Raw genomic sequence first — 70877 nt, 5'->3', positions numbered from 1 at the left:
TTCTTGTCCACACTCAAAACATCTCTTTGGCTTTGGCTTTGGCTTTAATTGTTGTTGTTGAACTTGAGCCTTCTTCTTCTCTACACTTGCCACATATCTAATGCCACTTCTATCCATCTTCATGACGGTGTTCATGAGTAGCTCACTTTGGAGGTGCTTGCCTCTAGCAAACTTGCTCAACCCAATCTTGAGATGCTCTTTCTCCAACTTGAGCTTCTTATTTTCTTCCTTTAGAGCATCATCTTTCTTCTCTTCCTTGAGCTTCTTGTTTTTTTCTTTGAGCTTCTCATTCTCAAGGATCAACTCTTTATCATGATCAAGAGTTTCTAGCACAATGGCATTGTGGCTTTTGATCTCTTCAAGATCTTTCTTGAGCTTCTAATTATCACTCTTGAGCTTGACATACTCATCATAGTCATTGCACTCAACCACTTGCTTGCCTTTGCCACTAGATCCTTGCTCAATGCTCTGATCAATTAAATCATCACATGAAGTAGCTATATCAATCTTAACAATATGGTTAGTAGCATCATGTGGCTCATTTGGTAAAAATTCTTGAGCAATAACAAGAGTATCATAATTGATCTTTAGAGTTGTATATTCATCTTTTAGCTTGTTGTGACTAGTGATGAGCTCATTGTGCACCCACTCAAGTTTATCATGTTTATCCTTAAGCTCTTTCTTAGAAGATTTGAGCTCCTTGAGTTTGGATGATATAGTATCATTTGTTTCTTTGAGCTCAACATTAGCCTTTTCCAATGTATCACATTTTGCTAAAAGTGAATCATTTTTAGCATCAAGCTTTTCATGTTTAGCTCTACTCTTTCTAATGATCTTAGTGTATTTTCTTAGTATTTTGACAAGATCATCATATGAAGGTGAATCATCATCATCACTATCGCTATCATCATCACTAGCTTGCTCATCATCACTACTATCATCATTATTAGTTACCTTGCGTTCACCCTTGGCCATAAGGCATAGGTGTGTAGAGGATGATGGCGATGGTGGTGGTGAAGATGAAAGATCAAAAGCAATGGCGGCCACCTTCTCATCTTCACTATCATCATCGGATGATCCACTAGATGAATCAATGTCCATGAGCCAATCACTGATAATGTAGGCCTTTCCACTCTTCTTCTTATGGAAGTCCCTCTTTTTGACATCTCTCTTCTTGTATGGCTTGTTCTTCTTCTTCTCATCTTCATCTTTGTTACTTGAGTCATCTTTCTTGCCCTTGTTCTTGTTCTTGAACTTGTTCTTCTTGGGCTTGGTGCCTTGATGTGCTAGATGACCAAGTTCACTACAATTGAAGCAATCCATTTCGGAGATTGGCTTTCTTCTAGAGCTTGTGAAGAACTTCTTCTTCTTGCCGTCGAACTTGATGCCACTCTTGTTTAGCTTCTTTAGCATTTTGGCGGCTTTCTTCACCATGAGAGCAAGATCTTCACCTTCATCTTCTTCATCACTTGAGCTCTCATACTCAAGTCTTGCTTTGCCCTTATCTTGGCTAGCTTTGAATGCTAAGTCCTTTTTCTTCTTGGTAGAGGATGAGCCATCTTGTGGCGTGATGTGCATGTACATCTCATGAGCATTGATCTTTCTCAAGATTTGTGTTGGTGTAGCGGTGGAAAGATCACCTTGGTGTAGCACGGTCACAATATGCCCATATTTGTCAATGGGGAGGATACTCAAGATCTTTCTCACAACGTTGGATGGTGACATTTGAGTAAGTCCAAGCCCATTGACTTCCTCTACAAGAACATTCAAACATGAATACATCTTATTAGCATATTCTTTGGGAAGCATCTCAAATGAATTTAGCTTTTTAATCACAAGATGATAGCGTTCCTCACGCTCACTCTTGGTTCCCTCATGGAGCGCACAAACATCCGACCATAGTGCATGGGCATCTTTGTGGTTCCTTACGTGGTTGAACACATCTTTGCAAAGGCCTCTAAAGATGGTGTTTTGAGTCTTTGCATTCCACTTTTCATAATTAACCTCATCGCCTTGTAAGTGTGTAGCGTCCCGAGGTTTTGGGAAGCCTTGTGAGGTGGCTCTAAGAATACCAACGTCTAGAGCTTCTAAGTACGCCTCCATGTGGATTTTCCAATATGGAAAGTCATCTCCCTCAAAGATAGGAGGAGGTCCATCCCCATGAGACATCTTGCTCTAAGCGATTAAGCTTAAAATGTGAGCATGAGGCTCTGATACCAATTGAAAGGATCAAGATGCCCAAGAGGGAGGGTGAATTGGGTTAATTCTAAATTTTCTTGCAATAATTAAATCCTATGGTTAGCCCAATTAACCCATTGTGCCCAGAAAAGTGTTTCTATCAATCTAACGCACAAAGGACTTATAATCTATGTTCCAAACTTACTCTAGCATGGCAATTCTATGAATGTAAAAACAAGTATTGAATTGCTTAAAGTAAATGCTCAAAGTAAATGCTCAAAGTAAATAGGGAGAGAGGAAGCAGCGATGTTTTGCCAAGGTATCGGAGAGTCGCCACTCCCTACTAGTCCTCGTTGGAGCACCCACGCAAGGGTGTAGCTCTCCCTTGATCTATCTTGATCGCAAGGATCAAGTGCTCTCTATGGGTTGATTCTTCGATACTCCATCACGGTGAATCACCCACAACCGCTCACAACTTGAGTTGGGTCACCCACAAGCTCCGTCGGGTGATCACCAAGCTCCCAATCACCACCAAGCCATCTAGGTGATGGCGATCACCAAGAGTAACAAGCACAAACTCTCACTTGACCACGCGAAGCCTAATGAGAACGATGGATCCACACTTTGCTACTCTTGATTCACTAATGAGGCTACTCTCTTGGATTCTCAAATCTCAATCTCCTCACTAGGACCTTGCTCTTCTTGGCACTCACAAACGTGTTTCTCAGCTGTTGGAATGAGCAAAAGTGACTCCACACACGAGTGGAGCTTCTATTTATAAGGCAGTCTAAGAAACAAACCGTTATGTGCCTCTACGGGATGACCAGACGCTCCGGTCATGTTGACCGGACGCTCCGGTCAGTTCAATCCACATACCAGTGTTTAAGTGTTGACCGAACGCTAGCAGGGTCCAATCACCACTGACCGGACACATCTGGTCACATTAAACCCTCACTGGATGCTTACTGTACTCGATCGGACGTAGGATCCTCAAGGTCCGGTCAGTATTGACCGGATGTGTCCGGTCGTAGATTCACTCTTCTAGAACCTTACTAGAGTCGACCGAACACTGATCCTCAACGTCCGATCACTCGACCACTTAGTGTCCGATCGCACCAAACATAATCATCTTGGTTAAATGAACTGACGGACCCTGCGGCCAGTGTCTGGTCGCACCAGAGCTAGCGTCCGGTCAGCATTTAACCCTCCAGTCACTTCCAACTCTCGAACATATGTGAATGAAGTTTGCTCCATAGGATAATAGGGCTATTGTGGAGCTACCTAGTGCTAGTTTTAACAAATGTGCACCACACCTAACTCACTAGACTCATCTAGGTCAAGCTACCCATCCATACCCCCTTAATAGTACGGCCAAAGGAAAAACAAAGTTCTAAACTACTCTAAGTGTCTCTCCAACTCCAATCGACACTTAGAACTAGTCATCCTTAATCTTGTCGTCCATCCTTTGAAAACCGAAACAATTTCCATCATAGGGGCATGACCACCTTGATTGCCCAATTGATCTCCGTTACCATGACCTAACTTAATTACCTCTGCAAAACACACGTTAGTCATAGCAATCTTGTATTGTCATTAATCACCAAAACCCAACAAGGGGCCTAGATGCTTTCATGCTGGTCAGAGTCCGGTCACAACTTAATGGCTCTATGGTGGGATAACTAACCGAAGCATCTGGTCACCCCACAGGGTGTTGACTCAACCTCCTAACGGTTCGTTTTGAATGAGGGGGTATAAATACTTCCTCTATTGATCTAAGGGTGGTCTCTTGCCCATTTCAATAGCTAAGAAACACCCATGAGAGTGCTTAGGAGAGCAAGAGCCTAGTGAGGTGATTGAGATTTGTGAATCCAAGATTAAGGCCTCATTAGTGCAGGAGAGTAGCAAGTGTGCATCCACCCTTCTTATTAGGCTTGTTGTGGTCAAGTGAGAGTTTATGCTTGTTACTCTTGGTGATCGCCGTAACCTAGATGGCTTGGTGGTGATCGGGAGTTTAGTGATCATCTGGCGGAGCTTGTGAATGACCCAACTCAAGTTGTGAGCGGTTATGGGTGATTCACCACTATGAAGTGTCGAAGAATCAACCCGTAGAGAGCACTTGATCCTTGCGCGAATTAAGGGGGAGCTACACCCTTGCTTGGGTGCTCCAACAAGGACTAGTGGGGAGTGGCAACTCTTCGATACCTCGGCAAAACATCATCGCGTTCCTTCTCCTCTCTTTACTTTAAGCATTTACATTTGAGCAATTCAATTCTTGTCTTTACATTTCTAGAATTGCCATGCTAGAGTAGGATTGGAACTTAGGTTACAAAACTTTTGTGCGGTAGAACATTAGAAACATATTCTAGGCACAAGGAGTAAAGTGGGCTAAGTGTAGAGTTTAATTATTGCAAAGAATTTTAGAATTAGCCCAATTCACCCACCCCCTTTTGGGCATCTTGATCCTTTCATCACCTTCAGGTCCTAGCGATCCGCTCTCAATATACCTTCACTCAAGCCGATGCAGGCGAGTGATCTGACACTTAGATCGGGTACTCGGCCTAGTGTAGGGTCAAGATGGTGGACTAGAGGGGGGGTAAATAGTCCATTCTAAAACTTAATCACGCTGGTTAACCGAAATAAATGTGAAATTAAAACTATCAGTCTAGCCAAGACTATACCCCTCTATCTAAGTTCATAAGCACCTTATAAAGATCCTAAAGAGGCAACAAAGGTGTCGTGCTAGCTAGTGCTCACCTATCCAATTCTAGCTTGCAAGGTCACACAAACCTATGCAACTCGTACTTCAAGCAAACTGGGGAGTACCTACACAATCTAGTAAGCAAGAGTACAGAGCCACCTAAGCTCACTAGCAATGCTCAATAATAAGGCTACATATGTCAAATTACAGAGCGCGAATTTCTTAGCTACGTAAACTAAGTAATGTGACTAACAAGGTTACTCAAACCAAATTAGTCACACAAGGGATCTACTTCTATGCTACACAAGCAAGAAGTTAACTAGCAAGCTATACAAGCTAACTAATTATAAGAGCAACTACACAAGCACAATGTATATGAATGTAAATACAAGCTTGTATAAAGGGGATGCAAACCAATGGGAAGACAAGGATGACACGATGATTTTTATCCCGAGGTTCACTTGGTTGCCACCAAGCTAGTCCCCATTATGTCGATTGCTCACTTGGTGGTTTGGCAGCTAATTGGCATTACCTGCCAAGCCCACACATTAGGCACCCCAAGAACCTACCCATAAGTGAGGGTAGCTCAATGACACGTCAACTAGAGTTGCTCTTCGTAGCTCCCGTGGGGCGAGCACAACACCCCTCACAAATCACTTCTCTGGAGCACCACACAATCTTCTTTGCGTGCTTTGACGGAGACCACCACCAAGCCATCTAGGAGGTGGCAACCTCCAAGAGTAACAAGCACCATCATCTTGCAACTCGAACACCTAGTATCACTTGATAAAAACTCATAATGCAACGCACTAGAATCACACTCACTCATAATCGATTCGCACTCTTGCAAGCATAAGTGAGTTATAGAGCATCCAAGCACTCCCACATAAGCCACATAGGCATGAGGGTGCTCAGCATCTAGCCCAAGGCCGATCACTTCTATTTATAGCCCAAGGGCTAAAAGAGCCATTGCCCCTTCACTGGTCAAAACACGCACTAACTGGACTCGCAGGTCATAACGACTAAACGCGCAGATCATGGAGTCTAGTCGCTAGGATGACTCCACATGTCCCCTCCTTTTGAAGCCAGTCATTGGGCTCCAACAGCTAGCTCCTGCGCACACATACTCCTAACCAGATGTGCCTAGGTCCAACGACCGAATGCGCCGAGGCTGAGTTCGGTTACCAATGCATCTCTACACAATTGACCGGACTTCGCTTTCTCCCACGACCAGACTCAACTCTCCTAGAGTTCGGTTACTTCTAGAGAGGTTCCAGGGAGCTCTTTTGATAACCGGATGCGTCAGGTCATCACTAACCAGACTCCCCTAGCATATAGTCACTTCTATGCATGAAAGAAACACTGACCAGACTCTCTGATTGGACTTTTAGGTACTGATCGGACGCGTAGGTCATAGAGTTCGATCACAGACCTTTCAACACTAAAACGGTTATAACTCTTAGCTCCAGAGTCTAATTTTGATGATCTTGGATATTATGGAAAGCTTACTTAGAGGGATACACATCCCACTAGCTTATTTGATCCAAAGCACACTGGATCAATGTAGAATTCCAATCCAAGGACCATCACAAAGTTTGGAGCACACTGAAAAACCTTTCTCTCTTCTCCAAGTTGATCCAATTCAACTCCAAGAACTTCTCCTTTGCAAATGTGCCAACACCATGATGTGCATGTGTGTTAGCATTTTAACAATCATTTTTCAAAGGATTAGCCACTCAACTTGCCATGCCACTCGATTCTAGCAACGATGCAAAGTTAGATCACTCGAGTGGCACTAGATGACCGATATGTAAACAAGTTTGCCCCTCTTGATAGTATGACTATCTATCCTAAACCCGGTCATTAACTTCTCTATACACCTATGACTAGTGAAATGAAATACCCTATAGGTTATACCTTTGCCTTGCGCATTCCATTCCATCTCCTCCAATATTGATGCAACACATGCACAAATATGATCAACAATGATATGATTCACTTTATATCATCACGTGACCATATTGGTTCATCGATCTTGACCTCACTTGCTCTTCACCATTGTGTTGGTCCATTAGCGCCAAGTTTTTGCTCAAGCATCCCGCCACGTGGTCTAGCGCTTCAAAGCCTTCGACTTGCCCTTCACTCTTGCAACCGGTCCATCAAGCCAAGCCTTATCTTGATCTTCTCCACATTAGTCACATGACTCCATGTCATGTCTCATATGCAATGAGCTCCTTCATTATATATTCACATGTGGACTAATCTCCTATGTATTCTCACATAACCACATATTAGTCCACAAAGGTTGTCACTCAATTACCAAAATCAAACAAGGACCTTTCAATCTCCCTCTTTTTGGTAATTGATGACAACTCTACAAAGATATGAAAATTAAGCTCAAATGGATTTATGTTGCTTTCCCAAGCAATTTTACCATGTGTAAATGATTCTGGACAAGTACCACAAACCCAAATTGGTAGTATTAGCTCCCCCTTACATATGTGCTAGAGTGTTTGATTTGAAGCTCGCACATATATATAGATTGGAATTGTGGGAGAGTAATTACTACCAATGATGCTAAGGTGTAAAGAATTAACCTTTGCTACGTGATACCAATCGGAGTTACACTTTTAACATCATCCTTAGCACCATGAGTAGCTAGACAATAAAAATACTAGAAACCCCGTGAGATCAACATTATAAGCAAGGTTCTAGTACCACATGTAAAAATACAAGTCTAGCTACCATCCTATGCATGCTAGTTATCAAGTCATTGTCGGTGCGGGACCTATGGGATACCCCGCAAGGAAGGGAGAAGAACTAGCCTGACTAGGATTCTTCTCCTGTAATCTTAGTAGTAGTAGTATCCTGTAATCCTACTAGGAACTTTCATTATAAACCGACTAGGAATCTGGCCTCCTAACTATATAAAGGAGGGTAGGGATCCTTGGATCAGGGGTCAAGGCAACAATTGTACAACGCAACACTTTACAATCAATCCAACGCAAAGGCTAACGCCGACTGGACGTAGGGCTATTACTCGATCTACGATCGAGGGCTCGAACCAGGATAAATTGACTGTCTCTTGCGTTAACCATCGAGTTCTACATACGCTGAAGCCCGAACATACTACCCCGGGAACCCCCATGGCAGGCTATCGGTGGTCAAACATCGATAGCTGGCGCGCCAGGTAGGGGCTTTCGGCGAATTTGCATCCAAGAGATCAACAGACCTCGACAACATGATCTTCTCGACAGGATCAACCTTCATCTTTGGTTCATGGATCTACGAGGCAGGCGACGACGGCAAGCTCCAAGGCCATCTCCTCAAAGATTCGGATCATCATCAGAACTTTTTCATTTCGACGACAACAATAGATCAGCTTGCCGGAAGATTCACGTAGCTCATGATTTCCAATCCAACTCGGATTCCACAACTTCACACATCCGATTCGAACTCAAGTTCCGCTTCTGAGACAAAGTCTTATCTAAGTTCTTTCAAAAAACCGAGTTCTTTTTTTACAAAGCTCCAGAACATGACGTCAACCTATCAAGAATACTACTCAGAATACACTCAAAATACTTTAAAGAAGTCGGGTCCTCTTCCGTTCGGACTCCACAACATGGCGACATCTAATCAGACATGGCCTGAAGGATTCCTCGATCTGGTGCTCAGAATGCCACTGAAGGGAGCCTAGAAAGGTCTTGTTCTAACTATAACTTCTCAAGACTGCATCGTTCACTGGCCAGGTACCATTCCTGAGGATGACGGCACCCAACTAGTCGACGATATGACGACAAAAACTCTACCCTACCAAGAAGGAGATTCGATCTATGACCTTGAAACATCTACTGAAGTTATCAATAGCTCTGGTAGTACGAAAATCAACGACGATGACAGAACAACTCACACTAGAGAAGTATTCATGATTCACCATCCTCTATCACCATTGATTCCCCTAGAAGTACCTGACGTGAGGTCTTCAGATGAATCTGAATCCAACATATCACCATTTATCTAGGGGCACGATGGTGAGACTGAGAGTCAGAAGCAAGCGAAAGAAAGAAAGAACAAATTGAAACAAGGACATCAACGCCGTACTAAGTAGTGAAAGGACACTTGGATCAAATATGAATCAGACCTAGCCGAGTATAATAGAAGAAAATCAGAATGAGAGGTTGAAGAAGGACGAGCAGCAAATGCACCCTACGATAAGATTCGAGAAGCACTAGAAGAACTCAGGGCGACCTCATATCCCAATGAAAAACAAGAATAGCTCTGAGATTTTCTCCGATCAATAGTCCTTAAAACGCATGACGAAAGGGCGACATCTCATGAATAGGAAGATCAAAATCAAAGGAAGTCCGCTTTCGAAAGACTTGGACCAAGTGGAAGTCACAACGGAGAGAGCCAAAGAAATCATAGTCTAAACAACCGAGTCGAGTAACCAAGAAAGACCAGAAGCAAAGCACCTACTCGGACAGCCATGCAGAGCTACTCTCACCAAGACAACAGTTGGCAAGAAGGGGGTGCAAAATCAGAATATATGGAAGCCAGAACACATGATAGATTCCCCTGTTTTGCGAACAGACTTGCTTCAATACGACTACCTCACAAGTTCAAGCCATCCAACCACTCAAAGTATGATGGCAAGACCAAACCAAAGCAATGGCTCAGGATTTACTCACAATCGATTGAATTGTCCAGAGGAGACGATGACACCAAAACCTTGTTTTTTCCCATGGCCCTAGAAACCATGTCACTCCAATGGTTTGACAAATTGAATCCAGGATCAATCAGAAATTGGGAAGACTTGCAAAGAGCTTTCTATAAAAATTTTGTGGGAATTATTACACATCCAATCACCCATGTAGAGTTAAAAGGACTCAAGCAGAAAGGAGGTGAAAGTCTTAGAAATTACTATTGATGATTTGGCGAACTACGAGCTCAAGTACATGACATCACACAACAAGAAGTAATCAAAGCCTTCTCTCATGGAATCATGGCTAGGTGGCAATTTCAAGACTTCTACAAAGAAAACCCAAGAAACAATGAAGAATTCAGAAGAACAATGGAAAAGATGGTTACTACAGAGGAGAAGACACAAGAAAGATTCCCAGATAAAAACAACAGAGACAACCTAGATAGGCAAAATTCTCGAAACAACAGACATCAGGAGAGAAAGCGTGGTCCAGACAACACAGTAGCAATGGCTGACAAATCAAAGAAATTTACTAAGCCCAGAAGATATGACGACATTGAGAACATACGTTGCCCCTTGCACCCCAACAGAAAGCACACCATCGGAAATTGCTACACCTTCAATGAAAGATACACTAGAAAAGATAGCAAGGGAAATAATAAAGAAGACAATTAAAAAAAAGAAGGAGACAACCTTGAAGACAAGGGATTCCAAAAATCTAGAGGAACAGTGGCAATAATCTTTGCTGGGGTTCTAGATTCCAGAAGCAAACATTAAGAAAAACTAGCATTACGAACCATCATGGCAGCAGAACCTGCTACACCAAGATATCTCAATTGGTCAGAGTATCCAATCCAATTTTCAAGAGAAGACCAATGGACCAGTGTAGGAAACACAGGTCATTACCCACTGGTTCTAGATACAACCATTGCCGGTATGACTGTTATAAAAGTACTAATCAATGGAGGAGTCAGACTCAACATCATTTTTTCAGAAACTCTAAGGAAGATGGGACTACAACTCGCCGGGATGATCACACCAACAAGCACACCTTTTTATGGCATAGTACCCAGCAAGGCAGCAATGCCACTTGGACAAATCACTCTACCAGTTACCTTTGGAAGTCCCTCAAACTACCGTACAGAGTTCATCAAGTTTGAAGTCGCAGACTTTGATTCATCATATCACGCAATCCTCGAGCGCCCGGCACTAGCAAAATTCATGGCAATACCGCATTATCTGTACCTGTTGCTTAAGATGCCAGGGTCTAACAGTGTTCTTTCTCTTTGGAGTGATTTAAAGCGCGCATTTGACTGTGATGTTTAGGCTATTCAAATTGCAGTAAGAGCACAAGCAAACGATGGAAGAAAAGAAATAACCACTATTGCCGTAGAAATAAGTCAAGAAGAACTAGAGATACTGGCTAAAAAGCCAAGCATCCTAGCACCACCAAAAGAAGCCGACGTCAGGCAAATCGACCTGGGCACCGGTGATCCCTCAAAAATGGCAACCATTAGTGCACACCTATCAGCAAAATAGGAACTCACGCTCACCAACTTTCTTCGGGACAACAAAGATATCTTCGCTTGGAAGCCGATCGACATGCCAGGGGTTCCAAGAGAGTTGGCTGAGCACAGAATTGATATCAATGAAGGCTCCAAGCCTGTGAAACAATGACTACAACGATTCTCTCCCGACAAGAAGGCAGCAATTAAAAAGGAAATTACAAAACTAATGGTAGTCAGATTCATCAGAGAAATCCTTCATCCAGATTGGCTAGCAAACCTAGTTCTAGTATAGAAAAAGAATACGGACGAGTGATGTATGTATGTCAACTACACAAATCTCAATAAACACTGCCCGAAAGATCTATTCGGGCTACCACGCATTGATCAGATAGTTGATTCAACAGCAGGATCTGCCCTATTATCCTTTCTGGACTGCTATTCCAGAAATCACCAGATCGCATTAAAAGAACAGGACCAAAGCAAGACATCTTTTATCACTCTGTTCGGCGCCTACTGCTACAAGACCATATCGTTTGGACTCAAGAATGCTGGAGCCACTTACCAAAAAGCTATCCAAATATGCCTTGGAGATCAGATCAGTGAAAATGTAGAAGCATACGTGGATGACGTGGTTGAAAAAACAAAGAACCCGGATGCACTGATTGAAGACTTAAAACAAACCTTCAAGAATCTGAAAAGATAGAGGTGAAAATTGAACCCAAACAAGTGTGTATTCGGAGTTCCTTCAGGACAACTACTCGGATTCTTGGTTAGTCATCACGGAGTCGAAGCAAGCGCCAAGCAAATTCGAGCTATAACAGAGATGGGCCCTCCTCGAAGCGTCAAAGATGTACAAAAACTAACAGGCTGCATGGCGGCACTCAATCATTTCATTTCAAGACTCGGCGAAAAAGGGTTACCTTTCTTTAAATTGCTAAAGAAGACAGACAAGTTCGAGTGGACAGAAGAAGCCAATGAAGCTTTCAAGAAACTTAAGGCATACCTCACATCCTCACCAGTCCTAACACCTCTAAAGAAAGATGAAGACATGATGCTATACATTGCGGCAACTTCTACTGTAGTCAGCACGAGAATAGTAGTGGAAAGAGAAGAAGAAGGGCGCGTGTATAAAGTACAATGCCCAGTATACTACATCAGCGAAGTACTGCTAGAATAAAAAATCCGGTACCCACATGTGCAAAAACTACTATATGCCCTACTGATCACTTCACGCAAGCTTCGTCACTATTTTGAAAGCCACAAGATTACTGTGGTGACAGATTTCCCACTAGGAGACATCTTATACAACAAAGATGCAACAGGGCGCATATCCAATTGGGTAGTTGAACTCGGTGCTCTCAACATCTATTTCACCCCACGGAAAGTAATTAAATCCCAAGCCCTTGCTGATTTTGTTGCCGAATGGACAGAAATTCAACAACCCGTGTCAAGCACCATCCTTGATCATTGGAAGATGTACTTTGATGGATCACTCAAGCTAGGCGGAGCCGGTGCAGGCGTCCTCCTAATTTCTTCGGATGGAAAACAACTCAAGTATTCCTTCAGATATTATGGCAAGCTACCAATAATGAAGCAGAATATGAAGCTCTCATCCATGGGCTACGAGTGGCAATTACCCTCGGAATCAAGCGATTACTCGTATACGGCAATTCGGCAGTAGTCATCAACCAAGTCAACAAAGATTGGGATTGCACCAAAGAAAACATGGGTGCTTACTGTGCTGAAATCCAAAAACTCAAAAAACATTTCCAAGGATTAGAAATTCTACATGTCCTGTGGGATTCTAATATTGCGGCAGACATCCTCGCCAAGCTTGGATCAGACAGGGCGAAGGTCCCACCCGATGTATTCATAGAGGAGCTATCAGCTCCCTCTATCAAACAACCCAGTGAGATAACCCTTGAAATCTCAGCCAAAGACAACCAGATCTTGGTAATCACCACTTCATGGACCCAGGTTTTTATTGATTACATGAAAGAGAATAAGTTGCCAGCGAAAAAACAGAAAGCCACACGAGTTATCCGCAGAAGCAAGAATTACATCCTAGTAGGAGACAAGCTCTACAGAAGAGCCACATCATCAGGAGTACTCCTAAAATGCGTCTCATTTGAAGAAGGCAAACAAATCCTAGACAAAATACACTCAGGTTGCTGTGGAAATCATGCTGCTTCAAGAACACTAGTCGGCAAAGCATTTTGCACTGGTTTCTACTGGCTAACCGCTTTAAAAGACGCAGAAGAACTCATCAGAAGATGCAAAAGTTGTTAGATGTTCACAAGACAAGCTCATGTGCCAGCCCACAACCTCATCTGCATACCACCTGCTTGGCCCTTCTCCTGCTGGGGGCTGGATCAAGTAGGACCTCTCAAGAAAGCAAAAGGCGGATTCGAGTATATCTTCGTGGCAATTGATAAGTTCACCAAGTGGATCGAATACAAACCACTCGCAAAATACAGCACAGTCAAAGTAGTCGAGTTCATGCAAGACATTATACACCGCTTTGACATGCCTAATCGAATCATCACAGACTTGGGTTCTCCCTTCACAGCTATAGAATTCAAAAGTTGGGCACAGGATTGTGGCTTTAGCATAGATTATGCATCAGTCACACATCCAGAAGCCAATGGATAGGTAGAAAGGGCTAACGGACTCATACTAGCCAGACTAAAACCAAGACTATATGAATAGCTAGTAGACTATGGATTAAAATGGATTGAAGAATTACCCAAAGTAGTTTAGGGGCTATGAACTCAAATAAGCAGAGCCACTAGATACTCGCCTTTCTTCCTAGTTTACGGATCAGAATCCATACTACCTGCCGACTTGATTTGGACGTCACCAAGGATAGAACAGTATGATGAAAGAGAAGCAGAACACACCAGAAGATTAGAACTTGATAGTACAGAAGAAGTTAGAATAAACGCTACCCTGCAATCAGCAAGATACCTCAAGGACTAAGGCACCACTACAATAAGAATACCCAGTCTCGATCATTACAAGTCGAAGACCTAGTACTAAGAAGAATACAAAAAACCGATGGACGCCACAAACTACTCAGTCCATGGGAAGGTCCTTTTATCATCAAAAAAGTCATCAGACCCGGCACATACAAGCTCATAACAGAAGACGGAAAAGAAGTCAACAATACATGGCACATCAGTTAGCTATGAAGATTCTACGCATGAAAACAACTCAAGGGAAAATATGTATACAAGACACAAGAGATCAACAAAGATAGCGCTCACCAAAAACATATGTATCATTGTGAAATATCAATATTCATGATCAATAAAGATGATTCCTTCTTGACAAACATATGTCGCATCATGACTTTCCCCGAGTTGTTTCTTAAAAAGCAAAATGGCTAAAAAGACGCCTGAGCATCCTGGCCGAGAGCAAAATAGCTGAAAAGACGCTTAAGCCCGCCGATGAGGGTAGCTAACAAGCTAAAACCCGAAATAAAAAGCAAAATGGCTGAAAAGACGCCTGAGCATCCCAACCGAGAGCAAAATAGCTAAAAAGACGCTTGAGTCTGTCGATGAGGGTAGCTAACAAGCTAACCCCCGAAATAAAATGCAAAATGGCTAAAAAGACGCCTGAGCATCCCGGCCGAGAGCAAAATAGCTGAAAAGATGCTTGAGCCCGCCGATGAGGGTAGCTAACAAGCTAACACCCAAAATAAAAAGAAAAATGGCTGAAAAGACGCCTAAGCATCCCGGCCGAGAGCAAAATAGCTGAAAAGATGCTTGAGCCCGCCGAGAGGGTAGCTAACAAGCTAACACCTGAAATAAAAAGCAAAATGGCTGAAAAGACGCCTGAGCATCCCAACCAAGAGCAAAATAGCTGAAAAGACGCTTAATCCCGCCGATGAGGGTAGCTAACAAGCTAACACCCGAAATAAAAAGCAAAATGGCTGAAAATACGCCTGAGCATCTCGGCCAAAGCAAAATAGCTAAAAAGATGCTTGAGCCCACCGATGAGGGTAGCTAACAAGCTAACACCCAAAATAAAAAGCAAAACGACTGAAACTAAGCCTGAGCATAGACCACAACAATTTCAAGACAAGACCCTCTAGCTACTTGTTCCAAATAGCAAGAGGCTCGGGGGCTACACTGGAGATACCCAAGAACACAAAGATCTACATATAACGAGTTGTTTACATGGCACAAAAGAAGGTCAGACATGCACTCGACACATCAAGAAAGGCTGTCAACACAAAGATCTATATATATAACGAGTTGTTTACATGGGACAAAAAAGTACTCAACAAATCAAGAAAGTTTGTCAAAATAGCACGTAGAATTATTTACAAGACAAAGTACTCGGCAAGTCAAGTAACTCTGACCAATTGGACAAATCACCCAAGGAATAAACAAGGCATCCAGGCAAAGAAGGCATCAAAAAAATCTTCATTCAAAAAGAAGTATAATGTCATATTACAAGGCATGGGAATAAAGGTCAAATACATCAAGCGTCATCATCAGGAGAAGAGATAACAATATTAAGATTATCTACTATTCTACTAGCTAAGTCTTCAACCTTAGGCTCCATCCTCTCAACATCATCAATGTATTCTTAACTGTCAGCTTCCTCTGCTATCTTGGACAAAGGAGCCGCTGGAGCAAGAACTCAGACCTGGACTAGGACATTCTTGGTACACAGTTGGGCGCACCTTTTCATGAACTCCTGGAAATGAGTCAGAATTCAAGGAATCAACTGAGCCCAAGATTGCCCATCATCCGCTGGAGTTCGGAGAACGTCGGCTACTAAACAAAAGGATTTCCACAAAGCTTTCCAGTTTTCAGTAGCCATCGCCAACTTACCAGACAAGTCTTCAATAGTTTTTTGGGCCTGCACAAGATCTCTATCAGCTCCACGCCTAATCAACTTAGCAAGCGCAAGTTCCTCCTCAGCATGAGTAATTACCTCCTCAGCCTTGTTGTGACTTGTATGAACAAGAGTCTTCATTTCATCAATGCCCTCTGAGAGCTTCTACTTTTTGACCCAGAGAGCTGGACAAGGCAACAAACAACAAGTCAGTAGAGAGGAGAGTTTGAATGTAGAAGGACACAAAAAGAACCCGCAATATCGTTGCACTCCTTCTTCACAACCTCCAAGTTCTTCATGGCCTCCGAATTCTTTGAGGCCTCCTGAATAGCGGCATCCCTCTGCTTCTTGGCCTCAACAACCCGGGCACAAAGACCTTGTTCCTCCTTCTGATGCGTTTGACGCTCAGCCTCCATCTCGGCATGGCAGAGATCTAGCTCTGCCTTCTGGGCACTCAACTTAGAAGACAACTTCTTCTCAGTTTTCAACAAGAAGAAGAAGCCGGTATGGTCCCGAGAGAAGGACTGAACAAAAAGAAAGAGAGAAAAAAGGCATAAGAACAGGAGAAAGACGAACACCCAAAGAAAGAACTTCAGAAAACTTACTTGGAGTTTTTCTCCAAAAGAAGTCGGAAAGGTCGTGAACTCTCCCCAAGAAGCAGTCAACTCTGACAACCGATGAGTGACATCAAATTGATGAACCACATCTTCAGCAGAAAGAGGAGCGAAGGGAGACGGCCGATGCGGAGAAGACAAGGCCAAGGACACATCATGGCAAATCCCGGCTGCCTCCCTAGATGAGTCCACCGTAATGGCCACGGTCACCTCTAGAGCAACCAAGACAGCAGCAGCATCATCACCAGAAGGCCTTATCGCCCCCACAACCACTTCACTAACAGTGCGCTACGAGTCCTGAGGCTCAGTGCTTGGTGGCACAATAGAGGGCTGAGAAGAAGTCGACAGAGGGACGAGAGAAGATGAAGGCCTGAAAGTTGATAAGAGAACTCGCCAATGAGAACAAGAGAAAAGCAGAACAGAAGCAAAGAGACGAAACCAGAATCCACTCACCCAGCTATCTTCGTCTTTGTAAAACAAAAAGAAGACCTCACAGGAGGAACCATGGTAGCAAAAACATCCCCGCCACTAGGCGGTAAGAGCGGTATAGCCAGTACCAGAGCTACGGAAGAACTCAGCTCTGGAGCTATGGAAGAACCTAGTGCAGGAGGCTCGAAAGAGCTCATACCCAACGACCGTTTACTACAAAAAGATCAAGACCAAAGTCAAAACAAAAAGAAGGTTTCAAGTGTAGGGAAATAAGAAAACAACTCACCGCCGCATAAGGGGCACATCATCATCCTCTTCTTCCTCAGTCTCGACCAAGGCCACGATAGCGCCAGCTGAAAAAAGAACAACAGAACTCGATTCAAGACAATAACAAAAAAAACAAAGGGACAGAGTGTATTAATATGCTCACCTAAGAGCATGCTAGCTACAACTAGAGTACCTGGATGAGTACTTGGCTAGTGAGACTTCTTAGAAGCAGATAAACCAGATGAAGAACCATCCGCTTGCCCCCTCTTCGAGACACTATGAGGACCTCGAGGGACTAGATGGGGAAGATAGTCTTCATATATATCAACAACTCTAGAAGAAACTCTAGGAAAAACTATGGTGATTGGGAACTTACTAGTTACAGAAGCCCCAGCAAGGTTCTCCCTAGTATTCACCATGGCAGGGAGGACATCAAGGGGAATAGGGTCAACAAAGTCATGCCCCAATTCCTACAAAAATAATAAAACAACAAGACAAGGAAAATTAAGAAAAATGGATACAGCAAAAGAAATAAAAAAGAATCCGCATGAAGAGAAACGACTTACAGCTGGAGGCGGGTTGTTGGCAGAGTACTCGGAGACAGTGAGCGGGACAATGCTTGCTCCTTTCAGCATCTTCTAGAGATGCTCGAGTACCTCCTCGTCGGTCAACTCAAGGGCTGGGACCATGCGTGAAGGATCCTCAGCCCCAGAGTACTCGAAGCCAAGGTTCTCTCACTCCTTCAGAGGCTGAATACGGCGACGGAGAAAGCTTGAGACAATACCAAAGCCGGTCAAGCCCTGCTGCTTTAGAGTGCTTATCCGCTCAAGGAACGGCTGGATCGCCTAGAGCTCATTTGGCGTTAGGGAGTTCTTTTCCCATCGGTCATTAACTGAGGGACCAGAACTAGAATGTATGGCAAAAGAAGGAATCAAATTGGCGGCATAGAACCAATCAGCACACCAATTCCTCACAGAATCAACCAGGTCATAGTCAAAGAACTTGCTTTTAAGACCCTGGCAAAACTGAATCCCACAGCCGCCAAGAACATTGGTGTCTTCGTGGTGGGGTTGAGGCTTCAAACGAAAGAAGTGACGAAAAAGAGAAAGAGAAGGAGAAATTCTAAAAAAAGCTTCACAAAGCTGTACGAAAACAGAAAGATGGAGGACGACATTAGGAGTTAGATGGTTCAGACTAACCTCAAAATAACCAAGAAATTGATGAAGGAAGGCGGAAGCAGGAAGGCAAAGACCGGCATGGATAAAGGAGACGAAAAGGATAATCTCACCAGGACCTGGAGCGGGGACCCAATGCTCGCCTGGAACTCTCCATTCAGCAATGGCCTTGCTCTGGATCAGACCATTGCCGGCAAGCTCGTGAAGCTGGTCTTTAGTTGTTGTCGGAGCCGGCCAAGCTTTCTAGGCAGCCCTTATGGCCATGAACTCCTGGTTTTTTATCACGGAAAGAGACAACTCCTCATCCACGAAGGTCGTCGGGGACTTGCTCGTAGTTTTCTTCCTACCCATGTACTAATGGAGGCAAGAAGGAACTAGGGGAAGAGAAGGCTTGGACGGCGGCACTAAGATGGCGGCGGCAATGGCGACGGCGGATTTCTGAAAGCTAGGGTTTTAAGGCAAGAGAAGGGCAGTAAAGAAAAAGAAGATGAAGGGTCTTTAAATAGATTTTATAGAGATAAAAATGGCCCACCAGGCCCGTTAAAGCACCATGTGAGAATGCAACGGTCCATTTACTAACACAGCTAAAATGACGAAGGGCACAAATCCACACAACGATACAATTCAACGGGTAGATTTTAGACTTATCCATCCAGCACTACGATGGAGTTATCAGATTACTACAAAAAACAACCCGTCAACCATGAAGAAAAGAAGGGCTACTTCACAAGGAACATAAGAACTCAGTTCTTATGAAAAGAACTCGGGAATCTCATGAACAACCAGGACTACAGTAGAAAAATAAATGACAACTCAGAAAACAAGATTCTTTCCATTATAAGCGACTTCAAAAATAGAAGATTACAAATCTTACAAGACCCAACGAACTTGGTACCACGAAAAGCAAAGTAGCAAAGAGGAACCCAGACATGGCTAGGCTCTGAAACGACTACGTGTCCCAAATTGCTACTCGAAAGGACAAACCGCCATCGGCTATACTGTTTTCTTCAAAGGATGGACGCAGTGCATCCAAGGCGGAAATTAGCAGCACGGCGAGACAACATGGAGCAGAGAAGGCCGGCAGGCATCTATCTACCCAAGACCGATGTGATGCTAGATATGGTGTTGATCTGCACCGGACAGTCTTAGGACAGGCGACAAGGATCAACCCAGAACTGCCAGATGAAGGAACGAAGCCCATATCACAAGACTTTCTCCAACTACCACCACGCACATCCTGGTACAATGCTGCTGCGGGATTAGCCTGCCTCTAATCCCTATCACAAGACTTCCTCTAGCTACGACAAGACACACAAGAACTACAAAACACGCCCGGGGGCTGCTCTACTTCGCAAACTACCATGTTTATGACTACGAAGGTTTCAACAGAATGTTTAATAAATGAAAATAAGCACTCCGGGAGGGTATTTATAGATCAAAGGAGCGGTGCACATGGACTAGGAGTACCAACGAACCAAGCCTAACAAAGGACACAGTGAAAAGATAGGGCTCAATAATGGAAGAATCGGGCTAGAGGGAACAGTACTCGAAGACGAGCATATTCGGAAGAATATACCAACACAGTACAACCCGTGAACAAAAGACATTTACACTCAACCACCACCATACAACTATATCTGACAACAGCAGACTACCAGAGAATACGCCAAAACTCTACATCTGAGTTCTTCCTAAACAAAACAACCCGGATATATGCTTGGGGGCTACAAAAAGAGAGGTACACAGTTCTTTCAAACAACTCAGATTCAAGACCCTCCAACTTTTTATTCCAAATAGCAAGAGGCTCGGGGGCTACACTCAGTGAGTGTACTTTTTTCTTCAAAAAAAGCACACGTCACTCAGAACACTTCTTCAAGACAGACGACTTCAAGGCCACAAGATAAAAAAGAACCCGGACATAGCTATATCCGAGCTCTTTCCGACAAAAAGAACCCAAACACAACTAAATCAGAGCTCTTTTCAACAAGGAAGCCGGGGAACCTTTCAACGAAGAATCAGGAAGATTTCAAGAAAAGACCCTCAAGCTCCTTGTGCCAAACAGCAAGAGGCTCGGGGGCTACATTCAAATGGGGGTACTTTTTTCTTCAAAAAGGTACACACCACACGAAGATCTCACGAAGCGCTATATGGTTTCGCTCAAGAAAGCACTCGGACGACGCTTGTTCCTGTCCGACAAGACTTGAAGGAACAAGACGAGGCTTCCAGAACTCAACCATAAAGTGCTTGGGGGCTTATCGGTACGGGACCCACGGGATACTCCGCAAGGAAGGGAGAAGAACTAGCCTGACTAGGATTCTTTCTCTGTAATCTTAGTAGTAGTATTATCCTGTAATCCTACTAGGAACTCTCATTGTAAACTGACTAGGACTCTGGCCTCCTGACTATATAAAGGAGGGTAGGGCTCCTTGGATCGGGGGTCAAGGCAACAATTGTACAACGCAACACTTTACAATCAATCCAACGCAAAGGCTAATGCCGACTAGACATAGGGCTATTACTCGATCTACAATCGAGGGCCCGAACCAGGATAAATCGACTGTCTCTTGCGTTAACCGTCGAGTTCTGCATACGCTGAAGCCCAAACATACTGCCCCGGGAATCCCTGTGGCAGGCTATCGGTGGTCAAACATCAACAGTCATCATTCAAGTTCTACAACTAGCATCCACCACACAAGCATGCATATCAAATTTAAAAACTTATGCAATGCAAGCAAGCACATGAATATGCACATATCAAATACAACCAATCAAAGTTCATGAGCTTGCTCCCCCTACTTATGTGCTTTTCTTGTTCAAGAATTTTGATCCTTCTCTATTCTTCATGTTGCTCCCTCTTTGTCCATGTCCATGTCCAAATCCAACTTCCCATGATATCTTTGTACTAATCTCTCCCCCATTGTCATCAATTTCCATAAAAGGTATGCCTCTTTTGATACAAAGGGTTGCACTTAGGGTAGATGGTTGACACTTGAATCTTCATTTTTTATGGACACCACCATACATGTTGGAATGACACCACTTGTAGGATCTTTTGACCTTGATACCAATTGGTGGGGCATCTCCCCCTATGTCCAAACATGGGTCATTCACTAATCTTGAGCTCTTGTAGATGAGGAAAGCATTCTTCACTTGATGATCACTTAAAGTTGAGGATCACTTATGAAACCATCATCTTGTATGATTTATACCACATGTAGAGATGTGATACCACGTGTATGATTGATTTATCAATAAAACCATTTCTTGAATATTTTTCTATCTTCATGAGTACCACTTGTAGGATATCACTTGTAAGTTGATCTAGACACCACTTGTGAATTTTTCTCGTCTGAGTCTAGATATCACTAGAAATAATCAAACTAGATATCCATTTGCATTGTTGTCTTGTTCTTGTACTCTTGTCACTATCATGAGCTTCTAATGTTGACTTAAACTAAATTGATTTGCCTAAGCTTCTAAGTCCAGTTTGAACCAATGACAAGCTTTTTCATACATTTTACAAGGGTTATCTTGCCAATGTTGTACTTATCACTTGTTAGTAATCCAAATTAAATCAAGTACTTGGGTTCACTAGCTCATACAAAAATCATATACTTACCACTAGACCAACTAAACATTCAAGCAATAGTGGTAGGCTATGAATTTTAAACTTTCATTTGTCATGCATGATCCTACAAAATATGTACTATATGCACTAACCGCATACTAGTAATGGATGAAATGATCATGCACATTACAATGATACCTTTGCTATCTTGGAGTAGAGGATATTCACATAGATTCTAAATCATTACTCCAATAGCAATGTGAAATCAAATTTATAGCTTGGTGAAGACCAATCATCATAGATAGAGTCCATTATTCACCCATATAAATTGAGACTCACTAATATGATCAAGTGCACTTTCTTGTTGTGGTTGGCTTGCTTCTTCATTTCATTTTTGCTTGTGTGAGAGCATCAATGTGAGAATACCACTTGAGATATCATGACTAGCTCTCTTTTAGGTGTTGCTTGCTTTTCTTGATTAACTCTTTTGATTGCTTCAACTAAGCATCTCAAATGTCCCTCAGATCATCACTTCTATGTTAGCCTTCCAAGTACCACACTTGGTTTACCTACAAAAGGCGGCACGCCCCTACACTAGGGAGAAATGACCTCTCTCTCTAAAGAACCATTCTAACACTCACTTGAAATATCTTGAATGATTGAACCAAGTGATGGACTTAACTTGATGATTAATCTTGAATCCTTTTTTTAAGTTCTTTTCTTTCCGCTTGTTTAAGTCATTTATTTTCTACCAAATAATCTTTAACAAGCACTAGAAATTCTTTCCGATTCTTTTTATTTTCTCATACGATTTAGAATAACTAGCATTCAATGATAGTGTGGAGTCTGATTCTAAGTCATACCAAGTTATGTACAACACAAGAACATATTTGCTAATAAGAGCTAAAGAAGCCCTCGACACACCAAAAAAAGGTAACAGGACTGATAAAAAAGCTATGGACGGCAAAAGAGCGACGTAGAAGCTTTTTTATACAACTAACGGAAACATTACAATCGACTGAAACCCTAACAAAATTGATGATAGTTATAGTATCGTAGTACAAGAGAATAATCTGTCTTGTTTCTCTTTCATGTTCATGTATAGCTAGTCTACGAGTAGGAGGACAGGAGGAGTTCTCCTTAGAATAAGAACTCAAAGTAAGGCCATGTTTGGTTCTTTAGGAGCTCATAAAATTTCTGTCACAATGAATGTTTAGATATTGATAAGGAGTATTAAATATAGATTAAATACAAAATCAATTACATAGATGGAGACTAATTTGCGAGACGAATCTATTAAGCCTAATTAGTCCATAATTTGACAATATGATGCTACAGTAAACATGTGTTAATGGTGGATTAATTAGGCTTAATAGATTCGTCTCGTTAATTAGCCTCCATCTTGTAATTAGTTTTATAATTAGCTCATGTTTAGTCCTCCTAATTAGCATCCAAATATTCGATGTGACATGAATTTTAGGAGCGACTAAAGAATCAAACACCCCCTAAGCTAGCTGTGGCTTAACGGCCCCGTTTGCTTAGCTGAAAAAACAAACTAAAATACTATTTCGATTGAATTGTTGTGAGAGAAAAATACTATTCCAACTAAAAAAACTGAATAAGCCGAGCGAACGGGGCCAACATGGCCCCTTGAACACTCCAACATCTAATCAGCAGCGCCAACGGCAGGTCGGCAGCCGTAGCGATCAGACATTCAGACTCCATGGAAATTGACACAAAACATCCAACCAACTGCATCTAGAATGCCATCTCATAGAAATCTTAACCATGATCACTTGAATTTCCAAGTCTCAAACGTCCAACCAGCAGCGCGCAGCGCATTACGATCAAACATTGAGACTCCATAGAAGTCGACATCGAACAACATCGAACAAACCGACGAAAATAATCGAAGTATACCTCTAGAATACCACCCCATCAATCAATCAAGAGAGAAAAAAAAACAATGAACGCTACTCCTATATACAAATATCAATATCCAATCGTTTTCGTAAAAAACAAAACCAAACGCTGGTGGTTAGGGGGTGTTTGGTTCCTACAGGAAAATTTTAGTCCCTGTCCCATCGGATGTTTGGACACATGCATGAAGTATTAAATATAGACGAAAAAAATAACTAATTGCACAGATTGTGGCTAATTTGCGAGACGAATTTTTTAAGCCTAATTAGTCCATGATTTGACAATGTTGTGCTACAGTAAATATGTGCTAATGGCGGATTAATTAGGCTTAATAAATTCATCTCGTAAATTAGTCTTCATCTGTGTAATTAGTTTTATAATTAACTCATATTTAGTTCTTCTAAATAGCATCCGAACATTCGAGGTGACATGGACTAAAATTTAGTCAAGAAACCCAACCAAGCGCCAGCCTGTCTCGCACTCCCGACGCCAGAACGCCCTCTCAGCCCTCCGATTCGAAACGAACGGTCAGATGCGTGGGCCCCTCTCCCGCACGCACGCTCCAAACGTCATCCACGATAAATACTGGCACCACCTCAAAGGCCGCGCACCACACCAGTCAGTCCACACAGCCTGCCTATAGAGGCCAGAACTCTGAACAGTGCGCCGGCCAACCAGAGATGGCGCCGCAAACCACCGCAGCCGGCGGCGGCGGAGGAGAGGAGGCGGTGGAGGAGGCCAGCACTCTCCGGCACCGCCACAACGCTGCCAAGAACGGCGGCGGCGAGGAGGAGGTCGGGGTGGCCTCCTCCCAGTCCCAGCTGCTGACCGGCGAGGGGGAGGGGAACGCGGCGCTGTCGGTGGAGCGCGCGTTCGCGGAGCAGGCGGTGCCGTCGTGGCGGGAGCAGCTTACGGTGCGCGCCTTCGTGGTGAGCTTCTTCCTGGCCGTCATGTTCAGCATCATCGTGATGAAGCTGGGACTCACCACGGGGATCATCCCCTCGCTCAACGTCTCCGCGGGGCTCCTCGGCTTCTTCTTCGTCCGCCTCTGGACCGCCGCCATCGAGAGGGTCGGCCTCCTCAGGCAGCCCTTCACGCGCCAGGAGAACACCGTCATCCAGACCTGCGTCGTCGCCGCCTATGACATCTCCTTCAGCGGTATGCATGCTACCTCTTCTTCTTCTTCTTGCGATGCAGAGCAGCTCAAGTTAATAGTATGTGCAGTGGACTACTGTGCTCGAGATAATTAATATTTATTTTGAACTTTCGAGATAATTAATATTTGGTGGTACACTGATTTTGCGATACTGTACTCGAAATAATTACTATTTTTTTGTCAAGGGTTTGCAGTGGGATTTCTTTGTATATCCTAGTATACGAGTAGAGTAGGGAAGCATGAAGTCACGAACACAGCTACTAACAATTTAGTATCGGAGTCAACTTCGATAGGAAAATCTTGCATTCAGTTACCAAAAAAAATGTTTTTTTAGTATGTTGGTGATCATATAAGGCCTGGTTTAGTTCCAAAAAAAATTTTCACCCCAAACTATCACATCGAATCTTGCGGCACATGCATGGAGTATTAAATATAGACAAAAAAAAACTAATTGCACAGTTTGTTGGAAATCACGAGACGAATGTTTTAAGACTAATTAGTCCATGATTAGCCATAAGTGCTACAGTACTAACATGAGCTACTGATGGATTAGTTAGGCTTAATAAATTCGTCTCGCAGTTTCCAGGCGAGCTATGTAATTAGTTTTTTTTATTAGTATCCGAAAACCCCTTCCGACATCCCCCGAAACATCCGATGTGGCATTCAAAAATTTTTATTTCGCAAACTAAATGCAGCCTAACACTATCAAGATGGTACACGCAAGCCAAGATGCAACTCGAAACACGTCTGAATTCAGACAACCTCGAGCTGAAATAGACGACCATCCATAATGGTTAGACTCTAAGTTTATAAGTTTGACCAGCTTTTTTGGAAATAATATCATCTATGACATACGTTATAAAAATATATCATGGTGTATCTAGATATACTAATTTTTTTGTCCTAAATATTTGCATTCTTTTCTATAAATTGGGCCAAACTATGCTCATAAAACTTAGATACACTTAGAACAATTCTAGAAGTCCGATTTGTTTAGGACAGAGGTAGTACCATACCATGATACCTACTTCTAATGATGTCCCAGGGATGTGACGTTGTCAACTTAGTAGAAGTAAGGCTAACTACAATTGACCGTCGTGTTGCTTTCCTCTTAATTAGCATGTTTCAGGACATATTTAATAGAGTATGTTTTGTAGTTCCACAATTAATTTCCTGTCAAAAAGTGCTGTGCTGTAACTCCTTAAATGAATTTCGCTGCACCACTCCTGAGAGAATTGTGGTTGTTGATAGGGTGTTTGTACTTAGTTGTTCCCTTTTTTTTTTGCTTGGTTATATTGGGTTTTTCTTCTTTCTATTAAGACCATGACAAATCTTTTGTTGTTATAAAAAAAAATCCAAGTAACAAATGCAATCTTGCTTGTTCCAAGGGGGACGCTGATGTTCTCCTTTTCTTCTTTTCTCCCTTTTATATATTTATAAATGGAGGCAGGAGCAGTGTCACTTTCTCCTATCCTCGTCTTTATGTGAAAAGAAATGTGCTAAATTGTGTACTAATCCATTCTGACTGATAGGTGGATTTGGCACATACTTGTTTGGCATGAGCGAAACCATCGCCAAGCAAGCAACAGAGGCTGACAATCCTCAAAATGTCAAAAATCCTCACATCGGATGGATGATAGGGTTTCTCTTCCTTGCCAGTTTTATTGGCTTATTTGCTCTTGTGCCTCTAAGAAAGGTAAACATTTCAACCGCTTCTGTGCCTAATACTCTTGTAGCATCACTATATAGCATATACCAACTAATCATCAACTGAAATCATCGGTACAGGTTATGATTGTTGACTACAAGCTTACATATCCTAGCGGCACAGCAACTGCTTATCTCATCAATGGTTTCCACACGCCAGAGGGTGCCAAGCTTGCAAAGTATATTGTCTTGGTGCTGTTTTCCTTGCTGTTTTTAGTTATTATTATCTGTGGCACTAGGCGTAAAGCAATGTTACTGAATGCATATATTGTATTTTTCAGGAAACAAGTAAAAACTCTTGGAAAATTCTTCTTGTATAGCTTCCTTTGGGGCTTTTTCCAGTGGTTCTACACTGGTGGAGATAATTGTGGATTTCAGAACTTCCCTACATTAGGCCTTCAAGCTTATAAGAACAGGTCAGAGCATTGAACTATCCTGGTTCAGAAAAATAGCATTCACTATTGCTTGGCGCAAATAATTATCTGACGGTAGCTTATAGCATTCTGAATGTACCAGTTTAGGACACTGATGAAACGGCTTCCATACTGAACTTCTAATTTCGTGTTCAGGTTTTACTTCGATTTCTCTCCTACCTATGTTGGAGTTGGGATGATATGCCCGCACATTGTGAACGTGTCTGTTCTACTGGGAGGCATACTTTCCTGGGGAATAATGTGGCCTCTCATTCGCAACAAGAAGGGGAGTTGGTACTCTGCCAGTCTCTTAGAAAGCAGTCTTCATGGACTGCAAGGTTACAGGGTAAAGATCCATACAATCATCCATCTTTAGTTTTAACACCTGTTATAATCATCCAAGCTGCTAATCTGGAAATTCCTGACTAGTGCAGGTTTTTATATCCATTGCTATAATTCTTGGAGATGGCCTGTACAACTTTGTGAAGGTGCTCATTCGCACTACCGCTGCTTTTATATCAATGATGAAGAAAAACAGCACACTTCCGGTTTCAAACAATGGCAGCCCCATCACTGAAGCTGTTTCGTTTGATGACGAACGCCGCACGGGGCTGTTCCTGAAAGATCAGATCCCCAGATCAGTTGCCTATGGAGGGTACGTGGCTGTCGCTGCCATCTCAATCGGCACTCTTCCTCAGGTCTTCCCGCAGCTCAAGTGGTACTACATCCTGGTCGCATACGTATTTGCACCTGTGCTGGCCTTCTGCAACGCCTACGGGACTGGCCTCACCGACTGGTCCCTCGCGTCCACCTACGGCAAGCTCGCCATCTTCATCTTCGGCGCGTGGGCTGGCGCGTCCAACGGCGGCGTCCTCGTGGGGCTGGCCGCCTGCGGCGTGATGATGAGCATCGTGTCGACGGCCGCCGACCTGATGCAGGACTTCAAGACCGGGTACCTGACGCTGGCGTCGCCCAGGTCGATGTTCATCAGCCAGGTGATCGGCACGGCGATGGGCTGCGTCATCGCGCCCTGCGTCTTCTGGCTCTTCTACAAGGCCTTCACCGACATCGGCATCAGCGGCAGCGAGTACCCGGCGCCGTACGCCATCGTGTACCGGAATATGGCCATCCTCGGCGTGGACGGCTTCTCGTCGCTCCCCAAGAACTGCCTCACCCTCTGCTACATCTTCTTCGCGGTGGCCATCGTCGTGAACCTGATCAAGGACCTGGTGCCGAAGAAGGTCGCCAAGTTCATCCCGCTGCCGATGGCCATGGCAATCCCGTTCTACATCGGGTCCTACTTCGCCGTCGACATGTTCGTCGGCACCGTCATCCTCTTCGCGTGGCAGATGATCAACAGGGCCAAAGCCGACGCCTTCGGACCTGCGGTTGCGTCAGGGCTGATCTGTGGCGATGGCATCTGGACCCTGCCGCAGTCCATTCTTGCGCTCGCCAAGGTGAAGCCGCCGATCTGCATGAAGTTCCTGTCCAGGTCGGTGAACGCCCAAGTGGACGGCTTCCTCGGAAATTAAGCTGTGAAAATTACGATCTGTCATGAATCACAAGTGTACATTGTGTTGATGCACCATGCTGTAAAATGTACCGGGACGGGTAAATGTTGTTTCGTCACGATCTGCTTTTGCTGTACATGAGTAAGTACACTAGTCGTATACGCGTCAGCATTATGGTACCAACACTCAACAGCTGTATGTTACCTGGGTTCAAATTTCAATTTCACAACTGTATCTCGTCATATATCGTCGATATCTGCAATGGTAAACCAAAACGTTTTGACTCGAATTACCCTCCTCCAAGCGAAAGAACATCTGGGCCGTGCAATTCCGATCAGAGGGCTGCTACCAGCGCCAGCCCAGTGCCCACCAGAATCCCGGAGCCTGATCGTGACGCAACTGGATTCCACCTGCCTTCCAATAAATACGCCGATTACCGAGCATCAACCGAGCCATCACGAACCATTAGACAACCACCATGGCGACTGGCACCGCCGCCGCCAGCGCTTCCGGCGGCCCTGCCGCCCACGCGGGAGCCGACGCCTTGGAGTCAGGCGCCAGCCTGCTGCGGCGACGCTACGCCGGCGGGCTTGCGGGCGCGGACGCCGAAGCCGACGCCGACGGGGGCGGCAATGCCGAGGAGGTGGTGGTGGCCTCGGTGGAGCAGGCGTTCGCGGACAAGCCCGTGCCGTCGTGGCGGGAGCAGCTGACGGTGCGCGCCTTCGTGGTGGGGTTCATCCTCGCCATCTTGTTCAGCGTCATCGTAATGAAGCTGAATCTCACCACCGGCGTCATCCCCTCGCTCAACGTCTCCGCCAGCCTTCTCGGCTTCTTCCTCGTCCGCCTCTGGACGAAAGCAATCGAGAGCATGGGCTTGCTGAAGCAGCCCTTTACGCGGCAGGAGAACACCGTCATCCAGACCTGCGTCGTCTCCGCCTATGGCCTCGCCTTTAGTGGTAAAACCCCCAAACCCCAGAGTGCTTTCGTCATTACTAATTAGGTTGTTTCTCTGCGTTCTCTTCCTCGTCAATTTTGTTAGATCAACAAGTTTCGGTGCATCACCAGTGGAAAAGCGCGGCTCTTTTTGTTTTCTGTTCTGGGATTGAGTCTACAGATTAGATCTATGCACAATAGTATTCACAACTCGCTTTTATATATAGGAAAAAAATATACTGACTTTTTACGAAACATATTTCAAATATCGATAAACATGGGGATCTGAAGTATACATGGTTGATCTTTCAGAGATTAAAAATTCCGACTTTGGGCAAGACTGTGAATTCTTTTAGCTTTTACATTGCATGATGATTGCTACAGATTTTCTTGTTACCTTTCGCATTGTGAAATATCAAATAAAACAATATAAAATTTTAGCCTTTATTCATCACAAAATTCCAATTGAACAGGTGGGTTTGGCAGTTACCTATTTGGTATGAGTCGAAGCATTGCTGAGCAAGCAACAGAGGCCAATGATGCCCAGAATATCAAGGATCCTCACCTCGGATGGATGATAGGGTTTATGTTCCTCGTCAGTTTTGTTGGACTTTTCGTTCTGGTTCCTCTGAGAAAGGTAGATGCTTCTTTTTACACTGATTCTTGAGGGATAACAGCATGTTAAAACAACCTTTCTATGGTTATGTCAACTGAAGTAAATGCTTTCAGGTTATGATTGTCGATTACAAACTGACCTACCCTAGTGGAACTGCAACCGCTTACCTCATCAACGGATTCCACACACCCCAGGGTGCCGAACGTGCAAAGTAGGCAACATGAACTCTGCTAGCCTGTCATTATTGAAAATCAACATGTGTTTATTGATAATAATGTAATCTATTACAGGAAGCAAGTTCGAACCTTGGGCAAGTACTTCTCACTCAGTTTCCTTTGGGCCTTCTTCCAGTGGTTCTACACAGCTGGGGATGATTGTGGATTCGCCTCCTTCCCATCACTCGGCCTTGAAGCTTACAAAAACAAGTCAGTACCACTACATCCCGGTCTCAGATTCCAACAATGCTAAATTTTGAGAGAGTAGCTCCACACTCTTTTATTATATTACCATGCAGTCATGGACTAATGCATGCAGTCTTTATTTAATCTCTCTAACTTAGGAGTTGTCTGCTGGTTATTGTTATTTTTATGATATTATGATCTCATATATGATTTGTTATAATTCCATTGTCTTTAACTACTTATAAAAAAATATTTGCTGTTTTACAGGTTCTATTTTGATTTCTCAGCTACTTATGTTGGTGTTGGAATGATATGCCCATATATCGTAAATGTGTCTCTTCTTCTTGGAAGCATCATTTCGTGGGGAGTGATGTGGCCACTTATCAGCACAAAGAAAGGAAGTTGGTACCCCGAATCTCTTCCTGATAGCAGTCTACACGGACTTAATGGTTACAAGGTGAATTACAGTTGGTGATTTCATTCAAAAAATAAATAAATTACAATGGGTCATACAAGAATTCAGAATTTTGCGGTTTCACAGCTACTAAGAACTGATGACGTATAATTGCAGGTGTTTATAACCATAGCCGTAATTCTTGGGGATGGCCTGTACAACTTCTTGAGAGTATTCAGTCACACAATAGGAGCATTCATATCAATGTATTGGAAGAAACATGCAAACACACTTCCCGTGTCCGACAATGGGGCCCCTCCTGCCACAACTGAAACTGAGTCATTTGACGACAAGCGTCGCATTGAGCTATTCGTTAAGGATCAGATTCCCAAGTCAGTTGCATTGGGTGGTTATGTCTGTCTGGCAGCTATAACGATCGGCTGTCTCCCTCTCGTCATCCCCCAGATCAAGTGGTACCACATTTTGGTGGCATACATCTTTGCACCTATACTAGCCTTCTGCAATGCCTATGGATGCGGCCTAACAGATTGGTCCCTCGCCAGCACCTATGGCAAGCTTGCAATCTTTGTCATTGGTGCATGGGCCGGGGCTTCACATGGCGGAGTGCTTGTTGGATTAGCTGCATGCGGTGTCATGATGAGCATTGTGGGAACAGCTTCTGATCTGATGCAAGACTTCAAGACTGGGTACCTGACTCTAGCCTCGCCAAGGTCGATGTTCATTAGCCAGGTGATAGGCACTGCCATTGGGTGTGTTACTGCACCATGTGTCTTCTGGTTGTTTTACAAGTCCTTCGATATTGGTGCGAGTGGCGGTGCTTATCCAGCACCTTACGCCATCATGTACCGCAATATGTCAATCCTTGGCGTGGATGGACTGTCCTTGCTTCCAAAGAACTGCCTCACTCTATGCTACATTTTCTTTGCTATTTCCTTCGCCATCAATTTGATCAAGGATCTGGTGCCACAGAAAGTTGCCAAGTTCATCCCCATCCCCATGGCAGCAGCAATTCCTTTCTACCTTGGACCGTACTTCGCTATTGACATGTTCTTGGGCAGTGTGATACTCTACTTTTGGGAATGGAAGAACAAAGCTGAAGCAGACTCGTTCGCACCAGCTGTTGCGTCAGGCTTGATGTGTGGTGATGGGCTCTGGGCACTGCCCCAGGCTGTTCTTTCTCTAGCCAATGTGAACCCTCCTATTTGCATGAAGTTTTTGTTGAGGTCTGTGAATGCCAAAGTGGACACCTTCCTTGGGAACTAGACGGGTGAGAGTTTGATTGGAGTAGAATTCTCTTTCTTTTGTAAGATAAGATGGAAGTGGTTAAATAATTAGTCATGTAAATTTATATTGGTCTAGTTGGGCAGTGGTCATATTTCGTTTTAGTATTCAAGCACAATTGGACATTTTTTTTCCTGATTTGCCTAGTACTGTAATTTTCTGGTTGACATCTATCAAAATAATTTGTTGCGGTCCAGATTATCTAATACTCTCTCCATCCCAAATCATAAGTTATTCTAACTTTTTTTAAGTCAAAGTATCTTAAGTTTTGACCAAATTTTATATAATAAAATAATAACATTTATGATACTAAATAAGTATTATTATATTTTTCATTTTTTATTAATTATATTTTCATAGTATACCTATTTGATGTCATAAATCTTTGTAATTCTCTCTATAATTTTAGTTAAACATGAGATGCTTTGACTCTCAATAAAGTTGAAATGAATGGAGGGGAGTAGAATTTAGGCTTTGTAATAACAAATCAACTTATGTTCTGGGGCCGAGACTTAGGTGGCTCTTGCCCAACTGAATAAGAATGAGCACGGACAGATTGTGGAGGCACAAACCAAAACCCACGTTCACTACCACCGCAAGAGCACACGCTAGCTGCACACGTTCACCACCATCTACTCCTATCCCATCTTTCTGCCGGCCATCTACTCGTATTCCGTTTCACGCCACCATCTACTCCTATCCATCTTTCTGCCGTTGGACACAAGTCCAAACCATATCCGTTGCCTTTCCATCTTTCTGCCACCATCTACTCCTATTCCGTTTCACCACCATCTACTCCTATCCATCTTTCTGCCGTTGGACAATCCATCTTCTGCCGTTGGACAATCCATCTTTATGCGGCAAGAGCAAAAGGCTACTTCATCCATTCCAAAATGAGGTCATTTTAGTTTTATCAATTGTCAATACGTCAAATTTCTCTAACTTTTAACCAAAAGTTTATATAAAAATACATTAACACCTACAATACCAAATAAACACACTATTTGATGTTATAGATGTTGATGTGTATAATCTATAAATTTACTCAAAGCAAAATAAACTTGACTTGGGAAAACGAACTACATTTCTGAACCGAGGGAGCAAGTCGGGATCTATTATGAATTGACTGTACCGCTCTTCTTTTTTTTCGTGCACATCAGCACATGCATGTTGATGTTGCGTGCTGCATCCCATGCTAAGAATTTGAGGAGCAGCACTACTTACTCCCGCACCGTTGAACAGATACCGAGAAGGAAGCATGCTTCGCTTGGTGCATTTGTTGTTGACAAGTGTCATTGGTTACTGTCAGTCCCTAAAATGGCGGTAACAGAACTAACAGTTAGATCCAGATTCTAACTGCCTTCCATTATCTAAAAAGAGAGAGATTCTAAGCCGTATCATCAGTAGCAAACAAGCGGCTCCTCATATCGCTCTCTACTCCCAAAGCATCAAACGAGTCACGCACAGACTGACACCACACCACACCCCATGGCTCCAGCAGGCACCGCCACCGGCAGCGCGTCCGGCGGCTCAGCCGTACACGACGACGCCGAGGCCATGGAACTAGGCCACGACAACCTGATCCGCCGTCGCCACGGCACCGGAGCTGCCGCTGGCGTCGCAGGCGAAGCCGACGACAGGATCGGCAGTGCTGCCGCCGCCGCCGCCAGTAAGGAGTTGGCCCCGCCGTCGGTGGAGCAGGCGTTCGCGGACCAGCCCGTGCCGTCGTGGCGGGAGCAGCTGACGGTGCGCGCCTTCGTGGTCGGGGCCCTCCTCTCCGTCGTGTTCAACGTCATCCTCATGAAGATCGACCTCACCACGGGCATCAACCCGTCGCTCAACGTCTGCGCCAGCCTCCTCAGCTACTTCCTCCTCCGCACCTGGACCAGGGCCATCGGGTGCATGGGCTTGCTCAAGCAGCCATTCACGCGCCAGGAGAACACCATGATCCAGACCTGCGTCGTCTCCGCCTACGGCATCACCTTCACTGGTAAAATAAAGCCCAAACCTGCGAGCCTGCGCTCATTTGCTCGTCATTTTTTTTTTGAGGGAACTTGCTCGTCAGATTTCATTCCTAGATCGAAGAATCACCCGGCTCTAGTTATTTTTGGCTTCCAGATTAAATCTACATTAGATCTGTGCTAGTGCAATGGCATTCACAACCTGTTGTATCTATTGTGTCACCAAATGGCTTTTTTTTTTTGCAACAAGTGGAAATTCAGTCCCTGGTGAACGAGGATCTTCACACATTATTGGTACCATCTATAAATACTTTGGCAAAAAGTAGATTTCAACCATACGATCAATTACAATCAAACTACAGATTGTGTGACATGTCAGTTGTTCCAACACTAATCAGCGGGCCCTCACAGTCCACTGAGGTTCATGACTTCATGTAGCTCTCTCCCCCCCCCGCCCCCCCCCCCCCCCCCCGCCCATCGACCACAAGTCAATCAACACCATTCACTTGCATCAAGATCTGTGATGGATCCTTCAACACTTAGAAAACCCAGTTCACCGCATCCAATTCCCCTGTTGTCAATCCTGTGTCACCTATGCTTGCACCCAAAATGATTGCTGACTCTGTACAACTCAGGTAGGCCACGCTACAGCAACACAATGCATGTTTTTTTTTGTTTTTTTATAAGGACAATGCATGCTTGTTGGTTGCTGGTATTTCCATCATCCAATCCCACAACAAATCGAAGAAAGTCGCTTGAAATATAGATAAACATGGGGGTATTGAAGAAATTAATTCTGACTGGGCTAGGCATTGTTCACTGGATCATGGGCCATGCTTTATTTTGGGATATAATCCTAGAAGAATATTATGGATGCTATTACCGACAGTGTGAATACATTTAGATTTGACATTGCATGACAATTCCTACAATTTATATTTTTTATACTTTCAGCGTGGTAAGACAAGAAACAATATAATCATATCATAGAGTTGCCACTGAATAATTATAATTTAACAGGTGGGTTTAGCAGTTATCTGTATGGTATGAGTGGAACTATTGCTCAGAAGACAGAGGCCAATGATCCTCAGGATATCAAGGATCCCCACCTCGGATGGATGATAGGGTTTATGTTTCTCGTCAGCTTTGTTGGTCTTTTTGCTCTGGTTCCTCTGAGAAAGGTAGATGTTTCACTTTCCCACTGTATTCTTCAGGGATATTCTGCAAAAAGGTTCCATGATTATCAACTGGAGTACACGTTTTCAGGTTATGATTGTGGATTACAAACTGACTTACCCAAGTGGAACTGCTACTGCTTACCTCCTCAATGGATTCCATGCACCGCAGGGTACTGAACGCGCAAAGTAGGCGACATTAACTCTTGTAACCTGACATCATTATTAAAAATCAAGCATTGTTATTGATAAGATCATATTCTATTTCAGGAAACAGGTTAGGACGTTAGGCAAGTACTTCTTCCTTAGTTTCCTTTGGGCATTCTTCCAGTGGTTCTACACAGCTGGGGATCACTGCGGATTTGGCTCTTTCCCAACACTCGGCCTCGAAGCTTATAAAAACAGGTCAGTATGGATGTGTCCTGGACTCTAATTCGGAAAAAAAAAGCTCCAAACTTACTTAGGAGTATTTATTAAGTGATTAGTTGATTACAACGTAGTCATGCATACATGCTCTAATGAGTACAATATTCAGATGCACTAACTACTCTATTTGTCTTAGGAAGTGTCTGCTGGCTATTCTCGATTTTATAATCATGCTCTCCTGTGTGATTAGTTATAGTCCTATTGTTCTTAAGTACCTAAAAATTTATCATTTTGCAGGTTCTTTTTTGATTTCTCACCTACTTATATTGGTGTTGGAATGATCTGCCCCTATATTGTAAATGTGTCTCTTCTTCTTGGAGGCATCATCTCCTGGGGAATAATGTGGCCATTGATCCGCACAAAGAAAGGAAGTTGGTACCCCAAGACTCTTCCAGATAGCAGCCTACATGGACTGCAGGGTTACAGAGTAAGCTATAATTTAGTCCTACTAGCATGCAAACTTTAGCTTTCTGCAACCAATGTATTATTACCCAGAACTGAGAACATAACACTGCAGGTGTTTATAACCATAGCAGTAATTCTTGGGGATGGCCTGTACAACATATTGAAGGTACTTTATCGCATAATAGAAGCCTTCATATCAAGGTACAGGAATAGAAATACAAACACGCTTCCTGTGTCCAACGATGGCACCCCTGCTAATACCACTGAAACTGAGTCGTTCGACGACAAGCGTCGTCTCGAGGTATTCATGAAGGATCAAATTCCCAAGACAGTTGCATTGGGAGGCTATGTCGTTCTGGCAGCTATAACAATTGGTTGTCTCCCTCTCATAATCCCACAGCTCAAATGGTACCATATTTTAGCTGCGTACATCGTTGCACCTGCACTGGCCTTCTGCAATGCCTATGGATGTGGCCTAACAAATTGGTCCTTCGCAAGTGCCTATGGTAAACTTGCAATCTTTAGCTTCGGTGCGTGGGCAGGTGCTTCACATAGTGGTGTGCTTGTCGGACTGGCTGCATGTGGTGTGATGATGAGCATTGTGGGAACAGCTGCTGATCTAATGCAAGACTTCAAGACTGGGTACCTGACACTGGCCTCACCAAGGTCCATGTTCATAAGCCAAGTGATAGGCACTGCCATGGGCTGTGTTATTGCCCCCTGCGTCTTCTGGCTGTTTTACAAGTCATTTGATGTTGGAGCAAGCGATGGCGCTTACCCAGCACCTTACACATATATGTACCGTAACATGGCTATCATGGGCGTTGATGGATTGACCCTTCCAAAGCATTGCTTCACATTATGCTACATCTTCTTTGCGATCTCCTTCAGTGTCAATTTGATCAAGGACCTGGTGCCGAAGAAGGTAGCGAAGTTCATCCCCATCCCCATGGCAGTAGCCATTCCTTTCTATGTTGGAGCCTTCTTCACTATTGATATGTTCTTGGGCTGTATGATACTCTTCATCTGGGAAAGGAAGAATAAAGCTGAAGCAGACTCATTCGGACCAGCAGTTGCATCAGGCTTCATGTGTGGCGACGGGCTCTGGGCACTACCCGAGGCTATTCTTTCTCTTGCAAATGTGAAACCTCCCATTTGCATGAAGTTTTTGTCAAGGTCTGTTAATGCCAAAGTGGACTCTTTCCTTGGGAACTAGTGGGTGCTAGTCTGATAGTAGAATAGAATTTTTCTTTCTTTCATAGTTGAGTGGTTGAATAATTCTGTAAATTTGTGGAGTCTCATTGGGCAGTGGTCATAACTTTTTAGTAATGACTAATGAAGAACAATTAGAGAAGTCGCCTGATTTTCTTAGTGCTGCAATTGTCTGGTTGCTATATCTAGAATTTAATTTTCTTGGTCCAGAATATCTCTAGTGGATCAAGAATGCAAGATTGCAAACTGCTTGGTGTTAGTACTGCACAGTTGACAAATCATGTGATTCTGTGAGGCAAGACTTCTTCTTTGCTATAAGCCAGGTCTGTAGGTCTGGTCGAATCTGATAAGTTCAGACTTCTGAAGGAATAATTGGGCGTTTTGGCCTTTTGGGGCCGAGTCTTAAACAGGAACAGCCATCATATTCACGTATGGAAACGGAGGTGGAAGAGAGACGTTTGCGGCGAGAAGCGGAATGCAAACTTACCAGTCAATCTCGCGCTTCCCCGAAAATCGCATCCCACCAGTTCGCCTTCCGCTTCCATCGGTCATCGCCACTGCTCCGGCGCATCTCTTCTTCGGTACTGCCCTTGGAGGGCACCAAATCCTCGAGCGTCCATGACGGTGTAGAGGACAAAAAGGCCTGGATTCAAGAGGTGGAGCAGGATCGTCGGGAGACCCTTCCGAGGTTCCTCATCCGCGCCGGTGCTGGTCGCCCGCTGCGGTGCCGATGCGGCGGCCGCCTGGCCGGAGCGAGCGAGTGTGATGGGCTGCATTTTCACCTGGGCCAGTACAAATGGCAGAAACGGAGGCCCAAACGATGGTGTGGAGCCCTTGTGGACGGCCTGTGGTGTGGGTTTGCATCTGTGTCACTGTGTGCTTCGCCCGACAGGCACGAGGCTGGGCTTTGTTTGGTCCGATTGGCAGTTGAGCCTTGCACGGACTAAGTCTGCAGCAAATGAACTGAGGGGTTAGGAGACGAGCTCGCTGTAATCCTCGCCCTGTCGTCTCGGTTCCTCAGCTTCGTGTTGCTTGTTCCGACATCAACAAGTGCCGCAGCATTTGTCTTCACGTCAGTCATGGTTTAGCATTTCACGATACATGGCTCGCCGAAACCATTGGATGCCTGCGGCCGGCTAACAAAGCTTCAGGCTTCAGCTGCCCAGATTCCTGAAATTACGCACGAAAGGCGTCAGCGACAGCAGCCGACAGCGATGCGCTAAATAGGGCAAGAACGCAGTACATTTTTCTTGCTATAACCAGGCTTCCAAGGCTCCAGATTTGTTTGGGACAGGCTTACGTGGAGTATATAATGTTGGTGAGTGGTTTGAATGTGTGATGACTGCCTAGTGTGTATTGCAGGAGACTGCCTAATCTGAACTTCTGAAGGTCAGTCCATCGGTTCCGTTCGCAGCTGAGCGGAAATCGTCAGACCATGGCGTCCGCCCACGAGCAGGTGAAAGGTGACGCCGCCGCTGGTGCAGTCACCAGCGTCGCGGACGTGAGCGAGCTCAGGCAGAGGAGCAAAGCCCACAACAAGCCTGGCACGGATGCGGAGGACAACGAGGCGGGGAGGAGCGCGGCGGGGAGCTGCGAGGTCACGGACTCCATCGAGCGGGTGTTCGAGTCAGAGCCGGTGCCGCCGTAGCGGGAGCAAGTGACGCTCCGGGCCCTGGTGACGAGCCTCCTCCTGGCCTTCCTATTCAGCGTCATCGTTATGAAGCTCAGCCTCACCACGGGCATCATCCCCTCGCTCAACGTCTCCGCCGGCCTGCTCGGCTTCTTCCTCCTCCGAGTCTGGACGGCGGGCGTCAAGGACCCGAAGCGGCCGTTCACCCGCCAGGAGAACACCGTCGTCCAGAACTGCGTCGTCGCCGCCTACGGCATCGCCTTCAGCGGTACGACCGATGCGCCGCCAGCTGATCTGCTCCCTGTTCAAAGCTCACCTTGAAATCTGACTTTGACACGTCCGCCGCCACTGCTGGGGTCAGGTGGCTTTGGGAGCTACCTGTTCCGCATGAGCGAGACGATCGCCAGTCAGGCAGCAAGCTAGCATCCATGCAAGCACACGGTGGCACGGATGCGCCGAGTGCGGCAGCACGGCAGCGCGCGCTCCACATCGCCTCCACCAGCGCAGGCTGCCACCGCCGGATATTGTTTGTTTTTGAAATTTGTGAAGAATTTGTGAATTATTTGACATTTATTTCTCTGATATTTACAATCCATAAAAATAATTTGTAAATTTGGCATATGTTTATCTGAGATCTGTAATTATCATCAAATTACATCGCTGCATCCAATGATTTACATTGAAGAAATCATTGTAAATATACTAATAAGGCGGTGTAAATATAGTTATAAGACAAGGTAAGTGTATGGGCAAAATCTAGTTATTGGGATGGGCTAAAACAACCGGTTGTTGGGTTTTATCACTGAAGACTGAAAGTCTGAAACTGACAAAGGCACTGGGCTTCGCTTTTCAGGTTATGATCATAGATTACAAGCTCACGTATCCGAGCGGCACCGCGACTGCTCACCTCATCAACGGTTTTCACACCCCGGATGGCTCTGAACGCGCCAAGTAAACACTACTACGTATTAGTGCAGAGATGTATGCTTGTGCACCGATCGATTGCAATCATCACCAGCTAACATCCGTGATCATATATTGCAGGAGCCAAGTGCGAACGCTGATCAAGTGCTCCCTTGCCAGCTTCCTCTGGGGCATCTTCCAGTGGTTCTACACGGCCGGGGACGACTGCGGATTCGGACATTTCCCTGCACTAGGCCTGGTTGCCTATCAGAACAGGTATCTGAACCCGTCCCTGTTTTTCCCCCTTCTTTTCTTCTTTCTGAAACCAGCAACCAGCCCCTGTCTGCAGTTCCTAACTTACCTATAATGCTTCAGCTGCCTGCTACGTGAAAACTATTCACTGTCTTTGCTGTTGCGGTGTTGCCAGGTTCTACTTCGATTTCTCGACGACTTACATCGGCGCAGGAATGATCTGCCCGCACATTGTGAACGTCTCTGTCCTTCTTGGAGGAATCCTGTCGTGGGGAGTTCTGTGGCCTCTGATAGCCCAGAAAAGAGGGAGCTGGTTTGATGCAGAACTTGCAGACACCTCACTTGAAGGAATGCAAGGCTATCGGGTACTTTGCCATCTTCTGTCGAACGTTTCCTGATTCCTGTTCCAGACCTTGTTAAAAACGTCGGTTCAGGGTGAGGCTTCAATCTGATTTCAGCCAAGCAATCTGAATTGTGTTGCAGGTGTTCATCGCCATCGCCATCATTCTCGGAGACGGCCTATACAAGTTCGCCACGGTGCTCATTCGCACCGTCGCCTCGATAGCGGCGTCAACCGAGAAGAAGAAATTCTTCGGTGCGCTCCCCGTGAACAGTGACGACAGCAACGGCGCCAATCTCGCGACGGCGACGCCACCCTCGTTCGACGACGCTCGCAGGACGGACTTCTTCACCAAGGACCAGATCCCAATGCCGGTCGCGATCGGCGGGTACGTCGCCATCGCGGCCATCTCCGTCACCACCGTGCCTCGCCTCATCTTCCCGCAGCTGGAGTGGTACCACGTCCTGGCGGTGTACCTGATGGCGCCCGTGCTGGCCTTCTGCAACGCCTACGGGATGGGCCTCACGGACTGGTCGCTCGCGTCCACGTACGACAAGCTCGCCATCTTCACCTTCGGCGCGTGGGCGGGCAAGTCCCACAGCGGCGGCCTGGTGGGGCTCGCCACCTGCGGCATCATGATGAACATCGTGTCCATCGCCGCGGACCTGATGCAGGACTTCAAGACCGGGTACATGACGCTGGCCTCGCCTGTCGACGAGCACAACATATAAGGCAGAAAAAACAACATATAAGGCGGGAGAATCTCCACCTATCATGTTAGTCTTTTGGGTTGGGAAGGCCCAAGCCCTTATATGTTGTAGCTCCGGTGGACCTGGAACCTATGGAAGCGCAGGCTTGTAACGAGTCGGGCTGGCGGCAAGCCAGCTCCAAGATCGTGAACTCGGTGGTCACCACCGATTCCAACACCACCGCCACACGCTCCACCCCATCACGCTGCACTTCCTCTGTCTAAGGACGTCGACGTCAAGAAGGCGGCGCCATGGAGGAGAGCTTCACGGGCTGCATCCGGATCGAGGACATGGAGCCGTCCATGATCGAGAAGCTTCTGCACTTCGTGTACATGGACTCCTTGCCGGAGAGGAGCTTCAAAGTGCCGACTGACCGGTCGGCCTGCCACGGGGTGACTTAGAAGGCCTATCGGCTACTCAGAAGACGACAGGTACCCATCGGCCGTTTAGACTGTCGACTACGTGCCCCTTGGCACAAAACCAAATTAATCCGAGTACCTGCCGCCTCCGCGCGTGCGTGCGCGCAGCTGTGCCACGCCGAATGCCGACCGAGTGCCGTGCTCTGCTGTGCAGTGTGACGACAACATGACATCATGCTTACGTCATATACCACATTTTCCCTTCAAAAATAAAATCAGAAATACAATAAAAATACAAGAAATCTGAGCCATTGAACGTTGATGGTGCAGTAGGATAGCCAGCTCAAGGCCTATATATAGGGATGAAAACGGTACGGATATTTTCCGACCGTATTCGAAACCGAATCCGTTTAGAGGGATTGAGATCTGTCTGTATCCGAGTCTGGATATTCAACATCCGATACCGTATCCGTATCCGAATACTCAAATCGCATATTTATGATGTCGATATCCAATCGTATCCTATCCGACATAGTTGACACTATCCGTATTCGAATCCGAATCCGGACAGAAATTTGAAAACAACTGTAATATCGGTGATATACGTCCGTATCCGATCCGTTTTCATGCCTACCTATATCTTTGTTACTTTGTATATAATTTTAGCTGTATTTTATATTCCTTGAAAGTAAAATCTTCTATTTTTATTGTATTTTATATTCCATGCAAATAAACTCATCCATATTGTGTTGCTCATACAACTGTGCAACGATGAAATAACGAAACGCTTGCCCAAAAAATGATCGTATCAAGATGCTCGTACATGTCCGTACACCCATCTCTATGAACACATGCACACACGTCCTACTACCCTTTTGAGCACCTCTAAAGACGATTAGATTTTCTGATCTCGCCATTTAAAACTAAGAGATTTAAAGTATACCAACTTAATAAAAGTTCAATGAATCTCTACACCTAGACATATCGTAAGGTCATCATATACCCAGTAATGCCAAGTTTTGAGTCCTACTTACGCGTCCGCATCCAATATGAATCAACCTATAGTCGAAGCTCGCATGTTCGCGTCCTACCCGGTTCTACTACGAAGATCGGATCAACATATCCACGTCTGATACGAAGTTCTTAGAACTCACACATCCATGTCCGATTACTGAGGTTCAATACAAACAAAAACGTGATCCCGGTGCAACGCATAGGCATATATCATGTTATAAAAAATGGCTTCTTAATTTACCACTGCAAATTTGTATCTACGAAAAAAAGTCAAAGCAACTTATAATTTGGAAACAGAGGTAGTTGGGCAATTGTGTGGGTCACCTTACTAATTTCTAATATACTTTTAATAAAACTGGAATAGTTTAAAATTCTATTTTAATTTTCACCGCAAATACATAGAATTTAGGCCCTGTTCGCTTTGCTGAAAAGCCATGGCTGAAAGTACTGTTTGCTGGTTTGTTGTGAGAAAAAAAAACAATGTTTGTTCACTGAAATAGTATGGCTCTAAGACAAGCGCCCTAGTCCCCGCAATCATCGTGTGAATTAGAATTAGAATTCCCAGGAGTGTACGTAGGGGGCTACGAAATGTTGAAAGTCCATCCCGCACCTTGGTACTTGGGTTATGTAGCTAACTTGGTCCAGTATGGGCGTGATTGGTTGCTTCAAGGTAGGGTATCCGAGATGGAGGACTGGTCCTGGGTGGTGTGATGCAGGGTGAAACCATTCATCTAGGTGTGTTTGGTTGCAATTTTGGGATTGGTACTGGATGACAGTCAGTTTGTTTGGTTGCCAGCTTACACCAATTTAAGGAATGAGCTGGTACTGCTAGTTGTGTTTGGTTTGGCGCATTGCATAAGGTGTGAGCACCCATGTATCACTTTGGTGAGGTTACCACCATTTTTATCAGAACAAGCATGGGAACATAAACATTGCCTCAGATCAATTTGTATCATCATCAACTATGACCTTGGAGTATAAGAGATGTTACAAAATAATTTGACAGCAATGGTAAGAGGCAGTGGTTAACATATTGGCCTCAGATAACAGTTCTTCATCGATTGACCTTGAGCTTGGAGCATAAGAAACACATAAGGCAACACACAACAATGGTAACAAACAAACATGAAAACCAAATAGAATAAGACCAGAGTTCCAGTGCCTCACAAGCTCAAGGTCATCAGGTATTTGTAATCCAGTACACATGGCGGTTTAGTTATCATCATAGGCAAATCATGAACAACAAAAGTCACAGTTCCTCACAAGGTATTTTAGGGCTTGATTGGTTGCCCGAAGCACTGCAAGGAGGCATTTTAGGGCATACACCCCAGGCTCCTTTCCCCGATAGACAACATACCAAGCCATGGCATTTTGAGCATCACAGACAGTTGTAGCAACGAGCAAGAACGAACCACAAGAGCACCAGCAATAGAAAACACTGCACCACAACCACAACAAATAACACCGGTTTGTTGCTGAGCACCTTTGGTGGAGGATTGACAAAAAACTTTATCATCTTCACAACCCATGAACTCTAAGTATGATGCTTCTGCCTCTTATTTGTTAGGGAAGCTCTTGTAGCTGTTGTTTTTAAAACCAGTTACCTGGGCATTGCATCTAGCCTAGGTTGAATATACCCTAGGTACTCTTCCACGGTACACAATATACCAAGCCATTTGCCCCTTAAAAACACATAAAAGCAAGTATAAGATGTTGACAAAATGAAGGGTAGTTCAATCGATTTGCCTCAGATTTAATTGCTTTTTCATTTGACCTTGAACTTGGAGCTTAAGAAACATAGACAGCAGCAAACCTCAAACAGATTGTAGAAAACCAAGATCATAACAGGAATGAAACCATGAGAGGCATCCAGCCCAGCCATCAGATCATCAAAATTGTCCAGCTATTGCTTGGGCATGGATGTCTCACATGGTTTAATTACAACCATGAGAAGCATAAGCAGAAGATAGAAGAAACAATGCTCCAGTACCTCACAAGTCCAAGGTCAACAATGTGCATAATCCATTACTCAAACTGGCACTGTTATATTCATAGGCAAAAAAAGGATCTCATAATTGTATCAGCCTCAGTCAAAAACTGCAATCATCCCAGGTGGCAAATAAGAACACAAATTGCTAAGGCAAGTTCATGACTCCCATGGAACCGTGGGACACGTCCATCCCAGCCATCCGGTAGGCATGCCTACAACAGTTGCTTGGGAATGGATGTATCCCGTGGTTTGATGAAAGACATGAGAAAACACAAGCAGACAATAAAGCAACAACATGAATAATACTCATAGCCACCTCAGATTGCTATAGTTTGCATCATCGGCCAAATAGGAACTCCTACAAGAACAATAACAGCATCTGAAATGTATTAGGTGAACTGATAATCAAAGGTATTTTAGGGCTCAGATCAACTAAGTGACAATCCATCACCCTTTGTTAATGTCTACACCACACAGATCAACAAAGCCTCACATCCATCACCATGGCTCCTATGCTATTCCAGACTAGGTGCAGCCTTGGTTAGGCGGCAAATGGTTCTTTGTAGCATCAGTTGAGGTAAGTGCTACACATCAAAATACTTTCTACAGCATAAGACAGTTAGCATGGCTATATGCAAAAGTGGAGAGGCCAGCTAGTATGCATCTAAGCAAAGTAGGTTGTGCTCAAGTAGGTCCTAAGCCACATGATCCTATGAGCCTCTATCATCTGAACAAAGCAAAGTCCCTCAGTCTTGTTCTTCAGCAGGTAAACTAGGGCAAACATGAGTGCCTCCTATGAGTACCTAGGGCAGTCCATAACACAACCATAAAGATTCTGATGCACCTCATTATGCTGTGTAGTCTTGAGGGCATCTCCTATAGACTCCACAGCCTTGATCATTCCATTCATGAGGTCTATTTCCTCTGGGGCAAGCTTCCTTCTCTTGCCACCCCTTTCCTCCTGGCCCTTGGCATCAGAACCCTTAGAGCCTTCCATACTAGAAGGAGTTCCCTTTCCAGACTCAGCCTCTGTGCCTCCTAAGTCAGTGTTGTCCTCAACGGTATCAATATCACCTTGGCCAATGTCGGTTGGAGTACCTAGAGGCTCATTTGAGCCCATTGCATACCTGCCTGTTGCCTGGTTACCACTAAAGATGGCCTCCATCTGAACATAGTTCTCTATTGGTGTGTTCAAGAACTTAGCATCAGCAGGATAATCCTAGTTAGTGAAATAGATGTAACTATTAGACATAGGGGAGCAAAACAAAAGAGAAGGGATAGCTAAGGTGTTATCCAAACAGTTTCTAACCTTGGTGTGGCCTAGCAGGTGTTCATCATCAAGTACTATCATATGGTGGTCCTCATTCCATAGAGCACCACTCAAATCCTTGAGCCTAACAACCTTAACCCACCTTTGCCTTCTCTTTCTCAGGTGATTGTAAATTTGCTGAGTGTCACATTGACCCCCAACAAACTCAGAGACCATGAGTGCAACCTGCCTAACATGTACCTCCTTGAATCCTTTCTCAGTTTTGACCCCCTGCCCCACCAAATCATGGAACCTCCTAAGCATGAACCCAGACTGGACAGGACTCCAGTGCATAGGGCCATTGGGCTGAGGGGTTGCTTGGTTGCCATCAGCAGCAACAACTACCCCACCCTATTCCACCACATTGTCCTCACCACCAATGTTAACAACCTGGTCAGGCACATTGTCTATTTCCTATCCACAACTAGTACGTAAGGAAAATAAATTGCATGGTATGAAATACAAGTTGAACAGATCAAATAGGTAGAAAAGGAATAGGTACTACATCATTGCAAAGTGCCATAGGTCTCAGTAAAAATACAAGTTTCTCCAATGCTACTAAACAGTACACACACCATGCCACTACACCCTAGAATTCCCCCTGTTTTGCCACGTCTGTGTAGCCCATGTCTCCCTCTGTTGTGCCCAGGTACCATTATCAGGGACATGATCTGGTTGTGAGGCATTATCATTGATGTTAGGTGTCCATGTGGATTCAGCAGGCACATGCTCATCCTGCCCATGCCTGAGGATCCAATTGTAAAGAATACAACAGGCTAGAACAAGCTTAACTTGGGTCTTGTATGGGTGGAAAGGTTTGTTGTCCAATATCCTGAATCTATTCTTTAGAGCCCCAAAAGCCCTCTCAATTGTTACTCTAAGAGACGAATGCCTTAGATTAAAAAGCTTGCTTTGATTTTGAGGTCGGTTTGAACCAAACTCCCTCAAATGGTACCTTGTGGCATAAAATGGTGGCAAGAAACCAGGCCTCACTACATAGCCAACATCGACAAGATAGAATTTTCCTAAAAATTAGCAGATAGGAACATGTTTTAGTAGTTTCATTTAGGATTAAGCAAAGTGTCAAAGTTTTTTTTTGTTTGGATGATACCTGGTGGCACTCTAAGGCCATCATCTCTTTCAAGAGCATCAGACAAGATAAGAGCACCATGTGCAGATCCCTCCCAACTAGCAAGCACATACATGAATCTGAGGTCAAAGTCTACGGCTGCCAACACATTTTATGTGATGGTGTGCTTCCTGCCTCTAAAGGCAGCTTGCATCTTCATAGGCACTCTAGCTAATACATGAGTACCATCAATTGCTCCTATGCAGTCCTAATTGAAAAAACATAAGTGCAAGTAAACATTGACACTAAACTGATAATGCATGAGACCTATGCATGTTATGGATACCAACCTTGAAATAGGGGTACCACCTTCTGCTCCCAAGGATCCTAGGATGGACATTGGTAGCAGGAGGGACAATCAATTCATTCCTCAGCTCTCCTACCGCATATAACACCTTCTGGAAGAACCTACTAATTGTCTCTACGGATCTCCTGGAGGTAAGGTCAACCACCTTAAACCTCTCATTGTGACCAACAACATGCAAGAACATGGCTACTTGTTCTTCAATAGATGCATGTATGCTGTCAGTGACAAGCTCTCTACTACGGAAAAGGTCACAAAGTTGGAAAAAGGGGCCCTCCTCATTCTAAGAAGGTTGACACAGTGCACATCATCAGATTCATAAATGTATCTAAGGTTGTTCATCCTCTGTATGTCCCTCTCAGCCAAGGGACCATAGGTGACTGAGCGTGAATCTTCAACTCTCCTAAACCACATGAAAAACCAAGCCGCCACTGCAATAACCATAGCAGCGGTAGCCCTTCGCCTAGCTTCAAACGTCATGTCTACCACAATAGGATGGAGGGCAACATTAGAAAGCGAGCATGCAACATGGGTATGTACTGCTTAGCAAGCAAAAAATCAGACAAAATGAACAATGAAAGATGCGGCTGCCACACCAAAGGGTGCTTCTCCAGCGTATACTATTAACCAATCAACATCATTGACCTCTAGGCACTTTGCTCAGTGTGTACAACAAAATAGGAATCAACATGTACAAGATCTACACAAAACATGAGGTATAAACAAAAAACGAAGCATCATGTATAGATCTGAGCTAGGAACAGGTAAATCAGGTATAGCATCGTACAGATCTGAGGATGTCAAACCAAGAACCCTGATTTCTTGGCATTTCAAGCAAAATCCACCAACAAATCAACAAAAAACGACAGTGAAGAAGAGGAGGGAAAGAGCGCAGATGGCATATATACCGTCCAAGCGTCGAAGGACCGAGAGAAATCCGCCGGCGAGGGTCGCCTCGGTAGGGCTACCGAGGTCGAGGGGGAGCAAGACGGGAGTTCGCACCGGAGCAATGGCAGAAGGAGAGGCAAAGAGTGAGGGTGGTAACCCTAGCCAAGACCCACACGCGTGCTTTATGGCCCGGACGGCCTCATCTCCCGCGCTCGGCGCGAAGGTTCCCGCCAAGCACCGAGCGAGCCTGCACCGAGAGGGAAGTGGAGATCGAGAAGACGGCGGCGTCCGGGATGGAGGAGCGAATCTGCATGGGAGGAAGCAGGGGAAACATGCGAGTAGGGTAACCAAACACAGCCGAATGCACCAAAGGATGCAGAATGGGCCAAATGACAGTCCGGTTCGGGCAACCAATCACGCCCTATGTGTCGCCCCACGCTGCCCGATCATCTCCATCGGCCCATGTGCAGAACCCGGCTCGCTCTTGGCCTTCAAGGCTTATCTAGTACTATTGGACTACTATGTGCAATACCTGCTGAAGCAAGCGGTTGCTGTAATTTTAATTTTTTTTCCCGTGTGTTTTAGATACTTTAGATACTAGTACTTTTAGATACTTTATATTTTATTTTGACACATCGTGGGGGAGCACAACATATAAAGCGGAAAAACAACATATAAGGCGAGAGAACACCCACTTATTAGGCTAGTCTTTTGGATTGGGAAGGCCCAAGGCCTTATATGTTGTAGCTTCGGTGGACCTGGGACCTGTGCGAGCGCAGGCCCGTAACAAGCCGGGCCGGCTGCAAGCCAGCTCCAAGATCGTGAACTCGGTGGTCACCACCGGTTCCAACAATTGGTATCGAGAGCCCAAGGTCAGAAAAGCTAAACCCAATAAAAAATCTCGAGCGTCACATATGGCGGGAGCACCCCGATGTGAGACTAAGAGAAAGATTGTTGTGGTTTAGCCCCACATCATATAACGATGCTGGGGCGCCCTACGCGCTCATCTACCGCAACATGGCGATCCTTGGCGTCGACGGCTTCTCTGAGCTCCCCGGGAACTGCCTCACGCTCTGCTGCGTCTTCGTCGTCGGCGCCATCACCGTCAACGTGGCCAAGGACATGGCTCCGGAGAAGGTGGCCAAGTTCATACCGCTCCCATGGCGATGGCGATCCCGTTTTATATTGGCCCGTACTTCGCCATCGACATGTTCCTGGGGAGCGTACGTGATACTCTTCGCTTGGGAATGGGTGGACAAGGATCAGGCAAACGCGTTCGCCTATGCCGTCGAGTCCGGCTCGATCTGCGGCGACGGAGTATGGTCTGCCGCAGGCGATACTGTCTCTTTTTAACGTGAAGCCGCCGATATGCATCGAGGCATTTAAATGACAAAGTGGATGATTTCATTGGAACTTTGTCCTAGAGAACTGAGGAAAGAACAAGCTTGAGTAATTATGACGGTGAACTACTTCTAGCAGTTGAAAGGAAACTGAATGCATGATGTGTGATTTTGTTTTGGGGCAACAAGAAATGTTTTACACTTAAACTCTAAAAAACAAGAAACGCTTTATACAAACAGTCAAACAGTAGTTGTCTTCACACACATTTATTCTCTCTGATGATATGCTTATACTGTATGGCCATGTATCTGAGTTCTCAACGTGACCAGTCCCTGGGCATGCAGTACATGTACCATTCAGATAAGATTGCCAATCCTCTCTCTTCTTCTCTCCAAAAAGAAAAAGATAGCCTATCTATATCTATATATATATACCTAATAATAAAGAGGCAAAATTTCTACCATAATTTTTTTCATCCAACTCCGATCTCTATTCGAATTCTGATTTTTTTCCGGTAATCCTCTTCTGCCATGTTTTTTTTCTGCCTCTCTCTTCCCGTATCCGTATATGTTTCTTCCTTCCCATACGGTTTGGAAGTGTATCCGTATATGTTTCTTCCTTCCCATACGGTTTGGAAGTCCCAGCGAGTACCCACCTTCCCATACGGCTTCCGTGTTCTGTCCACATTTTCTTTTTTATCGGAATGTGTTCTGTCCACGTTTTTTTTTTCATCGGAAATCTAAGCACCCACACAAGTCCGAGCGAGCACCACACACTGACACACATGTGAAAAAGCTAAAAATAGAGGCGATGTAATGTCGAGTCCAAACGACTCAGATCCGCTCTACACGTTGGGCGAACCACACCTACCACCATCCACTTATTTCGTTGCACGAAAGGATTAACCTAGTTATGGTAGAATGGACTCTATAAGCCTTATATGTTAGTCTATCGCACCTTAAAAGAATTAACCCCGAAATGGTGGGATGGACTCTAAAAGCCTTATATGTTGGTATATCCTATCTTTAACAACCAAGATAGGATTAAACTCTTCACAATATCTCATTAACATGCACACGGGCCACTACGGACCAAATTCCAAATTGGGCCGGATGTGACAGACGAGCACCCACATACATGTGGGAAAAAAAAGCTAAAAATAGAACCGAGCACCCATGTACATGTGAAAAAAACGCTAAAAATAGAAGCCACGTGTGAGGGATGGAACCAGATCTCCAATCTCCATCTCCATCAATACAATAGCAAGTGCATACCACCAAACCATATATATGTGATGTGATGTATAACAAAATCTTTTCTATTTATTTAAACAATAGTTAACACCTTATAGCTCCTAGGACAAAAAAAAGTATGAAATCGTGGCATTGCATATATTAGAATAATCTGCAGATATTATATATATAATATCAAAATATATAATGCCCAGGTTAGCTAGAAAAATTCGCATCCGTGCATGGTAGAGTCTAATCCAAAATGAAATGAAATTAATGATGCATTCGTGCACTGTGTGGAGTTTGATTCTAAGGCAAAGCATGATCATACAAGTTAGATCATTGTCATCATGCGGTATTGAGTCATATTTCAGAAATAAATTAGAATAGATGACACCACCTCCCTCTAACTATCGGATATTGGAAAGTTTCTTCTTCCGTGTCACTTACACCCTCCGTATCTTGTATGTGATCCAGACTCGTATGACCCGTACTCAATCACCGTGCTCATATGAGTTGGAAAAACTCGCGTCTAGCGATGATGCAGATGAAGTCCCATTGGAAGACATACTGGGTTGCGCTAGCTCTCTATTATCTTATATATGACTCACTCATACGCCGTGTTCATACGAGTTATTAGAACAACTTGCGTCTATCCATGATACGTAGTTCGATTTTAATATGTATTGGGTTCCCCGTTGCAACGCATGGGCACGTTTGCTAGTGAGTTATAAACCACCAACCTTTCATCTTGGTTGAACAAGTTGTCGCCACTTCCATTCCAGCATCATGATACAGCATTATTCTCTATATGCAGCATTGGCAGTTGACTGATGCATAGTAAGTAATTCACTTAGGCGCTTTATCCAGGGTTTTCTTCAGATCAAGAAGTTTTGACCACCTTTGGCTGGAAGTCTTCTTCCTCTGGCTACCACCATCTGCAGAATTAGAGATAAAGGATCATGACAAAGATCTGTACTGTACGTTACTGATTGAAATTAAGTGCAGTGAATCGTAGCAAGTGCATACATTGCCATACAGCTGTAGACTTTTCGCAGGTCTCCGAACATGAACTCTGCACGTGATGTCCACATATTAATCAGTAACGTCACTGACCAACCTAGCATGCAGGCTGTAATCAGGACCAGTGTTTCACCTTAGCGGATGCAGTTAATCGTACGGTCTCTTGGATTACCGAGTCAAGATCGACTTCATCTCCTGGTCTGACATAGATGACCTGTTTAAAAGTGGAGATAAGTTGGAACTGGCGTGAGTGTTGCTTCAGAAATTTTAACAGAAATCCAAGCGCTGCTAATTCAGAACTCATACCGATGGATCAGTGTCACCGAGATCAGGCAGCCCACTCTGATCTCTCCTGGTTGAAGACAGAACCGTGAGATTGAAGCGTTCATCGATCTGCAGAGCAAGAGCATGTCAGCTGTCTGAAAATATGATTGAATGCCTCTGCATATGTGCAGAACTTAAATTAAGATTTTATTTAGGGCCTGTTCGGTTAGGCCAGAATGATACCAGTAATCTTTCCAGCTTATTAAAGTTATATAAATTAGTGAAGCAATCCAGGTAGGATTTGTTCCAGCCCAGCAATCCGTGACAACCGAACGAGCCTTTACAAGTCTTTGACAAGTGTGTATCTAAATTATTACTTGAGGTTGGTGCCTCAGGTACCAAGGTTTGGTATCTTTCATGCTATATTATTGATGTGCGGTAAAGGAGCTCATATCGAAATTCGAATAGCATGATAGAACGGAGAAGATTTTCGGTGAGAGAACAATACATTTGTGCAGTACGGCAAGGAGCAGGAATCGCATATTTTTCTGAAGGATGTGAGGACTCGCCCTTTTATCGACATCCCAAACTGAGTGTGCTGAAAACAAATCACACCAATATCAGTTCCTCGCCTGCGAACCTATCTATCTACTTGTACTCGATCTAATTCACCACATGTTCTTCAGACCCATCATTAACTGATAAGTGCACGGGCACACTCATCATTCATTCTGTTGCTGTAACCCTAGGCAATTACCTGCTGTACCAGAAGGTGCACGAGCACATCAGCGTCCCTCTGCCCGTCCTCGATCAGGTCGTCTAGATGCAGCTGCCGCAACGTCAGTTCGATGTCGCTGCTCCACTGATCGCCTCCGCCGCACGACGTTCCGACGGAGACCAGGCTCTGCCGCGCGCCCCCGGTTCCCCTCCGGCGGGTCTTCCGGAGGCTCTGAATCGAGACAAGCCGCACCAGAAATGAGCTTTCAAGGATCACCCAAACAAATCATCGTGAACACTGCGCTCTGTACCTGTGTGACTTGCACTTTCTTCAGTGGCTCGATCATAGCATCGTCTTCAGTGGAAAGCTGCGCGTGAACGGCGAGGTTTCTGCATCTGGCGCGGCTTCCGCTGCTTGCCAGCTGCGTGGTGATGGAATTCGGCAGCAGTCTCAGCGCGCGGTTGCAAGCTCTCGCCATGATGTCGGAATTTGCCGTGCAGTGCAGCGGAACCTGTTCCAGGCTGCTGTGGCGCTGAAGCCTTGAAGATACTACTGTTACCTTATCAGCTTATCGATCGTTTGCTCCACCGTGGCGTAAGTGACATTGGCACTGGTTTGAACAGAACACACGTGCATCACCGTTAGATGCTTCTGCAGTGCTGTGACCTGTGAATGAGTCTCGCTACAAATTCAATTTTCATCTACACTATACAAGAGCTATACTCCTCTGTTCTAAAAAAAGAATATAATTTTTACTTTTCGATAAGTCAAATAGCCTGACATTTGATCAAATTTATGTTAAAAACAATAATATTTTATAATATAAAATAAATACTATTAAATTTATTATGGAATATATTTTTATAGTAAATTTAGTTTAATGCTATTCACTATAAAGTTTATCAAACTTAAATTGGTTTGACCTATATAAATACTATTGTAATTCTTTTGGGAGGGGGGGACGCGTTAATCCTAGGTTTGCATAAGATGCATATTGGGAAGTACCGAGATTGTTCCTCCTAATCTGGTTTCATCATCAGAGGATTATAACCTCATTTCATGGGGATAATTTAGGCTCACACCATGACTCTATCTACTAGCACTATTATCATGAAAAGGAGGGTCCCCACTCTAACCGATGTGGCCACATTGCTGGAGGCGGAGACAGAGCGGTGTCTTAGAGCATCTCCAATAATTTCAAAAAAACAATAGGGTTAATCAATGAGTTTTTGTAAGTTGCTAAAAAATTATGGGAACATATTTATTGAGTTTCTCTACCTGTTTCAAGAATCTCGTTCTAAAATATAGAAAACAATTTCCATCAGTATTCCAATACTATTTCCAGATTATCCTAACCACTTACACACTTTATTTCCCTCTTGTATATTTGTATTAGGGACCCTGTTCTTACTATTTATTCCCCCCATGTTAATCCACCTCCGTATTGGCTGATTAATATGCGCACGTATATTTACACACGATTGGATCGATTTACCATGTGTTGGGAGTTGGGTTAAGGAATTGTTGGAGAGCGTTTTTTCTAATCTTGCTAAAAAATCAAAATTGAGAGTAGGTCTTGAAAACTCTTGGAGATGCTTTTAATGGATGGATCGCGAGGAATTCCAATTGTCGTTGTCATCTGTTATCTTAGTATTGGGCCAAAACAGGTCTCCATATTAATTCCCAAAGTCTACAAATTATATTTTGGTATCAATTACTATAATATTAAAAAATAAAATAGTTCAATACAAGAGTTTTAAAAATAAACATAGAAAATTTAAAAACATAATACCCAAAATGTCAGCTACCTTACTATGGAAGGCATAGTATATAAAGCTAATACTAAAACTTTTTTTTCTCGAATACGCACGAGTGTGCATATCATTGTATTAGAAGATAAAGATTTATAATACAAGAAAGCCCGTTAGTTTTCTCTTAGCGCTACATTTTGGAAGGTAAACATCCTGAGTATAATGCTGCAAGGACTCCTGCTCCGGCCTCCATCCAACGATCGGCTTGGGCCTTGATTAGCTGTAGTAGGTCGGTGATGCTTGCTGTCGATTCTCTGAAACACCTCGCATTGCGCTCCTTCCAAATTTGCCAGGAGACAAGGGCGAACAGGGAGTTGAAACCTGGCCCCCTAAAACTTTGATATCAGCCAATGAAAAAGAATGTTGACGATGCCATTAATATGCAGTATAGGCCCTGTTTGTTTTAGCTTTTCTGAGTCTCGCTTATAAGCTGAGTAGGCTTATTTGATAAGTCACGATCTGAAGAATCTGCCGTCTGAATAAGCTAGGCATTTGGCTGTCCTAATTATTTCTGGTAGATTATCTGTCCTGGATGTAAATTGACCTATGTACCTTTGAGGCCGATGATATCTCTTTTGGTTCGTCACAATGATCTGAAGGCAATGGTGGGAATATTTTTAAAGTTTGAGATAGCATTATAGCAATATGGTTCCATTAAATTGCAATGTACAATAATAGTCAAAAATAACATCCATTTGGGTAATGTAATTGCTACAAAATACTCAAGTTTCTAACAATGAATCACCCAACCAACGCATTAGCAATAGCATCACGGAAAGCACCCATATCCATATCATCCGCCGAACCACTACCATCAACTGAAGGAACTTGGGACCCAACACCACTACTGTCTTCCACATAGGTTTCAAAATGTTAATCATTTATGGCATTGTCTCTAATAAAATTATAAAGAGACATGCAAGCAACGATAATCTTTGATTGCTTCTCAATTGGATAGCTAGGTAACTATAAGAGAATGTGCCACTTCATCTTGAGAACTCCAAATGACCACTCAATCACATTTCGGAGGGATGCATGAGCATAGTTCAACACCTCCTTCGATCCCACTGCATGACAACCATGTTGCCATTCGGGCACATGATACCTTTGTCCCTTGTAAGGTGCTAGATATCCTTTTCTATTAAGATACCCAGAATCAACAAGGTAATACTTGCCTTAAGGTGGATGTGGAAATTTATCCTTGTAGGTGACTAAAGTATCAAAAAATACCCGAGTGTCATGAGTAGATCCAGCCCAACCCGTGACAACAAATGTGAACCGCATATCGAAATCACAAACCGCCATGACATTTTGTGAAGCATAACCATGTCGTCCAATGTATTTTGCCTGTTCACTTTTTGGTACAGTTACAGGTATGTGTGTACCATCAATGACGCCTTGCAATCGTTGGAATGAAGCCAGAACCTAGCTTGCTGCAGTTTTGGATGAATTGTACCAAAGTGTGGATCCTTAGGTCTTATGATTTCAATAGACAGTCTACAAATTGAGTCAAGTACCTCACTAAACTTTCTACTAACAGTTTCTAATGAAAGACGAAACTTATTTGCGACTTGTCTAAACTATTGAGGTGCACCACATGTCCACAAAAACATGCCTAAGGCTTCCTTGGTATAAACATCAGTAGTTGATCTCAAGCCATAATTCTGAACCAAAGTCTGATGGAAGCGATGGAACACTGACCTTGTCATTCTAAACATGTTGTAGCACTGGACTCTATCATTTAGTTGGATTTCAACCCATTGTATCCCTGTCATGACTGGTACATCCGGAACCACCTCCTTGTTCTTTGCAACACTGCTAGTTGAGCCCATCAATTCCAATGCAATATATGCAACCATGAAATCCTCATCAGTACCCAATTCATCCTGAATTGCATCCTCATCACTAGAGATGCTCATATTAATTTCAGCACCTAAAATAGATACACATTATGAAGCACGAGCAAAGGAATAGAGGAAGCATATACACGAAATAATTATTCGCACAAGCAAAGTCATAACATAAATCATCAAATAATGTGCCCATTACATAAAACATCAAAAAATATCTGAAATTGAACAATTTATTTTACTACATAACAACACTAATTTTTCTGGTCCTCCCATGCCCGCCTCAGCCAATTAAGCCTCCCATTTGGTGTCTTCAAAGTAATGAACACATCACGGTTTTCCTTTTTCTTAAGAAATTGGGTGGCATAGTAGTGTTCATCACTCCCTTCTTCAGCACCATCGTTAATGACTTGCTCCAACATAGCCCCAATCTCATCTCTAACATGATGAAAGCTCTAGTTTGGTTTTGGTGAATTGATGAAACCCTAAGTGCTAACCTAGTTTATCAAGTGATCATGACATAGGTAGCACACTTCAAGTAGAAGAAGCTAATGAAGATCATAGCATGACAATGGTGATGGCATGGCGATGATCAAGGGCTTAAACTTGAAATGAAGAAAGAGAAAAACAAAAAGCTCAAGGCAAAGGTATAAACCATAGGAGCTATTTTGTTTTGGTGATCAAGACACTTAGAGAGTGTGATCACATTTAGGTTTGATAGCCGTACTATTAAGAGGGGTGAAACTCGTATCGGAATACGGTTATCAAAGTGCCACTAGATGCTCTAACTTATTGCATATGCATTTAGGATCTAGGGGAGTGCTAACACCCTTGATAATATTTGTGAAAATATGCTAACACATGTGCACAAGGTGGTTGTAGGGTTGAGATGGGTTTGGGTTCCTCTCTCCCTCCCGCCTCGCAAGCTCGGCGGGATTCGGCGCTTTCGGGAAAATGAAATGTCTATTTTCTATTGCGCCGGATGCAAAATTCTTGGTGATTGGCACATTTGAGCAAGGGTGAAGAAGTTAGAGTTGAAATGGAGTTGGTCGAAATGATGCTGGCGTCGGTCTACTGACCGGACGCTGGGTCACTCAATGACCGGACGCTGAAAGGCTGCGTCCGGTCGAGCTGTCAGATGGCACAGTAGGCTAGGGTTGAGCACCGGACGCTGGCTGCGTCCGGTCAAGGTGGACCGGATGCGTCCGGTCGAAAAAACATGCCTCGGGGAGCTTACTGGAAACGACCGGACGCTGGGGCTTGAGCGTCCGGTCAGTTTTGATCGGAGCGTCCGGTCAGCTTCGTAGCCGTTGGAATCTGACGAACTGTGTTTGAAGCTGATGACGTGTGGCATCCATCGGGCGACCGGACGCTGAGGGCCAGTGTCCGGTCAGTATGACCGGAGCGTCCGGTCAGAGCGCGTTTTGCCCAGTGAAGGGGTATAATGGCTCTATTTGATTGGGGCTCTATTTATAGCCCTATGGCCGGCTGTGGCTCACATCTTTGGCCATTTTCATTGACATAGCAACCTTGTGAGCTAAGCCAAAGCCCTCCCACTCATCTACATCATTGATTCATCATCATAGTGAGATTGAGAGTGATCCAAGTGCATTGCTTGAGTGATTGCATCTAGAGACACTTAGTGATCGTGGTTCGCTGCGGATTTCGCTTGTTACTCTTGGTGGTTGCCGCCACCTAGACGGCTTGGAGCAGCGAGGATCGTCGAGCGGAGGTGGTGATTGTCTCTGGCTCCGATCGTGGTGATTGTGAGGGGTTCTTGACCTTTCCCCGGCGGAGCGCCAAAAGGTACTCTAGTGGATTGCTCATGGCTTGTGTGATCCTCATCTTGTGTTGGTTGTGCGGCACCCTATTGAGGGTTTGGCGTGTGAAGCCAATTAGCGCGTGAACCTCCAAGTGAGTGAATCGCCACAACGAGGACTAGCTTGCCGGCAAGCAAGTGAACCTCGGTAAAAAATCATTGTCTTCATCATTGATTCCGAGGTGATTGGTCTTCATTGTTATTCATCTTTGTAATTGATTGGTTCTTCATCTACACGGTGGTATAACTATCCTAACCACTCTCTTTACTTTACCGCAAACTAGTTGACAAGCTCTTTAGTGTAGCTAGTTGTGAGAGCTTGCTTGCTTGGTTGGTGTGGCTCTTTAGTTAGCCTTTGAGAGCACACTAACATAGGGTAGTGTCATAGCTCTTGTGTGAATTGACACTATCTAAACTAGAATTGTGGTAGGTGGCTTGCATTTTGAGTAGGCTAGCGCAACACTCGCTTCGCCTCATAATTGTCTAACCATTTGGTTAAGTGTTGTTGTAGAAATTTTTATTAGGCTATTCACCCTCCCTCTAGCCATTAGGACCTTTCAAGTGGTATCAGAGCCGAGGTCACCGTTATTTGAGGCTTAACAACCTTCGGTGTTAAAATGGCTCAAATCAACAACACCAAGAAGCCACCCCAATTTGATGGCTCAAATTATTCTTATTGGAAATCAAAGATGGCCACACATATCAAGTCAATCAATAGAAAGGTGTGGAAGGTGGTAGAAACTAAAATTGAGATTGGTAATCCGGAAAATCCCACCGCCGCCGAAGAAGTACTTCTCCAAAACAATGATATTGCTCTAAGTGCCATTCATGATGCAATTGATGCAAGAACATTTGAGCAAATCAAAAATATTGAGATGGCACATGAGGCTTGGAAGAAGTTGGAAGAATCATTTAAAGGTACTCAAGCCGTGAAGGGTGCAAAGGCATACATCCTCAAAGAAAAGTTTACAAGCTTCAAGATGAAGGAGGATGAGAGTGTGCCGGACATGTTCCACCGAATGGAGGTGATTGTAAATGATCTCAAAGCACTTGGTGAGAACATAGAGGACAAGGACTTCTCAAACAAGTTCTTGAGATGTTTGCCCGAGAGATTTAAAATGTTGGTCACCTTGCTAGTGAGGAGTGGTTTGAACACAATGACACCAAATCAAGTCTTGGGAGATATCATGACCGATGATGCTTATAGAGATGATGATGAGAAGGAAGAAAAGAGGGAGAAGAAAGATGACAAGAAGGATGACAAGAAGAAGAGCGTGGCATTCAAGGCCACATCATCCAAGGGCAAAGCAAAGCAAGAAACATCAAGTGAGGATGATGATTCATGGGATGATAGTGATGATGAAAAGATGGCTCTCTTTGTCAAGAGGTTTGGCAAGTTCATGGTAAAGAAAGGCTACCGTGCAAGAAGAAAGAAGTATTCATCCAAGAACAAAGATGAGTCAAGAAGATGCTTCAAGTGTGGAAGCAAAGATCATCTTGTTGCTCAATGCCCATATAATAGCGACAATGATGATGACAAGAAGAACAAGAAGAAGGACAAGAAAGAAAAGAAGGAGAAGAAGGACAAGACATTCTTCAAGAAGAAGAAGGGTGGATCATATGTGGTCACTTGGGATAGTGATGCTTCCTCAAGTGATGATGATGATGATAGTGATGATCACAAGACCACCAAGAAGAAGGTTCTTGCAAGTATAGCAATCAATGAGAAGCCTTCTCTCTTCGACTCTCCATCATGCTTCATGGCTAAGGCCACTAAGGTACAAACTTGTGATGATGGAGGTGATAGTGAACATGATAGTGATAGTGATAATGATGATGATGAACCTATAAAAGATGAATTAATTGACATGCTAGAAGATGCTAGAGAACACTTTGACATCTCAAGAAAGGAATGCAAAAGCTTGCGTAAGGAACTAAAAGCCCTTAAGCAAGCATTTGATGAGCTTAGTGCATCTCATGAGAGGCAAGAGGATGCCCATGAGAAGCTTGGCAAGGCTCACAAAAAGCTTGAAAAAGCTCATTCCACTTTGCTTAATGAACAAGATAAAAAGAAGCATGTTGAAACTTGTGATGTAGGTTTAACTTGTGATTTAATTGATACATCACTATCTATGCCTATCATTGTTCCTCCAACTAACCCTTCTTGTAGCACTTCCACTTCTACCTCATCTAGTAGTGATGGTCACACTTGTGATACCTCACTAGTGGTTGAGAATGAGAACCTCAAGAAGGAGGTAACTAAGCTCACTCACACCTTGGCTAAGGCTTATAGTGGTGAGGACCGCTTGCTTATGGCCTTGGGTAGCCAAAGAGCTTCTCTCTACAAAGAGGGATTGGGCTATACCCCCAAGAAAGGCAAGGCGGCCTTTGCTCCTCACAAGACAAGTTTTGTGAAGAACAATGGTCGGTTTTGCACTAGTTGCAAGCAAGTTGGTCATAGAGAGCATGAATGCACCAACAAAAGCAAAAATGCTAATGTATCCTCCATTAAGCTTAATTCTTCCTATATGCTTGTTAAGGGTACAAATGGTGTGAAGGCTAAGTTCATTGGTAAACCATAGATGGGCTCAAAGAAGAAAGCCATTTGGGTGCCAAAGAGCTTGGTTACTAACCTTCAAGGACCCAAGCAAGTTTGGGTACCTAAAAAGAATGAGACTTTTCCCTACAAGCCATTATAAAAGTTTCTAATTCCTTCTCTGCCACTGAAATTTTGGCTGCCCCTCCTCAGTCCTTCGCGCAAAGTTTTCTGGTCGTGTGTGCCACTTCCGTCAGGTTACAGAGTGACGACCGGTAATGGAGGGATAGGAAGACCTTTTTGCCCCTATGTTCAGTTAAGTCCCACGAAAAACACCAGAGTCTGCCGACGGTCCTCATTTCTCGTCCTCTCTCGAGCTCCTCTCTCTCTCAAAACCCTAGCCGAAGGAACCAAGGCGGCGGCGAGAAGGGGCGGCGGTGACCAAGCACACGTGAGGAGGGGGTCTCATGGGGTAGGGATCAAGTGGTTGACCCACTGGATCCAAGGCCGCGTGCAGCAGGGGCCTTGGTTGAGGGTGACCGCGAGATCCAACCAAGGCGGCGACGAGAAGAGGCGGCGGTGACCAAGCAGATCTGCACACGTGAGGAAGGGGTCTCATGGGGTAGGGATCAAGAGGTTGACCCACTGGATCCAAGGCCGCGTGCAGCAGGGGCCTTGGTTGAGGGTGACCGCGAGATCCAAGGAGTCGCCATGGTGGAGCCGGAGGTGCGCCCGGCGTGGCTTTCAGACGGGTAAGCTGTTGTCTTCTTCTCTTGTTGTCCTCCATTGTCATGCACTTAGCCTAAGAGATTGTAGGTGCTTAGTTTGTTGCCGTAGATATGCCTTAATCGATGGGTGTTCGTATGTAGGATGGACCCCAAAACGAGCTACAGATTAGAAATAAGGATCGTTGCGACAAATTCTCGATGCCGTTGGTTTAGCATAAGCACAGTTGTAGATGCTGACACAACCAATTTCAAGGATTTGGTCGAAGACATTGTGGATAAGTACCCTTGTGGTTATGGTGACATTGTTGACATGTTCTACTACTGTGGTGAAACCAAGTCCAACATCAAAGTCAGCAGTGACCATGATTTAGTTATTATGTTTTCCAAAAATGCTAGTGCCAAGACCTGCTTGTTGACCTTTGCTTACCATCCTATGGGTACTGATACACCAGTCATTCCACTATGGCATGATTTAGCTGAAATGCCTAACTCCTCTATGCAAGCCTGTAACCTAGCTGAGCCTACACCAGCACCAACCCAAACACAAGCTTCCACTCAAACACAAGCTTCCTCTCAAACGGCAACAACCACTGATGATGACAACTACCTAAACAATCCTGAGCCACAGAATGAGCACGTGGGTGTGGATGAGGAGGGCATGTACATAGAATTAGAGCCACGGACCAAGGGTACTGATGCATTTGAGGAGGATGTACCTGTTTCTGACTCTGAATGGGAATCTGATTCTGATGATGATGATGATGATGATGACTATGAGGAGGATGAGGCAGATGAAATGGTCAAAGATAAAGTTCCACTTAGTAATCCTGAAATAGTGTATGACAAAAATGACCCACCAATGACAGTAGGCAGCATCTATGAAAATATGTCTTGTTTTAGGTTGGCTTTGGCTACACATGCAATCAGAAATGAGTTTGAGTTTAACATAGAGAAGAGTGATCCAGGGAGGTACAGGGTCTACTGCAGTGCCAAAATTGATGGATGTAGGTGGAGGATTCTTGCATCTACAGGTGCAGACAAGACAACAGTGAAGGTAACTCTTGCCATCTTGCTTTTTTTGTTGATTTACTTATAAGAGATCTCTACTTATAATTGGTGTGACATATTTGCAGGTGAAGAAGAACCCATATCCTCATGACTGTCAGAGCACAAGAAGAGGTGGTAAAGTGAAGTGTGCAACCAAGTTTTGGGTTTGTGAAAAGGTGAAGGACTGGGTATTTGAGGATCCCAAGGTGTCAGCTATGGAGCTACAGAAGAGGATCAAGGATAAATTCAAGGTGGTTGTGCCTTACAAGAGAGTATATAATGGTAAGGAACTAGCTCACAGCCAATTATTTGGAGATTGGAGGTCCAGTTTTGACAATTTGTATAGGTTCAAGTTGCAAATTGAGGAATCTTGTCCGGGTAGCTTTGTAGTTATTGATCATCATACCATTAATAACAAGATTAGGTTCAATAGACTGTTCTTTGCCATGAAGCCATGTATTGATGGGTTTCTTCAAGGCTGTAGGCCATACTTGTCAGTTGATAGTACATTTCTCACGGGCAAGTTTAGAGGTCAGCTATGTGTAGCCTGTGCAGTAGATGGGCACAACTGGATGTATCCAGTTGCAGTTGGAGTCATAGATTCAGAAACAAATGAGAATTGGATATGGTTCATGGAGAGACTGAGAGATGTTATAGGGAGTCCACCAGGTCTGACCTTCTGTACTGATTGTGGTCAAGCAGTGATGGCCGGTGTGAGTGAGGTATTTCCTAATGCAGAGCACAGAGAGTGTATGTGGCATCTTGTTCAAAATTTTAAGAAAAGGTTCCATGGACAGGTGTTTGATGATCATTTGTGGGCATCATCTTACAGTTGGAACTCATACCTTTTTGAGAAACACTGGTCAGCAATGGCAGCAGCTAAGCCAGCAGCTATGGTTTATCTACAGCAGAACCATAAGAAGCTATGGACCAGAAGTCAATTTAGAGTCACATGTAAGATAGACTATGTCACAAATAATTTAGCTGAGAGCTTCAACAACTGGATCAAAGGTGAAAAAGGCAGGAATTTGGATGACTTGCTTGATACAATCAGACAGAAGTTATTAATCAAATGGAACCACAGAAGGAAGATTGCAAGGCAGATGCAGGGCAAGATACTTCCACACATTGTGGACAAGCTGAAGGAGCAAAGTAGAAACCTAGATATTGATGTCATAACTAGCGGCGATGGCATTGCAGAGTTGTGTGCAAGAGGAGGATCAAGCTTCAGATTTGTTGTGAATTTGGAACAAAGGACTTGCACTTGTAGGGCTTGGCAGGTTTCAGGCCTACCATGTAAGCATGCACTGGCCTACATCACTAGCATAAGAGGAGAGAAAATTGAAGACCATGTGGACAACTACTACTCAGTGCAGAAGTTCAGGTCAGCTTATGAGGGTATCATCCCTGCCATTCCTGATAAGTCCATGTGGCCCAAATCTGATCATGGCTTCTTCATGCATCCACCTCTTCTCAAATCAACTGCTGGTAGAAGGAAGACAAGGTTCAAAGGAGCTGCTGAAGGTGGCAACAAAGGCAATAAAGGCAGGCACCAGTGCCCTATTTGCCATGAATATGGGCATCACTGGTACACTTGTAAAGATGGAGATCCTGCAGACATTGCAGCAATGCTTGCTGATAGGTGAGATTCTTTGTTTCAGATTTTTGTGTTGGGTTGTATGTGACATACTTAGCAGCTATGACAGTTTGTATTTATCTATTGCAGGGGACCACCTAAAAGGAAGAAGAAAAAGGCAACCCCAGCCTCAACTGAAACAAGCATTGTTCCTGTTCCTACCAGAATGGTGTTCCCTGATTTGCCCCCTGGTACAACTGCCACAACTGAAGCAGCTGCTGGAAATAAGAGGAAAACAACATCAGCAGGTTCTAAGAAATCAAAGAGCTCATCCTCTGCCTCAGCAGCTTCAATCAGGTACAACTATCACATATACCTGATCAATGTAGTATCATCAGATAGCAAATGTCCTGTTAGATGCCTGTTTACCATGTTGATCCAATGCATAACTCGGGAATATATTTGTTGAATCAGTGCTAAAATAATTTGCTGGATTCAGTGTCACACTCTGAGACAATAATTCATCCATTTGAGGAGCCAACAAGTCTAACAATATTTAAAAATCAGATACTGTGGTGTATTTGCACTTAGATAAAACTGAAATCATCCAACTCCATAAACTTGCACTTGAAAAAAGAATCCGAAGAGTAATCTTTTAAATTAGCTTTGACATAGTCCAGTGATATCCTGAAGTGCTTTTCTTCCATATTGGCCCTGGTTAGGTAATATCTCTCGGTAATCATTTTCTTCTGCAATGTCACTGTCTTCATCAATTCAGAAGCATAAAAGCTCAGGAATTGAACCCATATGCTCTGAAAGGGGTCAATGGATTTTCACCATTATCCTGTTTGTTGGCAGCATTTGAGAAACATGACGCTACAACATCAGAAGTAATGAAAGAACCCTTATGTCCCAATCCACTTGAACCAAAAATATCTGTTATTCTGCCATCAATACTTACACTGTGTTGTCTTCCATCATCATTAAACAAACAGTTTGCAGCTTTCCCTGACATAGTTGTCTGACGCATGCCACTTACTGTGCTCATCTTATATTTATTAGAGGTATCAGAATTAAATGTACCAAATTGTCTGGAATCATGAACGCTCCCAAATGTACTTTCTTCAGTAGTTGAGCTATCCAATGGAAGAGAAAAATCAAAGCTCTCAAATTGTGGCATTGCATCATTAAATTCCACAGAGTCATCATCCTTTTGCCTTGGGGTAGTATCATCAGATAGCAAATGTCCTATTAGATCTTCACTTCTAAATTTCCTATCAACTTCCACGCCAGAGTTCCAAAATGGAGAAGAACTGAAACACATACCTCTTGACTGCAGAGTTCCATAGAGCTGCTAGCCAATGGAGAACTTGCAGCAACATCAAAAATATTTTGTAACTGTGCTTGATAGTTTTGGAGGTCCATTTCTTCAATTACATTCCTGCTGCTGATACCATTACTAAAATTAGGTGATAAAACCTTTGCACTAGAAGAGTTACAGAGAGCAACCTCAGATAGGCTGAACCTATCTCCTTCAACTCCTTTTCAGAATATTTTATTTTTGTGGCTAGTTGCTTTAGTCCAGATTATCTGACAGAAGCTTCATCTCACCTAGTTTAGCTTTTATCTGGTACTGCTTTTACTCCTAAGCAAACCAAGGCACTAACCCAATACTTTTTTTGCTTTAGAAGATCTGGAACAGGCTCCAACCAGCCAGAAACTGGAAGCCAGCCTGTGCCTTTGAGCATTGTGTTCCCTGCTAGCCTGGAGCCAGAAACTGAGCATGTCAACACTGCTGACGATATGAACACAGCTGAGAACAAAGGGAGACCCAAGACAGCAGTGAATAAGAAAAGGAAGCTTAATAGTCCTGCTATGAATACAAGAGCCAAGGTATCTACAACTCCAGATAGTCCTGCTATGGGTACCAGAAGCAAAAGGAAGCTTGACATTTAGTTGTTGTCTGTGGGATGACTCAAAACTCCAGATATTTTGTAACTCATGTGTATGTGCTATGGGTACCATAACCTGCATTTTGTAAGACCAAAACAGTGGTCTGTGCATGACCAAAACAATGGTCTGCTCAATGTCATGACCAAAACAATGGTCTGGTCTATGTCATGACTGGTTTGTGAAATGATGTTATGGTTTGTGAAATTTTCGTAACTGGTTTGTCAAATTTGTTGTTCTGGTTTCTGAATGAGATCTCTTTCTGAATCTGTGTTAACTTGTTTGTCAAATTTGTGGCGTCAAGGGCAAGTGAAAAATTCTGCTCCTGACGCCTGGACACAGGGGCAAAAAGGTCTTCCTATCCCTCCATTACCGGCCGTCACTCTGTAACCTGACGGAAGTGGCACACACGACCAGAAAACTTTGCGCGAAGGACTGAGGAGGGGTAGCCAAAATTTCAGTGATAGAGAAGGAATTAGAAACTTTTATAATGGCTTGTAGGGAAAAGTCTCAAAAAGAATTGATCTTCTTTTGTAGGTCAATTACAAAGCCGAAGGAAGGCATTGGGTTCTTGATAGTGGGTGCACTCAACACATGACCAGTGATGCAAGAATGTTCAACTCAATCAACACCAATGGCAATGATGGCTATGATAGTATCACATTTGGTGACAATGGCAAAGGCAAGGTCAAAGGGCTTGGTAAGATTGTAATATCCAATGACTTGAGCATATCCAATGTGTTGCTAGTAGAGAGCTTGAACTTCAATTTGCTATCCGTGGCTCAATTGTGTGATCTTGGATTCAAATGCATATTTGGGGTAGATGATGTAGAAATCATAAGTGTAGATGGCTCTAACTTGATCTTCAAAGGCTTTAGATATGAGAATCTATACTTGGTTGATTTCAATGCTAGTGAAGCTAGATTATCTACATGCTTGTTCACTAAGTCTAGCATGGGTTGGTTATGGCATAGAAGGCTTGGTCATGTTGGAATGAAACAATTGAATAGATTGATTAAGCATGACTTAGTTAAAGGCTTGAAAGATGTTGTGTTTGAAAAGGATAAGCTTTGTAGCTCTTGTCAAGCCGGTAAATAAGTTGGAAACACCCATCCTAAGAAAAGCATGATGAGCACTAGTAAAGCATTTGAGTTATTGCATATGGACTTGTTTGGGCCAACACAATACACTAGTATCGGTGGAAATAAATATGGATTTGTGATAGTGGATGACTACACTAGATACACATGGGTATTCTTTCTAGTGGACAAAAGTGATGTGTTTGCAACATTCAAATCATTTGTTAAGGGCATTCACAATGAGTTTGAAACAACCATCAAGAGAGTTAGAAGTGACAATGGTAGTGAGTTCAAGAACACTAGAATTGATAAGTTGTGTGATGAATTTGGAATTAGACATCAATTCTCGGCCAAGTACACACCTCAATCAAATGGCCTTGTTGAGAGAAAGAATAGAACACTCATTGATATGGCAAGGTCTATGCTTAGTGAGTATAATGTGAGTCAATCTTTTTGGGCCGAAGCTATCAACACGGCATGCTATTGTAGCAACCGCCTCTATTGTCACCGATTGAAAGAGAAGACACCATATGAGCTCTTGAATGGTAGAAAGCCCAACATTGCATATTTTCGGGTCTTTGGTTGCAAATGCTATATCTTGAAGAAAGGCACAAGATTGGGCAAGTTTGACAAGAAATGTGATAAAGGATTTCTACTTGGCTATTCCACTACAAGCAAAGCGTATAGAGTTTGGAATTTGGATAGTGGTACTCTTAAGGAAGTTCATGATGTTGAATTTGATGAAACCAAGGGTTCACAAGAAGAGAATGAGAACTTGGAAGATGTTAGAGGCATTCAACTTTCAAATGCCATGAAGAACATGGATGTTGGTGAATTGAGGCCTAGGCAAGTGAATGATGATGAAGATGATCAAGTGCAAGTGCTCTCCAACTCAAATGTGCAAGATGATACAAATCAAGCTAGTGCAAGTGACTCTCATGATATTGATCAAGATCAAGTGGCTAGTACATCATCTCAATCCAATGATCTAGCAAGTGCAAGCAATCAAGTTCCATTACTTCAACCAACAAGTATTGCAAGAGATCATCCTTTAGATACAATCATTGGTGATATTTCAAGAGATGTACAAACAAGATCAAGATTGGCATCATTTTGTGAACACTTCTCTTTTGTATCATCCATTGAACCAAAGAAGATAGATGAAGCTTTGAAGGATATTGATTGGGTGAATGCTATGTATGAAGAATTGAATAACTTCACAAGAAATCAAGTATAGGAATTGGTAGAAAGACCAAAGGGACACAATATGATTGGAACCAAATGGGTCTTTAGAAACAAGCAAGATCAAGATGGGATAGTTGTAAGGAACAAAGCAAGATTGGTAGCACAAGGCTATACACAAGTTGAAGGTCTTAACTTTGGAGAAACTTATGCCCCGGTTGCTAGATTGGAAGCAATTAGAATCTTGCTAGCCTATGCTTGTGCTCACAACATAAAGCTCTATCAAATGGATGTTAAGAGTCATTTCTCAATGGCTACATCAATGAAGAAGTATATGTTGAGCAATCTCCCGGTTTTGAAGATGACAAGAAGCCCAACCATGTGTACAAATTAAAGAAGGCATTGTATGGCTTGAAGCAAGCACCTAGAGCATGGTATGAGAGATTGAGAGATTTCCTACTCTCTAAAGGGTTCACCATGGGCAAGGTTGACACCACTCTTTTCATCAAGAAGATTGGAAAAGATCTATTTGTGTTGCAAATATATGTTGATGATATCATATTTGGATCAACCAATCAAGAATTTTGTGATGAGTTTGGAAAGATGATGGCTAATGAGTTTGAGATGTCCATGATTGGAGAGTTGAGTTACTTCCTTGGTCTTCAAATCAAGCAATTGAAGAATGATACATTTGTGAGTCAAGGCAAGTACATCAAGGACATGATCAAGAAGTTTGGAATGATTGATAGCAAAGTTATTAGCACACCAATGGGAACCAATGGCAACTTGGATGGTGATGCAAGTGGAAACATGGTGGATCAAAAGTTGTATCGGTCTATGATTGGAAGCCTACTCTATGTGACCGCATCAAGGCCGGATGTCATGTTTAGTGTATGCATGTGTGCAAGATTTCAAGCATCACCAAGAGAAAGTCATTTAAAGGCTACAAAGAGGATATTGAGGTACTTGAAGCATACACCAAATGTTGGTTTGTGGTATCCCAAAGGAGCAAAGTTTGAGCTAGTTGGTTACTCCGATTCGGATTATGCGGGATGCAAGGTTGAAAGGAAGAGCACATCGGGCACATGTCAATTATTGGGAAGATCACTTGTTTCATGGTCATCAAAGAAGCAAAATAGTGTTGCATTATCAACCGCCGAAGCCGAATACATATCCGCCGGTAGTTGTTGTGCACAAATACTTTGGATGAAGGCCACTTTGAGTGATTTTGGAATCAAGTTCAAGAAAGTGCCATTGCTATGTGACAATGAGAGTGCAATCAAGCTAACCAACAATCCGGTGCAACATGCAAGAACAAAGCACATTAATGTCCGCCATCATTTTATAAGAGATCACCAATAAAAAGGGGACATTTGCATTGAGAGTATAGGCACCGAAGATCAACTTGCCGATATATTCACCAAGCCATTGGATGAGAAAAGGTTTTGCAAGCTAAGAAATGAGTTGAACATATTGGATTTCTCAAATATGTGTTGATGTACCCCACTCATATGACATGCCTCTCCTTCGAGCAATCTAAGGTAAAAGTTGATTGGCATGACATACATCCTTGCTAAGGACATGTTTAGTGCATCTAGTCATATTTTCAATCTTAGTAGGATCTTGCATATGGTTCTATCTTATTAGGCTCATTCATGACAATCAAATGAATTTTGATGTCAATATGGTATCACTATTGCTTCTATGCTTGACTTGATCTAGTGATGGCATATAACATATTTATGGGCTTGTAAACCTAGTGTTTAATCTAGAAAATGAACTATAAGTGTTTAACTCAACATGGTACAAGATAACCCTTATTTAGAGGTGTGAAGAAGCTTGTCCTTGGATCAAACCGAGTTAAATATCTTTGGGAAATAATCTAGAATTGAACCAAATCTGGGAAAATGACCCTCACCCCATTGATTGACATTGATAATCTCGACCCTACAAGTAATTCTATTTATAACCTTTATGGTCATTAATGACAAAGGGGGAGAGAAACAAAGATAAAGGGGATAAGGGGGAGAGAAACAAAGGAAATGGATCAACTAAAATTTTGAGCACACAAGTAAGGGGAGCAAGCTCATGAACTTGTATGGTGCATTTGAACGTGCATTTCATATGTTTGCTTGCATGGCATAAGTTCCATATTTATAATATCCATGCTTGTGTGATGTATGCTAGTTGTAGATTTGAATGATGAAATGCAAACTAGCATGTATAGGATATCTAGTGATTTCACTTCCAAATATTTCTAAGTGGTATTGAGCTAACCATGATGCTAAGGATGGTATATTGGTGCACTCCGATTGGTATCATGCTTCAAAGGTCC

The 70877-nt window shown here is 43.8% G+C and overlaps 5 protein-coding genes, 1 long non-coding RNA gene and 2 pseudogenes across 9 annotated transcripts; 5 read left to right on the top strand and 3 right to left on the bottom strand.

Annotated features, from left to right (window-relative positions):
- Positions 1 to 24530: 24530 nt before the first annotated feature.
- LOC136491039 (probable metal-nicotianamine transporter YSL12) lies at positions 24531 to 28936 on the top strand. Its single transcript, XM_066487245.1, has 6 exons — positions 24531 to 25065; positions 26596 to 26759; positions 26852 to 26949; positions 27052 to 27186; positions 27340 to 27529; positions 27618 to 28936. The coding sequence occupies exons 1-6, from the start codon at positions 24588 to 24590 to the stop codon at positions 28713 to 28715; spliced, it is 2163 nt and encodes a 720-aa protein (XP_066343342.1). The 5' UTR covers positions 24531 to 24587; the 3' UTR covers positions 28716 to 28936.
- A 101-nt stretch (positions 28937 to 29037) lies between these two features.
- On the top strand, positions 29038 to 32541 carry LOC136491038 (probable metal-nicotianamine transporter YSL11). Its single transcript, XM_066487244.1, has 6 exons — positions 29038 to 29650; positions 30101 to 30264; positions 30357 to 30454; positions 30534 to 30668; positions 30912 to 31101; positions 31216 to 32541. Exons 1-6 carry the CDS (start codon positions 29173 to 29175, stop codon positions 32320 to 32322), a joined length of 2172 nt encoding a protein of 723 aa, XP_066343341.1. The 5' UTR covers positions 29038 to 29172; the 3' UTR covers positions 32323 to 32541.
- Positions 30366 to 38078, bottom strand: LOC136491042 (uncharacterized). Of its 4 annotated transcripts, none has more exons than XR_010767934.1 (5): positions 38007 to 38078; positions 35622 to 35689; positions 35411 to 35522; positions 30549 to 30648; positions 30366 to 30478 (listed from the first exon to the last, which is right to left on the bottom strand). It is a non-coding gene; the product is annotated as an uncharacterized lncRNA (long non-coding RNA). The 4 variants fall into 4 exon arrangements; XR_010767936.1 differs by having other exon boundaries at positions 35598 to 35689; positions 38007 to 38045; XR_010767933.1 differs by lacking the exon at positions 38007 to 38078 and adding an exon at positions 35775 to 35879 and having other exon boundaries at positions 35598 to 35689.
- LOC136491037 (probable metal-nicotianamine transporter YSL11) lies at positions 33746 to 37682 on the top strand. The gene is made up of 6 exons (XM_066487243.1): positions 33746 to 34330; positions 35322 to 35482; positions 35568 to 35665; positions 35747 to 35881; positions 36140 to 36329; positions 36420 to 37682. Exons 1-6 carry the CDS (start codon positions 33829 to 33831, stop codon positions 37521 to 37523), a joined length of 2190 nt encoding a protein of 729 aa, XP_066343340.1. The 5' UTR covers positions 33746 to 33828; the 3' UTR covers positions 37524 to 37682.
- An 876-nt stretch (positions 38079 to 38954) lies between the features above and the next one.
- LOC136491040 (probable metal-nicotianamine transporter YSL14) lies at positions 38955 to 49810 on the top strand (annotated as a pseudogene).
- Positions 46648 to 47978, bottom strand: LOC136493823 (uncharacterized; annotated as a pseudogene).
- Positions 49811 to 50828: 1018 nt separating the features above from the next.
- Positions 50829 to 53530, bottom strand: LOC136491041 (large ribosomal RNA subunit accumulation protein YCED homolog 2, chloroplastic-like). Its single transcript, XM_066487246.1, has 7 exons — positions 53275 to 53530; positions 53004 to 53195; positions 52755 to 52844; positions 52289 to 52375; positions 52116 to 52196; positions 51989 to 52034; positions 50829 to 51897 (listed from the first exon to the last, which is right to left on the bottom strand). Exons 1-7 carry the CDS (start codon positions 53440 to 53442, stop codon positions 51809 to 51811), a joined length of 753 nt encoding a protein of 250 aa, XP_066343343.1. The 5' UTR covers positions 53443 to 53530; the 3' UTR covers positions 50829 to 51808.
- An 8568-nt stretch (positions 53531 to 62098) lies between these two features.
- On the top strand, positions 62099 to 63859 carry LOC136494480 (uncharacterized). The gene is made up of 3 exons (XM_066490638.1): positions 62099 to 62762; positions 62842 to 63037; positions 63240 to 63859. The coding sequence occupies exons 1-3, from the start codon at positions 62142 to 62144 to the stop codon at positions 63299 to 63301; spliced, it is 879 nt and encodes a 292-aa protein (XP_066346735.1). The 5' UTR covers positions 62099 to 62141; the 3' UTR covers positions 63302 to 63859.
- Positions 63860 to 70877: the final 7018 nt, after the last annotated feature.

The sequence above is a fragment of the Miscanthus floridulus genome, chromosome 11 (genome assembly GCF_019320115.1).
Source record: "Miscanthus floridulus cultivar M001 chromosome 11, ASM1932011v1, whole genome shotgun sequence".
NCBI classification, from domain to species: domain Eukaryota; kingdom Viridiplantae; phylum Streptophyta; class Magnoliopsida; order Poales; family Poaceae; genus Miscanthus; species Miscanthus floridulus.
Note: the sequence above shows the minus strand (reverse complement) of the source record. Positions and strands in the feature narration are given on the sequence as shown.

Coding starts and splice junctions, on each gene's coding strand:
- LOC136491037 (XM_066487243.1), top strand. CDS start 33,829: ATGGCTCCAGCAGGCACCGCCACCGGCAGCGCGTCCGGCGGCTCAGCC. Junction 35,483..35,567: donor CTCTGGTTCCTCTGAGAAAG/GTAGATGTTTCA, acceptor ACACGTTTTCAG/GTTATGATTGTGGATTACAA. Junction 36,330..36,419: donor ATGGACTGCAGGGTTACAGA/GTAAGCTATAAT, acceptor ATAACACTGCAG/GTGTTTATAACCATAGCAGT.
- LOC136491041 (XM_066487246.1), bottom strand. CDS start 53,442: ATGGCGAGAGCTTGCAACCGCGCGCTGAGACTGCTGCCGAATTCCATC. Junction 52,845..53,003: donor TGCACCTTCTGGTACAGCAG/GTAATTGCCTAG, acceptor ATTTGTTTTCAG/CACACTCAGTTTGGGATGTC. Junction 52,197..52,288: donor TCGGTGACACTGATCCATCG/GTATGAGTTCTG, acceptor ACTTTTAAACAG/GTCATCTATGTCAGACCAGG.
- LOC136491039 (XM_066487245.1), top strand. CDS start 24,588: ATGGCGCCGCAAACCACCGCAGCCGGCGGCGGCGGAGGAGAGGAGGCG. Junction 25,066..26,595: donor CTATGACATCTCCTTCAGCG/GTATGCATGCTA, acceptor TCTGACTGATAG/GTGGATTTGGCACATACTTG. Junction 27,187..27,339: donor CTTCAAGCTTATAAGAACAG/GTCAGAGCATTG, acceptor TTTCGTGTTCAG/GTTTTACTTCGATTTCTCTC.
- LOC136494480 (XM_066490638.1), top strand. CDS start 62,142: ATGGGTACTGATACACCAGTCATTCCACTATGGCATGATTTAGCTGAA. Junction 62,763..62,841: donor CAGACAAGACAACAGTGAAG/GTAACTCTTGCC, acceptor ACATATTTGCAG/GTGAAGAAGAACCCATATCC. Junction 63,038..63,239: donor TTACAAGAGAGTATATAATG/GTAAGGAACTAG, acceptor TCAAGGCTGTAG/GCCATACTTGTCAGTTGATA.
- LOC136491038 (XM_066487244.1), top strand. CDS start 29,173: ATGGCGACTGGCACCGCCGCCGCCAGCGCTTCCGGCGGCCCTGCCGCC. Junction 29,651..30,100: donor CTATGGCCTCGCCTTTAGTG/GTAAAACCCCCA, acceptor CCAATTGAACAG/GTGGGTTTGGCAGTTACCTA. Junction 30,455..30,533: donor CAGGGTGCCGAACGTGCAAA/GTAGGCAACATG, acceptor AATCTATTACAG/GAAGCAAGTTCGAACCTTGG.